Below are 72,089 nucleotides of genomic sequence, written 5' to 3'. Positions count from 1 at the left end.
ACCATCCCCGTCTTGTATACTAGCTAACTTTAACTGAGTGGTCTTGTTCCCTTCTCCCTTAGGTGCTGCAACATGCTCCATTATTTTAAAATAAGAGCTAAGAGACGGGGTTTTTATCAAAGCTCTGGTCGCCTTAGCACCACACCTTTTTGGTTTCCCACCAGATTTATCACTTTTCTTTTAGGGGAGACTGGTATCACCTCCCTAACCACCAGCTCTCTGACCGCACTAATTCTGCCTCCTCTACCTTTAGCCTCAGGTGGGACCTTAGCTGTTTTGGGAGGGAGAAAGGGGGGCAAGCCAGACTGACAACCGTATTGTGTGTGTAAAAGGCCGCTTTATTGAAACAGGTGCACATCACAAACTTTATTAAACTGGCTCCCCGCCTTACAAAACTAAAACCGCTCTAAACATCGAGTTACCTGACCTCATGGTCTTTATCCCCCCGCCCCTACGATCCCCACATGATAAAAACATCCCCCACCCTGCAAAACACAATACATGAAATGCAAATACATTACATACATACAACATAATACACAATCTTAAACAATAACCTTTGACCTTCATAAACCCCCAAAACCTAACCTCCTATCCGTCTTCTTGCAACTGTAACTAATGAAATGTAACACCTCCAACCTGTTTAACCTTTCCCCTTTCCTGAAACCAACTCCCCAACTTAACCTAACTACCAAAAACTCCAGCCAAACTTGGCCAACTTCCAAAACCAAACCGCCAGCACCTGTTCCAAGTGACAGCATACAATTCAGAAAAAAAACCTGCGCACCTGTTCCAACCCAGCCCTGTAAAACCTACCACCAACTTAGCAAAAACCTCCCAAAAACCCTAAACCCAGGGAGGGAGGTTGGGGACAAAAAAACCTATCCTGCAGCGCTCCCAGCCACCAGGTTACCAACCCTAAAATGGTGGCTGGGCAGGTGCTGTTAACCCCTAAATCCCTTAGGCTATATTTCAAATTTGGTTGCTTTTGGGCTATTTCCAAGCAGCCCAAAAATGGCAAAATGACTGCCGCCAGCTTGCCCCCCTCCCAATCTGCCGGGGGGGGCAGACCTCGAGGCTCGGCTGCCCCCCAAAACCGCCTTGGGAGGGAGAAAGGGGGGCAAGCCAGACTGACAACCGTATTGTGTGTGTAAAAGGCAGCTTTATTGAAGCAGGTGCACATCACAAACTTTATTAAACTGGCTCCAAGCATTACAAAACTAAAACCTCTCTAAACATCGAGTTACCTGACCCCTTGATCTTTATCCCCCCACCCCTACGATCCCCACATGATAAAAACTTCCCCCACCCTGCAAAACACAATACATGATATGCAAATACATTACATAAATACACCATATTACACAATCTTAACCCATACCCTTTGACCTTCATAAACCCCCAAAACCTAACCTCCTATCTGTCTTCTTGCAACTGTAACTAATGAGCACCAATGTAACACCTCCAACCTGTTTAACCTTTCCCCTTTCCTGAAACCAACTCCCCAACTTAACCTAACTACCAAAAACTCCAGCCAAACTTGGCCAACTCCCAAAACCAAACCGCCACCCAGGAAAAGTCGGGAGGGCAGGTGGCTACACCGCCACCCTACTTTCCCTGACCCCCCTCAGACCACCCTGCACCCTCCAACCAATAAAAACCACTCCGACCTCTAACCCACCCCCAACAACCGGGACAACACCTCGAGAAGCTCCAACAGGTAAAGATCCATCCCCATATGGGACAAATGGACCCCATCACCCCTAAACAATTCCGGGGCATCATACCTGACATCCTTGTGCCAAATCCTTGAGAAACCCAGGTGCCTACAGAACCTCACCATCTCCACATTCACCTTCCATATTGCCTTGTCAATAGCCCGAGGATGCACCGCGCCCCTCTATGCCCGACGGGGCACAAACTCCGTCCACACCACCACACACCCTGCCCACCTTCTCTTTATCTCCCTCAGATCCCTGCTCATGGTCCTCATAAGCACCAAACCAGTCTCTCTCACCATATCATTTTCACCCAAGTGTAGCACTAAGACGTCAGGACACCTGCCGGCTACCACCATGGAGTTTAGCGTGGGTACCAAGTCCCTCCACAACATGCCACCTTGTCCCTTCCAATGAATCGTAAAAACAGTAGGGTTGAAACCCAGGTTTTCTCCAAAGTAACTGGATCGCACCTGCACCTGGGCCCTCCTAACAAACGAATGCCCCACGATCCAGACCACCATGTGTCTGGCGAGGGGACCCGCCACAGAACATAGAAAAGAAACAACAGTAAGTACTCCAGCCACCATATCCACCTCTCACCTCAAATGCTGGGCGCACCCCGAATGTACCGCTGATAACAGTCCGACGACCACCTACCCAGCCGCATAATGGCCCCTCGCCCCCGCCCTTGCCGATGCACCTCCAGCGCCGCGCCGATTCTAAAAGAGTGGGTCCCAAATTGCTGCCCGTCCAGCCCCAGCCCCCTTACTGCCTTGCGCAGGACCGCCAGCAGGTGCGTCCCCGACACCCGCCGGCCATCCACATGTCCAAACACAGCCCCTTCTAAATGCCCCTCTGCCATCAGACACAATCCCCATCTCACAGGGCACCTACCCCCCCGACGCCACTGCCGGCAACGACACCCAACGACCTACCCCCCTCTGATCCATTTTCGCTCTCCGCAACCACAAACTCACTTCCCCCTCCCCGAATGACACCTCCGACCACTGCAGCCCGCATCCGACCGGACACCCAGCAACTTGGAAACCCTAAAGGCCCCTGCAAACATCCATACCATCAGTGTGGCGAACAGACAGGCCTCCTTCGCGTCAAAACACACACCCGGCAACGTTCAATTACCCGCTCCAACACATCCGACGATAATGGCTGGCGGACCCTGCACCCCCTTCCGCATTCTCGGGCCCACCCCTCCAAAATGCGAGAACCCAGCTCCCCCGCCGAAGGCGCATACCCCCACAATAATTTTCCCATAAAAGCAATCCCCGCCAGTTTGCCCACAATCGTGACACGCGTAAGGCCCCTGTCAAATAAGTTTAGAATGAACTGAACCATATCCTCCTGCCTTTTCCCTCCCCGAGGACCGCCATCTCGCACCGGACTCCAAGAAATCGTCCCACGCAGCCAAGTACATCACCTTTGTAGACACCGCCAAGGACCCTAGAACCAGCTGCAACATCCGGTGTTGCCTACGTACCACATCTGAGGGGGGATGCTGGTCGGATCCCGATCTGCGTCCTTGGCTAAGCCACGGAATCTCCCCCACTGCGAACGAGACAAAGCATCCGCTATTTCATTGTCGACCCCGGGCACATGCAATGTCAAAACGCAAGCAGCCCAGCACAAACACACACAACAGCTTCGACACCTGACCATTCCTCGCCGACTGCCGATTGACCACCTCTACCACCGCCATGTTGTCCACGTGAAAAGTTACCCTCCTGTGTGCTAGCAGCTCCCCCCACAATGCCACCGCCACCACCAAAGGAAAAAACTCGAGGATAGAGATACTCCTGCCCCCGCCCACTCCTGAGGCCACTTTTCCGCGCACCACCTGCCAGGCCAGTACAAACCCAACCCGTCGCTTCCCGCCGCGTCCGAGAAAATCGGCACGTCCCAGACCAGAGCCTCCCCCCGCTGCATGGGATTTCCATTGAAAAGCTGTAAGAAAAAACACCACATCCATAAATCCTCTTTGACTCCAGCGAGGATCCGGACGTGGTGATGCGGCGGGTGCCTTCCCACCAGAGCCCTGGCCAGCCTTCTACAAAAAGTCCTCCCTACACGCACCACTCTGCATGCGAAATTAAGGTGGCTCAGCAACACCTGAATCTCAAACAATGTAACCTTGGGTCGTGCCAACATTCCTTCCAACAGCTCCAGCATGTGCTGCTTTTTCTCCAATGGTAAACAGGCCTCCATAGCATCCGAGTCCAGCTCAATACGCAAAAAGGACAGCACCGTACCTGGCCCCACTGTCTTCTCCGGCGCCAGTTGCACCCCCAACTTCCCCATGAGCTCTTGGAACCTGTCCAGTGCTTCCTGGCAGTCCGCAGAACTGGGGGAGCCGACAAAAAAGAATTCATCTAGGTAGTGCGTGACTCCTTGGTGACCCGTCCGTTCCGTAAACAGGCACTACAGGAACGTGCTGAAACACTCAACAAGTGCGCATGACATCGAGCAGTCCATAAGCAATGCTTTGTCCACGTACCAGCGGCCGTCAAACTGAATTCCCGGTAGGCCCCAATCGTCTGGATGGACTGGGAGCAGCCGGAAAGCCGACTTGATGGCGCACTTTGCCATCCTTGCCGTTACGCCCGCCGACACTACCAAGGCCATGGCCACATCAATGGAGGAATATGAGACCGTAGTCTCCCGCTCGTCGATAAAATTGTTCACCGAGCCCCCTTCGGGCTAAGACAGGTGTTGTATCAACCAAAACTGCCCCTTCTCTTTCTTTGGCACGACCCCGACCGGGGAGACAATCAACTCCTCCAACGGCCAATCCTCAAAAGGACCCCCCATGCGGCCCTCGCAAAACCTCCTTTTCCAGTTTGCTCCGCACCACCTCCGGGTGCTCCTTGGCGGACTTCAAATTGTCGGCCCACCTCCTCCGCCTGGGCCCCTCGTACCCTAATCTGAACCCCTCCCGGAAACCCCCCCCGCAGACGTTCGGCGGCCCTGTGTCCGGGTAATCGCGCCTAATTCCCTTGGGCTATATTTCAAATTTGGGCTGCTTTTGGGCAATTCCCAAGCAGCCCAAAAACGTCAAGATGACTGCCGCCAGCTTGCCCCCCTCTCCCTCCCAATCTGCCTGGGGGGCAGACCTCGAGGCTCGGCTGCCCCCCAAAACCCCCATCTGTTCTTAAGTTGGGTGGACTGCACCTCCTTGCTCATAGAGGTACTGGCAGTCATGCTGCCCTCCCCTTTCAATATTTCCGGGCCCCTCTGTGGGTTAACAGTGCCTTCTTTAGCTGTGGAATCGCCCCCTGCTCCTCCTCACCAGGTAACACACTGCATCCCTTCTCTGACTTTTCTGATTTCCCCGGTAGCGAGCGTCTTGTTCTGACGCTGCCACTCCCTGCCTGGAATCCGACCAACACCGATGCCGTTCGCGTACTCATCCAGAGGTCCGCTACACGCCTAAAGATCCTCGACTGTCTCTTGATGTCTTGACCCGTAAATTCGGCCTAGGTATGAATTCCTTTTATTTATTGGGGCCTGTTCTGCCCGTTCGTTTTATCCTTTTTTTTGGCTGAATCTCCCTTAAATTCAGGCCTCTCGTTGTTCAGGGAGCTCCAGGGACGGGCTTCAGCCTGCCGCCATGCTTGCTGAAAAAAGGTCCGTTTTTCGGATTGGTATTGGGATTTGATGTATCCTGATTGTTAACATGATTATCTGTTTTTGTATTGCTTTGCGGAATATGAAAATAACAATAATGAACAACTGTTAAAAAAAATGTATGTTTCAATGCCCTCAAGAGTTATAGGAAATGAAGTTTTGCAATTATACATTTAAATAATCATATTGGAGCTTACCAGTTCTTCTATCATATCACACATTTACCCAAGTCTATGAAGAGGACACAGTTCAAGGACCATGTTAAATCAGGCTTCATTGCAATAGAACCTCAGACATTCAAGCCTCTTCCAAGAATTGAAGCTGAACATTTTTTGTATAGAATATGCAGGAACGTAGTGTCAGAAATGACTAATAGTTCCTTTGAAAATGCTTGTAAATTTAATTTCATCTTTACTTAAATGTTCAATGATGCTTTTTTGGTCAAGCCTGTCAGATAATCATATCATTTGTTATGTTATGTTATGTTATTGTTTTTTGTTGTGCGCACAGCTACTCCAGCTAAGGAGCGTCCTGGCGCATTTGACAAGGAGGAACATAAAATGGAACATAACACAACAGAAAGAAGCGGAATGCTAGAAAGGACCACTCTAATTTAAAAGGCACATCAAACAAGCCGAAGACTAAGAGGGGCAACTAGAACAAAAAAGTTTTCAAGGCTTTCCGGAAAGGCATAAGATCCTCCAGCAGACGAACTTCCACTGGAAGAGAGTTCCAAGCTGATGTTGTCTATCGTAGCCCTCCTAACAGTGATTAAACTTTTACTACAGAAGCTTCTCAAAAACTTGCAAAAATTTAAGAGCACAGTAATAAATGAATGATTGTACCTATGGCACACATTCACTAAAGCCTTTAAAACCATCACATGGGAAAAGTCAACATGAACAAGACATTTTATGCCTCTCTGAACAACCAGATTTTCAGATGACCCATATAAGAGGATAGTGAATGACATCATGACTATATGATAGATAACTGTTTAACTTAAAGTCCCAGCTCTCCCGTGCTGCTGCATCACAATTGCTCCTGTCTTCCTTTTGCTTCTTCCCCATTTTCTGAGCTCTTTCTCCCAGCTTTTCCATAATTAGGTTTCGCCTACCAGTGCAGCGTTTTTATTGCTATCAGCTTCCTTTTCCCATTTTTTGAGTGCTTTCTCCTTGCTTTTCCCTCACTGCTTTCTCATTTCCTTTGCCCCATTTTCTGAGTGCTTTCTCCTTGCTTTCCCCCCTTTTTGAGTGTCTTTTTCTTTGCTGTCCCTTGTTTTCACAGCTGACTCCTTGCTTTTCCATAATTTTTCACTGCTTTCAACTGGTTTTTCCCTTTTTTGTGTGCTTTCTCCTTGCTTTTCCCACATTTTTCCCAGCTTTTTCTTTCCCTTTCCCCCATTTTCTATGTGCTTTCTCCTCGCTTTTCCCGTTTTTTAGTGCCTTCTTGCTTTTCTCCCATTTTTAGGTCTCACCTAGTCTCGTTGAGACATGCAGTATACACTATAGTGTGAAAGCTTCATGGAAGCTCCCCCCACTCTCCGCCCATCACTTTCATTGTCTTGTGTCTTAAATGCTACCTCCTGATTGGTTGTAGGCTTGTTAGTCCCCCCTTATGATGGAAATGTCTTCATTTGTGTCCTTCCACGGCTACTGGCTCCTTTACTGCATAGACTACTTTCTTCCCATGTCTCCACCCCCTTCCTCCCACAGTCTGATACCTTCTAACACCCCCTACTGCATTACCAATGCTTGCTTTATTTGTCCCTCCCTACCCCCATCTGAGATCTATGTTTATTTATTTATGAATAATACAGCCCACGCTGATGCTCAACCCTGTTCTCCTGCTCCAAAATCGGCAGCAGTTATATGTTGAGCCAACTCCTCATTTCCATTCTCTGCACACTCTGTTTCAGATGCTACATTTAACCGTGTTTTTTTTTATTTTAACGTTCTCATTTCTCCACGTGTGTTGTGTTTTTTAATTTGTCTCTCCCCACGCCCCTCCGCAATCGCTGTTTATTTATTTATGATTAGGTGATGCAACCCACAAGCTGAGGCTCAAACCCTGCTCTCCAGCTCCAAAGTCGGCAGCTTTATATGGTTAGCAACCTCCTCGCTTCAAGACAAGCCCCTTAACCCCTCCCCTGCGGGGCTAATTCCCCTGCTGTGCTGGGGGGAAAGGGGGCTTGTCATGACCACGCCCGTTCCAATGGATCGCCCAGCACAGCAGGGGAATTTTCCCCGCGTGCGTGCGGCGCAATGGTCATTACGAGCTCAGCTCGTCATAAGCACAGCGCAACCGTGCCTCATGACGAGCTGAGCTCGTCATGAGCACGGAACGAGTTAAAGGGGTTTATCTTTGTTTCCCTCACCGAGTCACCCTCCCACCATGCACCCACCTTTAACCCCTTCCTCCCTCTCGCTTTCCCTGATTTCCCCCCTAAGTGTATAGGAAACAGTGCATAAAGTTGATAATGCTTAGTTGTTCTTCCGATCAGAGTCCCTAAGATGGTTTCCACATTGGTCCTGAACAGCCACATTTTGATGGGACGGGCCAGCCTTGTTGACGTTTCGTGTCCAGGTCTGTGCGGTGACGTTCAAGTGAAGCGAGTTTATCTGCACTACAAATCAGCCACATTCCGCACCAAGCAACAGCGCACGCCGCCTCAGAGGACAACACTCAACAAGCCTCTGAACAATAGAAGCAACAACCACTGTGAGCAGGAAGAGGTTTCCAGGGCAGACCGGCTGCACCCAAGCACTGCCAACGCCGAATGGGTTAGGGCGCTGGCTCAAACGCTGCCATGTCCCAGAATTGAGGTCAAAGAGAAACAGATGAAAAATGTAATACCAGCACCCAGCAGTTGCACCCAAGATGACAAAAAACACATGTGCAGCCCCTCCCCCTTTTCCATCTACCCCCTTCCCGCCGAAACACACATGCACGCCCCAGTCATCAAGCCAAGATACTTTAATAATTCAGAGTCAAGCCACTGGTTTGGTTCCGTATCAGAAACATCACTGATTCACTCACAAATGTTTTACTTTTTCAGTGAAGCTCTTTAAGTGGCCTCCTGCTAAGGACCCCTCAATCAACCCAGGGGAGTTTTTCCCATCACACCCGAAAGCGGTTAACACTTCACAACCGAACACTAAGGGCCCCATTAGGATGGCGGGTGGATTGCCCCCGCCAGGTTGGCGGTAGCCACCGCCGGCCTGGCGGGGGCAATCCGCCCACCATCATTGCTGCATAGACCCCCCCATATTAACATGGCTGGGGGGTCCCCGGCGGTCGGAAAGACCGTCCGCCGCTTTTCCGCCCTGGTTGCCTTGCGACCGAGGCGGAAAAGAGTTTATATGGTGTCGGTGTCTATCAGACGGGTATAGAGTCAAAATATCGAGTTCATAATATCGACTAGACACAATATCGAGTAAAAAATATAGTATGGACATAATATCGACTAGACATAATATAGACAACAAAAATATCGACTAGAAAAAATTAATATCGAATAGAATGGACATAATATCGAATCAAAAATATAGAATGGACATAATATCGACTAAACATAATATAGACAACAAAAATATCGAATTTAAGGTAAGTTAATATTATTTTAAATTTTTTGTGTAATATAATTCTGTAGTGGGTTGTAGGTTTATAGGGGAATAGGGTGGGAAGTAATTTAATTATAATTAATTAAATATGTTAATTTATTTATTGATATTTATTTAGAATTAATTATTAATTGGTAATTAATAAAATATAATTGGTAATTAATTATAATTGATTAATTGATAAATATTTTAATTTTAGTGATTTATTTTCTGTAGCGGGTTGTGGGCTTATAGGGGAATAGGGTGGGAAGTAATTTAATTATAAATAATTAAATATGTTAATTTATTTATTGATATTTATTTAGAATTAATTGTTAATTAATTATTAATTGGTAATTAATTCAAATATAATTGGTAATTAATTATAATTGATTAATTGATAAATATTTTAATTTTAGTAATTTATTTTCTGTAGCGGGTTGTTGGTTTATAGGGGAATAGGGTGGGAAATAATTTAATTATAATTAATTAAATTTGTTAATTTATTTATTGATATTTATTTAGAATTAATTGTTAATTAATTATTAATTGGTAATTATTAAAATATAATTGGTAATTAATTATAATTGATTAATTGATAAATATTTTAATTTTAGTGATTTATTTTCTGTAGCGGGTTGTGGGCTTATAGGGGAATAGGGTGGGAAGTAATTTAATTATAAATAATTAAATATGTTAATGATATTTATTTAGAATTAATTGTTAATTAATTATTAATTGGTAATTAATTCAAATATAATTGGTAATTAATTATAATTGATTAATTGATAAATATTTTAATTTTAGTAATTTATTTTCTGTAGCGGGTTGTTGGTTTATAGGGGAATAGGGTGGGAAGTAATTTAATTATAATTAATTAAATTTGTTAATTTATTTATTGATATTTATTTAGAATTAATTTTTAATTAATTAATAATTGGTAATTAATTAAAATATAATTGTTAATTAAAATTAATAGATTTATTTTTAAATTGTAAATTAATGTATTGTTAATAGGTAATTAATTAGTATTAGTAGGTAATTTTTATAATTAAATAAGTTTAATTTGTATTTATAAATAATTATTTAATACATTTTATACAATTGTTAAATATTTTAATTAATTTGTAATTGGTATTACTATTTATGTTATTTATATTTATATATGAAGTATTTACTTTCCCTACTATTGCATTCTCTGAAGTTGGAATAGTAATTTTAACCCTACGCTATCCAACTCTTTCCCTACTGTTGAACTCTCTGGAGTGGGAATAGTAATTTTTACCCCTACGCTATCCAACTCTTTCCCTACTGTTGCACTCTCTGGAGTGGGAATAGTAATTTTAACCTCTACGCTATCCAACGTTTTCCCTACTGTTGCACTCTCTGGAGTGGAAATAGTCAATTTTTACCCCTACGCTATCCAACGTTTTCCCTACTGTTGCACTCTCTGGAGTGTGAATAGTAATTTTTACCCCCTACGCTATCCAACTCTTTCCCTACTGTTGCACTCTCTGGAGTGGGAATAGTAACTTTAACCCCTACGCTATCCAACGCTTTCCCTACTGTTGCACTCTCTGGAGTGGGAATAGTAATTTTTACACCTACGCTATCCAACTCTTTCCCTACTGTTGCACTCTCTGGAGTTTGAATAGTAATTTTAACCCCTACGCTATCCAACGCTTTTCCTACTGTTGCACTCATTGGAGTGTGAAAAGTAATTTTTACCCCTACGCTATCCAACGTTTTCCATACTGTTGCTCTCTCTGGAGTGAGAATAGTTAATTTTACCCCTACGCTATCCAAAGCTTTCCCTACTGTTGCACTTGCTGGAGTGGGAATAGTAATTATTACCCCTACGCTATCCAACTCTTTCCCTACTGTTGCACTCTCTGGAGTGGGAATTGTAATTTTAACCCCTACACTATCCAACGTTTTCCCTACTGTTGCACTCTCTGGAGTGGGAATAGTCATTTTTACCCCTACGCTATCCAACGTTTTCCCTACTGTTGCACTCTCTGGAGTGGGAATAGTAATTTTTACCCCTACGCTATCCAACTCTATCCCTACTGTTGCACTCTCTGGAGTGGGAATAGTAACTTTAACCCCTACGCTATCCAACGCTTTCCCTACTGTTGCACTCTCTGGATTGGGAATAGTAATTTTTACCCCTACGCTATCCAACTCTTTCCCTACTGTTGCACTCTCTGGAGTTTGAATAGTAATTTTAACCCCTACGCTATCCAACGCTTTTCCTACTGTTGCACTCATTGGAGTGGGAATAGTCATTTTTACCCCTACGCTATCCAACGTTTTTCATACTGTTGCACTCTCTGGAGTGGGAATAGTAAATTTTACCCCTACGCTATCCAACGCTTTCCCTACTGTTGCACTTGCTGGAGTGGGAATAGTAATAATTACCCCTACGCTATCCAACTCTTTCCCTACTGTTGCACTCTCTGGAGTGGGAATAGTAATTTTAACCCCTACACTATCCAACGTTTTCCCTACTGTTGCACTCTCCGGAGTGGGAATAGTCATTTTTACCCCTACGCTATCCAACGTTTTGCCTACTGTTGCACTCTCTGAAGTGGGAATCGTAATTTTTACCCCTACGCTATCCAACGCTTTCCCTACTGTTGCGCTCTCTGGAGTGGGAATAGTAATTTTTACCCCCAAGCTATCCAACGCTTTCCCTTCTGTTGCACTCACTGGAGTCGTTACAGTACATTTAAACCTCTTGCTATCCTACGGTAAAAATATTGTATATGTTTTGTTAATAATATGTATATATATATATATATATATATATATATATATATATATATATGTATTTTTTTTAAAGTTATATTAATTATTTTTTAATGTTATGTTTATTTAAGTATTTTAAATATGTTAAAATTAATTTAATTTATTATTATATTACTTTTAAATTACTTTTAAGACATTTAAAAAAACGATATTTTGACAGTCTATATTTTTTACACTCGATATTTTGGAGTCGATATTTTTGTGCTTACCTGTTTGAAGAAAGGAAGTCGATATTTTGTCAGTCGATATTTTTACCTCGATATTTTGACATCTCGATATTGTGACTGTCGATAGAGAGAGAGGACGGCAGTCGCTGTGAACTAGACTACTGGCTGTTTTGGATGTAATTCTTCATTGAAGGGAGAAGGGAGAAAGGAGAGAAAATAGTGCTCATGGCGCCCAAGCTTACCAAGACCAGAGTAGTCAGAGGTACCCCCCTGAAGGGAGGAGTGGACGAGGCGAATTCACCAACGCTTAAACCAATTTCACCAGCAGTAGTCGCAAGGATTCCTCGCCTGACGGAGAAACAAACGGGTAAGCAATTAGCCATTCAACCTCCTTCACTTACCCTAAATACTCCTTTAAAGGGTAGCACCATAACAGCAATTACTAAAAAGAAAGACAAACAGAAAGATAAAGACGAAGGCGTAGTGGCGCCTGTCGAAATGTCTGCATACAGAACTATTGATATCAACAATTTGAATATTTCTGGAATTAATAATTTAGCTTTAAGTAATCAGACTAATATAGGCAATCTAACTAAAAATAACAAAGATATCCCAGATTCAGGGGAAAAGAATGCCGTCTATAAAGTGAATAAGATGGTGCTTAATGAAAATATTGGTGAGGGGTTACATGCTGTAGATACTACTACTAAAACTGTCTTACAACCTCCTCAAGCTTCACCCGCCTCAACGGCCTCACTAGTCTCAGGTCCGACCCTAGTTGATGAGAGAGTTGATGAGAGAGCTGACAATCAGTGTGATGGCATGGATAGAAATGAAGACACCGAGACTGAGATACATCTAGAGGCTAACTTTGATGATGAGGAATATGAGGAATTAATGGAAGGAGGGGACACTGAAGGTGCAGAAGACGCAGACAAGGATATAGAATACAACTCTGCGCAATTAAAGACTAGCAGATCCTCTGCCCTAAAAAAAAAACAGAGGGAAAGCAAAAAATAAAGTTAAAAAAGGAGGGAGAAATATGAACCCTGCCACTTTATTAACTACACTAATACCAACTATTGGCGGAGGGAAACTGATTATGGATCAGAGCCCGCTGAGTAAGTGGGTCCAAATCAAAAAAAAGAGGGCCTAAAAATCTGTCACTAGATGTTCCCGAAAATAATCCTATTGCAGAGGAGAGCCTTAAAATCCCAACGTAAAAAATCCGCAAGTTGTTCTACCCGAGAGTTCAGACTTATTAGGACTAGACTTGGAAAGTTTGCCTATCACAGCTACTCCTCCTGCTTCTCCTGTTCCTGGGAATACACTATCTACTGGGAATCTAAGGAACGGTACTATCACTTAGAGTCAAAACAATAAATCCCTTGTATCTACATCTACATCTCCCCACAATGAGGTAACGGTACCATCTAATATTTCCATTTCACCTCCACCGACCTCTGCTAGTGCACAGACCTCTGCTAACGCCTCATCTTTGGACCTAATATTGAAAACATTAATGGCCCACCGTCAAGAGGTACAAGAACAGTTTTCAAAACTAAGGGAAGATAACAGTAAAATACACAGCTGCCTTCAGGAAGTTACTAGCAAACTGAGGGGAGTAACAAAAGAAATTGAGGAACTACAGCAAAGAGTAGTCGATGTGGAGGAAACCTTAGCCACTACCACGGTCGCATCAGATCGACATAATGAAGAAATAGAGAGTCTGCAGAACAAAGTGGAAGACTTGGAAAACAGGCAAAGACGCCAAAATCTGAGACTCTTTGGAATACCTGAAGGATCAGAGGGAGCGGATGCAAGGGCATTCATGGTAAAAACACTACAGAGGGCATTCCCGGATCTGTCCGACTGGGACTGGGACTCTCAGCTTCAGCGTGTACACAGACTCCCTATCATTCCTAGATCTCAAGAGAGCAAATACCCACAGCCTTTTTTAATCTACTTCGGCAACTATTTGCTGCGACAAGCTGTCTCTATCAAAGCCAGACCAAGTACCCCAGTGACAATTGACAATTTAACTTTTTTTGTAAAATCAGACCTTAGTAAGGCTACTATGGATAAAATATGGGGGCTACGTAAATTGATCGATCCCTTTAAGTCTCGTGGAGCAACGGTTTATCTTCAAGAACCCGCCCGCCTCAAAGTTATAAAGTTCGGACACACTCATTTTTTCCATGATGTTAAAGAGGCGGAGCACTATCTTTCAAAAATGGATTCTAAAACTTAACTAAGAAAATAATGGGAAAGAAGGGGAGGGGGAAAAATCATGGATACTACAGTTGTTAAGAATTGACTAAGATACTTTTTCAGCTCTCATTTATGCCTTTACTCTTAAATGGGCTACGGGGGCTTTTTCTTTTTGTATGAGAATAATACAGAGGGATGGGGTTCCTGCAGAATCCTCTCTGACTGGCCGCCCTTCAAGCGGCAGCAGAAGATAGAGGGAGGCTTCCAGGTAGGTACGGGGGGAGGGATCTATGGGGCCTCGAGGTGGGCTCAGGGGTAGAGTTGAGGGGTGGGGTTGAGAAGGGTCCTGTAGGTAGTTATAGGATGGGGGGGGGTGGGGCAGCGCGCTGTTCGGCAGGGGTGGGAAAAGGGGGGAAAATCTCTATTGCAAGAAAAGAATATGGCTAGAAGCAGATATTAAGGATCTCTTATCTTTTTTTTTTTTAGCAAAATACTATGCAGAGGAGTCTGAAAAATATAACCATAGGATATGTCTTTTCTTAGATGTTTGGTGTGGAATGTTGCTGGACTCAACAGTAAATGTAAGAGGAGATTGGTGCAAGAAGAAATGAATATGTATAAACCACATATGGCATTTATTTCTGAAACTCATATTGGGTTTCAAGATCGCAAGCTTCTATCACAAATGGGCTACGATCTTGTTGTTTGCTCAACATTGGGGGCATCAATCAGAGGGGTAGCTATTCTGAAACAGAAATATTTAAGAATGAATATTATTAAAACTAATGCTGATGCAAAGGGGAGATGGGCAATAGCACAAGTGCAATTTGATCATAAAAGCTATGTATTTTGTGTTGTTTATGTCCCTAATATAGATGAACCTAAGATGTATGAACAATTGAATATGGAGCTAGTTGAGTGGGAAGGAGAATTGGTGATAATGGGGGACTTCAACTGTGTTATACTATACTATAAGATTGACTTTACAAGTAAAGGTAACAGAATTAGGATGGGTAAAGTCAGGACAGCCATAATAGAACTGGGCAGGATTCATAATTTGAAAGACGTATGGCGTACTAAACACCCTACTATAGCTGGTTTCACATACTATTCTGCACCACATAAAGCCTGTTCTAGAATTTATATGGTATGGGCAACAGACAATATTTTGGAGAACTGTAATATAGAAATTTGCCCTAAGGTCACATCTGATCACAATCCGATACTGTTTGAATTTAAAACTTTGGATAGAAAACAAGTGCCCCGACAGTTCACATTTCCTAGATATTTATTCACGGACTCAGAATTTATTCTTGGTATTATAGCTCATATAAAAGAATTCATAACATTGAATATTAACTCAACAACTGTTAATTTTGTATGGGACTCCTGTAAATGCAGTATTAGAGGCTATGTACAACAATATATCTAAAGGGACAATGCTGAAATACGTGGTGCAGAAAAGTCTATTACATCTAATATCTTATTAGCTGAACAACAATTGTCTGATGCTATAATACAGGGTAAAACTAATATTGAAGAGCTAGGATTAGGATTAGTATCTTTGCGGGCGGCACTAAAAAAAAACCCTCAGGGAAAAATACAGTTCAAAAATACATAAATACAAGTTGGCACAATATGAAGGGGGTGACAGAATTGGCAAAGTTTTGGCCTACAAGGTAGCCGATAAAAAAGCAAAAACTATTATAAAAGTAATAAAAGGGTTAGACTCTAAAGAATATAGAAAATCGGAGCAGATTCTAGATCAATTTGCTAAATATTATTGCCACCTATATACTCCAGAAAATTCATCTAATCCTGATGAAATTAGACAATATCTAGAGAAACATTTATCCGTAAGATTAGATGTGGAAGCAATCAAACAACTTGGCTCTAAAATTACAACTAATGAAATTGAGATAGCTATACACACACTGCCTTCTAGTAAGGCTGCGGGAGAAGATTGTTTACCTATAGAGATCTACAAGATCTGTGATAAAGAGCTAGTCCCGCTTTTTCAGTTTGTGATAGACTCTATGGGGCAAGCAGGAAGTGCTCCAATATCATGGCGTACTGCAAAAATAGTTTTCTTTTTGAAAAAGAACAAACCGCCAGAGGAACGGGGGTCATATAGGCCCATCTCATTAATTAACACGGACGCAAAAGTATTTGCGAAAGTTTTGGCAAACCGCCTTGCTCCTACTATGCCAGATTTGGTTAATTGCCAGCAACATGGGTTTGTGGTGGGGAGAGACACCACTACCCATATTAATACTGCTGTGACTGCCTTTGATGTTGCCGCAGCTACCCTCACCCCACTCGGAATGGTAATAGTAGATGCGGAGAAAGCATTCGACCGAGTGGGGTGGGAATATCTGTGGGCAACATTGAGTGCATTTGGCATACAGGGGCAATATCTTGGATGGGTCCGATCTCTGTACGAATCACCGACGGCAATAGTTAGCTATGCAGGAGCCAACTCGGCTAACTTTTCTATCAAAAGGGGGACAAGGCAGGGCTGTCCTCTATCACCCCTGCTCTTTGCTTTAGCTCTGGAGCCCATTCTGAACGCATTAATGGCTCAAGATAATATAATTCCAGTAGAGCATGGAGGCAAGAGTTTGAAAATCACAGCTTTTGCTGATGATATAGCTGTTTTTACCACGGATTTAGTACTGGCTATCCCTGAGATAATCGAGGAAGCAAGTAAATTTGGGGACCTATCGGGGTATAAGTTAAACGTGAGTAAAACTCAAGTAATTGCTAACTATAAACCTACGCAACTAATATTGGGGCTTTGCCCAAATGCTATTTATTTAGGAGTCAAGCTTACTGCAGATATAGAGAAAATTATAGCACTAAATTATGACCCTCTATTTAATGAAATAATAACTACTCTAAAAATCTGGCATAAAATACCACTTAGTCTGGTAGGATGAATACATTTAATAAAAATGAAGATTGTACCCAAGCTACTGTACATATTTAGGTCTATTCCTTTGCAAATGCCAAGCATATTTTCTGATGGCGCTGGCATGCAATGGAAAAGGGCATGGCATAAACACTTTAGGTGATTTATATGGGTCGGACGGTCTCTTGAGTTTCAGTATGTTAAAAATACTTTATAAAATTAGCGATGTTATGTACTTTAAATATATACAGATTCAAGACTTTTTGGTTAATAAAATGAAAATCGAGAGAATAGAATATTCGGATACTTTAAAATGTATTTATGCTACCTACACTATATCACTTATTAGCAAAAGTTATGCTTGTTTAAATAGTGGCCGGGCAGGTGACTGTGTGAAAATGGCGGATAAATGGACCAACAGACTAGGAATAAATATCAACTCCAACCAGATTGCAGGGTCGCTCAGACAAATAAATCGAATGGTCCAATCTTCAAATTTAAGGCTACAATTTTATAGGACGGTCACTCAAATTTATTATACACCTCAAAGAATTGCCAGTTGGACCTCTGGAAATGCTTCTAGTGAGCGTACTAAATGCCCAAAATGCAACATGGAAGCTGCCGGTATAGAACACATGCTCTATCAGTGTCCTGAACTTACATCATTTTGGAAAGGGATATTAACGGTTCTCAATAATAGGCAAATAACACTTCCAAATCTTTCTGCACATTTGATATTGTTAGATGTACAAGACACTAATAGTAACTATAAAGATTTGATAACTATTGTTTTTGCCTGCGCCAGGTTGGTCATAGCGCGGACTTGGATCTCAAAGGAACCTCCTAGTGTCATGGAAGGGTGGAATCTTATCCACGAAATATATACAATGGAGCTCTCATTGGCTAAGTGTAGGGGTCCTAAGGCATTGAAAGGGAGGCTAAAAATATGGGGAACGTTTATTTGATTTATATGTATTCGTTAAGAGAGTCCTGTACATCGGCATCATTGTCATGATTTAGATATTGATGAGTATCTGTATTGTAACCCTCTGCTTGTATTTAATGGTTAATTTATGCTCAGATACTTATGAAATGATATATGTATAACAAGAAATGTTTTTTCTTTGTTTTTTTTTCTTTTTCTTGCAATACATAAATATTTAAAAAAAACAAAAAAAAACATAGTAAAACATGAGCGGAAGGAATTGAAATTGTAGAACAATGTAAAATCTCAGTGCCTAAACATTCATGCAGGCTGCGCATTGCACTTAATGGAGTGATGCCGCATCTTTGAACGTAACCTGGTGGACATAGTAAAGAAACATCACACAGTAAGTTCTGAGTCATTACACATGGTACAAAGCAGCAGAGCAATCCATCATGATTGATGGTGGGTGTGGACTTGGAACCCCCTCTACTCCTCTCCTCTTTCCTGCTACTAACCTTTACCCTCACCTGTCCTTGCCCTAGGCCCCACCCTGTTTACCTGTGAATTTCCCGCGTCATTTGAGAGCTAGCTTTTTTGTCTGATGCCAAATGGAGCTACCGGGTATAGCTATAGGGGAGACAGGTCGGGGATTCCCTCCTTGGACGTCACCTACCCAGTCGGACTTTAGCCAGACTTCCTTCCGTCTCTCTTGTCATCACTTCCCGCTTCCTCCCTCTACTTATATCTCTACTTCTCTCCTCTCTCAATGTATTGAGACTGAACTATTCTGTCTGATGCCCGATGGAGCTACCTGGTTTAGCTATAGGGGAGATGGGCCTTGGATTGCCTCCTTGGTCTTCACCTACCCAGTCGGCCTTTAGACAGATTTCTTTTCGTCTCTCCTTGTTGTCTCATCCCCTATCCTCCCTTTCTCACCTGCCCTGTTCCCTCCCCTCTATTGCTCCATTTATTTTGCCCCCATGTTATTTAAATGTGTCCCATTGAGACCTAGCTATTTGGCCAAAGCCCGGTGGAGCTACCTGATAGCTATAGAGGAGATGGGTTTTGGGACTTCCCCCTCGACCGTCAACTACCCAGCCGGTCTTTGGGCAGACTTTCCTTCGTCCTTCTGCCGTATCTCCCTCCCATCCTGTTTTTCTGCGAACCTCTTCCCCAGACACCTGAGACCGAACTTCTTTGTCTGATGCCCGATGGAGCTACCTGGTTTAGTTATAGGGGAGATGGATCGTGGATTCCCTCCTTGGTCATCACCTACCCAGTCGGTCTTTAGACAGACTTCCTCTCGTCTCTACGGTTGTCTCTTCCCTTACCCTCACATTCTCACCTCACTTACCCCCCACTTCTTTTCTCTCTCCTTTCTCTCCTCTCCTACTGTATTGCTGATTGTTTGATGTATTGTGTAATTGTTGATCTTTTTCTGTTATACTGTTAAACCACATTGTTTCACTTCCGTCCCTCGTGCTGTCTCCTCCCGCATCCTCCCTCTATTTATGTCTCTCCTTCTCCCCTCTCTCAATGTACTGAGACTGAACTTTTTTTGTCTGATGCCCGATGGAGCTACCTGGTTTAGCTATAGGTGAGATGGGCCGTGGATTCCCTCATTGGTCTTCACCTACCCAGTCGGTCTTTAGACAGACTTCTATCCGTCTCTCTGTATTGTCTCTTCCCTTTTCCTCCCTTTCTCACCTCCCCTACTTTTCTCTCTCCTTTCTCTCCTCTCCTAATTGTATTGCCTATTTTTTGGGATTTATTGTGTAATTGTTAAACATTTTATTTACATTGTTGATTCTCATGTAAAGCGCTCTGATACCTCCGGGTCTAGCCAGCGCTATATAAAAACTCTTTAAATAAGTTAAGATAGACACATTTATTTATTTATTTAGTTATGCGTTTTTATATAGCGCAGACTTTACCCGAAGGTGTCGGAGCGCTTCAGAATAGGAACAGAACTTATACATGAGAACATTACAAGTGAACACATTACAAAAGCATTAGGCAAAAGTGACAAACGTGAGCAAACAAATAGAAGAGGTAGCAAACGGTGCATTACAGGAGGAAAAAGTGACGTGTGCAAGTTACAAAAGCGTATAAAGTACAAGTAGAGGTAAAATACTGCAATACATGGCAGACACTCAAACACAAGAACAAATGTTACGTAGGCAATGGTGGCACTTGTACAAGTATCGAAAGCAAACAAAATGTAAGAGGTAGCAAACAGTGTGTTACAAGAGAAAAGTGACGTGTGCATGTTACAAAAGAGTACCAAACACAAGTAAAAGGGTAATGCTGTAATAAATGGCAGACTCTCAAACCACAAGAACACACTGGGAAGACACTTCCACAGTCAAGGAGAATAGAATTTTCTAGAATAAAAGGTCTTCCTTCAGATACTACAGAGGGCATGAATTAAATGTGGAAGTGTCTTTAAAGGAGGAGAACTTTGAGGTCAGTTATGAAGGCCTGGGAGGAGGAGGTGGTTCGGAGCTGGGGATTCTTGAGACTCTTGAACAGCTGCCTCAAGAGTCACAGACTTTCAGATATTGACTGCAGGACAAGAGGCAAGGTAAAGTCCCTGGATCACATTATTTCTGATATTTATTCTTAACTGAACTAGAATCCGTATTCCTTTCAACTAACTGAAATGGGGATTTACTTGTCAGCCATTTGATAAAAAAAATACCTACTGAGACTGGGCAGTGTCAGAACTGTAAACCACTTATTCGATTCTCCTCCACAGAGACGTTGAACAGCTTTCTTTTGTTTGGGGTCTTCGGTTCCAAAAGGCTGCATTACTATTTCTATAAAATAGGTTCTCAAAGAAACTGCATGGACGCTAGAAATACTGGTCATGATTAAAAAAGACTTTGCCATGAGTCAGTGAGTCTTACTCTAGTAGGACTCAAGTTACACCAAAATCGTGAATCAGGCGCTCTATCTTTAAAGACTGCAAATTATCTTGAACTTTCAAAACGTATTTTACCATGAATAATGTACTTACAATTCAATAAAGACATGTTCTAAATATGTCTAACTAAGACTTTTTTTTTCAAATATATGTATTAAAGAACACCCATTTAAATAAAAAGAATCAATTAAATGTACTTAAAAATGTAATATTCTAAAGAATATTGCTATTCTCAGTCTTGCAAGACAACTGTAGTTTTGATTGTGAGGAAGGTTGAAGAGAAAAGACTCCACTGTATCCCTACACCTATGTTGGGTTTCATGACTGGCAGCTTAAAGGAAACTTGGCGAAGCCTGACTTCTACAGTAAAACATTCTACCACACCATTGGTTCATCCAGTCAGAGTACAGCAGCATATTGGAAAGCCCACCAGCCCACAGAGGTGTCTTGAAGGCAGGAGTAGGAAACATCTATTCTCATCACACTCTCTAGCTGTGATGTTTATGACTCAGTCATGCTTGAAAAAAAAGCGAGGTCGACCAACCACATTTAAGTAATCACGTTTCAACCACAGGTGGCACAACGGAAACTTCTGAATCTGGTCAAAAATACCCTTTACCCAAGCAGCATCAGGCCCATTGTTCAATGAGATCAAAGAGTCAGTAAGCCCAGATTTATCTGCAGAGGATCATAAATATTAGGCTCATAATATTTGTGGCGATGCACACACATGGGCACTGTGTCGTATGAACTCAAGCTCCGCACCATGCTGGAGGCCTCACAAGGCCGAAACGGATCAGGGTTGCTTTTGTTGCCGTTCAGAAGGGACTAAGTCTAGCTGATCAGGCTGGACTAGTCCTTTTAAGGCCAGTGCAAGACTGCTTTGCATGTGTCTGGTTTATGGCCACAGTGGAATAGAGGTATAGATACGCTAAACTAAAGTGTTTAATGGAGTGGGGCCATTTTAGCCCCACTCCATTAAATACTTTAATCTGACAGTAGTTCAGATTAATTTAAGAAACTCCATCCATCGTTTTTTGCGATTCAATCTCTATTTCACTGGCCAAAAGCACCACTTTTCAGTCACCCCCTCACCTTCCACTTGATGGTATCCCATTTTAAATTCCAATGTAATACATTCACCACCCATTAAGGCCAATGGCCAATATTTACAAAACTTAGTATTTAGCAACGTTACACGTACATTCTCATCTGTTTAGTGGTCAAAGTAAACCTGCATGGCTAGGCGAGGCCTGCCTGCCTCGTTCAGCCAGCTCTAACTTTTATATCAATTACTCTGCGAGGGTATCCTGGGATAGGTACCCCCATATCTGTAAGGACATAAGAATACTACAACTTCACAAATGCAGAATTAAGTTGGCTAAATGGCATGAGCTGTCTGAAGGGTGCCATGGGTGTGACCTACAGACAGTCCTGGCTTTTTAGGACACATGGATATAACCTGCGTCTGCTTGGTTCTGCAGCGAAGTGTCTCGGCAGGCGAAACTAACCCCGAGCTAAAATGGAGACAGGATATGCTGTCAGGCAGACACAGGGGTCGCAGCGGCGGGTCAGTGCCAAGGTCAAGCCCAGCTGTCTTTGGATCCGCGGGTCAAGGGGAAGGTCTCTCTTCTCATCTCTGCATGCCAGTTGTTGCTCCCAGATTGGGTGAGCGTGACAGAAAAAAAAGTGCTCTCTCCAAAGTTAATGGCTTTTTAATTTGGCAATAAAGCCAGGCAAATATTTTGAAAGAAAAGGTCAAATGAGAAAGGGAAAAAACGCCCGCCTTCTTTTTCATTCTTAAACAAGCAGGGGGCTGCGGTACAGCAACAAGCTAGGAGTGATGTTCTTTATTGACCCCCATGGCTGAAAAACTCATGTTGAAAGCAGAGTTTTTATTTCTGTTTTTTTTTTTTTTTTTATGGAACCTCTAGCGGACAGAAGGTGAAAGGGCATACACAGAACACAACCTATGCTCTGTGCGTCGGGAGAAACGTAGGAGGAAGGAGCGGGGGAGAGACTGGGGGGAGATAAATAATTGCCAGAGGGAAAGTGGCATGTCTTCCTGTGTCTGCATTTGCTAATCTGTCAGACTGACAGTGCTCTAGGACTTGGGGTGGAGCGAGCAGACCATCAGTCCTCGCCCTTCGCCCTACCTCCTCCCCTTCCAAACATATCAATATATTTGAACTTCAGGTGACCGAGCTGCACACAGGCCTCTGTTGAACTGGAAGGGGCAGAGGGGGCAAAAAAAAAAAACACAGACGAGAGTGTAGCATCGTGCTACAAATAAACACAGACACTGCTTGTTATCTTACTGGAGCTTTATTATACACATCCAGTATCTTCCCTGTCCCTACTCTAACTGCCCACCAGCCAGTCCCGGCTCCTCCTGTTCCCCTTCCTGGCTCCGCCCTCCCAAACACTAGACTGCACAGAACAATGCTACATCTCCCCCTTTCTTAACAAAATGAAATTAACTTCTACCAAGTGTGCAATTGTCCACTCAGCCCCATGAGTCGGCAGACTGTCTGTTTGGGCCACAGGAAGGTGGCTCCATGCATGAGCTCAGACTCAGTTCTGTCCTCAAGCATCAGCAGGGTCGAATCAGTAATGGGTCCGTCTTTGGTCGATCTTTCGGTCGTCTCACCACAAACATCTTTGACCACAGGAGCGCGTTCTTGAAAGTGTGCGACATTGTGCGTGAACGGCTTGTTCTCAGATTCCACAGTTGTTATGGTTTCGTTCTGCTGTGTGACTACTGACGTCTCAGTGTGGCAGTGACAGTCCGTTCTCCATCGTGACACATGTTTTCCTGAGCATCCGCTTGTGCGTTCACTTCCTATACCCCTTCGGTTAAGGGCATCAATGTTCTGGTGCTCACGATCCTGCATATTGGAGGATAGAGTGCTGGGTGTCTTGGTTCGGTTTTGGGACTCATATGCAGGTTTTGTTGATCCTCTCAGCTCCCACCCGCATTCGTAAATGTTGAGCTCATTGAGCACGGAGTTATCAGGCTCTTTTGATCCTCTCTGCTCCCACTCGCGTTTGAAGATGTTGAACCCTTCGAGTATGGGAGTATGGACATGTTCCGTTCTCGCCCCCTCTTGTCTCCGCGATGTGGACCCATCTTCGCCAACACACCTTGTCTCCTTGACGGAGTGATGAGATAGTCCTTTCCCACGCCAATGTGTAGTGCCCCATATGGCCGCCTCTTTTCTGACAACTCTTGGAGTCAGCCTCGCAAACCCCATCAGGGGTGATGGTATCCTCCTCAAGTCCGGATATGATCGCGACAGACCGGACAAGTTGCTTGGCGGGGTAATCAAATGTTCCGAGACACCTACGTGCACTATGCTGTTTTGGATGAGTGAAGTAGTCTCTGAGTTGAAGGTCCGTTCAGGTGATCGGTGCCATGGATGTTGTCGTGAACTTGATTCTGTTGACCTCAGTGATTGTACCGACCTGTCCTCTGAATCAGAGAGATCTCTTGCTGCTTTTCTATGAGACCCTTCTTTCAAATGTGTTTGGACTGATGCACTTCTTGCACTGGTAGGCTGTGACAAACGGCTCTCAGGTTCAGAGTTGTCTGTGGGACACTTCTTGGGGTATGTGTCTCGCCATGTCTTCCATGCTGTTTCAGTGAAATGATTGTCTGAAAGCCAAGCGTGTATTTCTTTTGTTCGATCCCGAGGTTTTTCGTTGCTGCCCTTCTCGTATGATGTCACTGGTCTCCTCCCAGTTCTCTCACTTTCATGGGTGTCCTGAGTGTACTTGCCTCTCACTTTCTGGTGTCGGAGTGAATCACCCAGTTTTGTGATGTCTCTTTCGTATTCTGGCTCGCTGGGAGCCCTGGTGTCTGTGTCCAGGGAGTGGTGTTTTCTACGACTGCATGTTTCTTCGGACTTGTCTGTGAAAGTCGGTGACCCACAGATTGCTCGGGTGTGCTCGTGTACCGGCTCCCAGAGTTGACATGACTGGTCCGATATCCTATAGCTTGTCTTTTCTTCATGCTCGTTGAGTAGGCTGACATCGGTTCCATCCCCGTGAGCTATCTCACTTGACTCTTCTTCAGAATAGCTTGTGTCATTTGCTGATTGACTCCTTGAAGTAGAGTAACTCCCCGAGGTCATGTCTGTGCGGCTGTTATGATTCTGGATCATCCCAGTCTTTTGTCTTCGCGTTGTTGACTCAGAGTATTTTGTGTCACTTTGCCTCTCCCACTGTCTTGTCTCTAGTCTACCTTCGCCCTTCCGTTTTCTGGTTTCAGTTGCCTCTTGAATCTTATGCTCAGACCTGAGGGAGGTCTCCTTTCGCTTATCTTCTCTTCTTGTGTTGATTTGCAACTCTCTTGACAATTCTCTTGTTTCGGCTCGCTCTCCAGCTTTGGCCCTCCTGACAATTTCCTTCAACGAGAATTGCCTTTGAAGTATCTTGCGCTGTGCGTCCGGTTCTGAGCAGCTCTCACTCACCCTCAGGCGGATAGCTTCCTCATTTGTGAATGTGTTGAATTGACAGTATCGTACCAACTTGTGTAACCGCGTCGCAAAGTTTGATAAGGATTCTCCTGGTTCCCGCCGTGCTGCATTGAAAGCAATGCGTTCATGATCAACATCTTCCTTCGTGATGAAATGAGCACATAACGCCTTTTTGAGTTTCGTATATGTTCCGGTATCCTTCGCTGAGAAGGTTCTGATCAGGCGTCGGCCTTCGTGGCCCACCAATTGGAGTAGTAGTAGTAGACGTTTACTATCTCTTCGTTCTCCGATAACGTCCAGAAATGCATCCAGTGACTCCAGCCATCGGTCCCATTCCAGACCCAGACTCTGGTCGCTGGTTTGTGTCACTGGGGGTGGCACTCCAATGCAGGGGCTCGATGTATGTGTTTCTTCTCTCACCGACATGATGGTGGAATGTGCTGGCATGCCGAGGTCACGGGACTGTTTCCTCACTTTCTTCTTGTCTTCATTTGAATTGTGGTAAGGTTCGCCGCTCCTGGGTGACTACTGTATGTAGTCAGTCCTTGGCGCGACTGTCTCGGTATGCTTCCGTGAGTTGGATTGGGATTTCCTGAGGGCAACTGGCCACCATTCAGCTGTACCATACGTGGCTCGTGGCTCTGCGAATTCCCGCTTTCCTTGATGTTGCGTGCCGACTGCAGGTGGTCGGTGGTGCCTCCGTAATGGTACGTGGCAACGTTGTCAGTGTTCTTGCGTTTCGTTCCAAGCTAATGCAGATTATCCAGTCACTCAGTTGATGAGAGACGACTTTTTTTATATTTGTCTGCTCCTGCTTCTGGATCATTTGTTTTCTTGACTTCTTCCACTTTTGCAGCTATTTGTCTTCACGTGGTGCTGAAGTTTACTTTGGTACTTGTCTTTGCTCGTGCTTGCTCGTGTTGTTAGCTCTTGTGTTTGCTCGGGCTTGTTTGTTTGTCATCCCTTTGTATTGATCAATGTTTGTTTACTTCTTCTTGCCAATGCGTGTTTATTTGCTCTTGTCAATGCTTGTTAGCTTCTTCTCTCCAGTGCATGTTTTCTTAATGCACCACATGCAGGTGTTCGTGCTTGTTCGGTGTCAGTCTCTTGCGTTCACTCGTGCTTGTTGACTTCCGATAATTGTATTTACTGGTACTTGTTATTTTGAGCAATTTCGTTTGCTAAGGCTCATTACTTTGGCTTTGCATTTGCTCGTGCTTGCTGGCCAATTCCACATTCGCCTGACTCTAAGATGGCCGCCCCACATTGACTAATGGGTCTGTCTTCGAGTCTGCCTGACTTCAAGATGGCCACCGTAGCTGTCTGCAGGCACTACTTTCTCTCTCTTTACTCGACCCAGTTCCTTCACACAGGACTCACCGGCAGTCGTTCTCAAGGGCAGCACCCTCCAGATTCGACTCCCTTCGGTCACTGCTGCAGTCAGGTGAGGTTGGGGTCGGCTCCCACGGCGTCTCACCAGGTCCCGCGCTCACTCGGCGATCGCGTGCCAATGCTCACGCATCGGGAGTGAGGTTTCCGATGCCGGGACTCCTCGAGCTCCGTTTCGAGCTCCGCTTTCGTCGCGCTTGTTAGCGCCTGCCAGCCGGTCCTCTGGGGGTACTTTCCTTCACCCTGGGCACTCTTCACTACTTTGGGGTGGGCTCCTACCTTACTTTCCAAGTTCCCGCTCTTCTGCGCCGATAGCGTGCCAAAGCTCACGCATCGGGCGTGAGGTTTTCCGACCTCCGACGGCACCCGGGCTCCCGCTCCAGCGCGTTCAGCGGCGCTTGCCAGCAGTCTCTCGGGGACAGCGTCCTCCACGCCGAGGTACCTTCGTCTCGCTCTGGGGGCGTTAGGCAGGGTCGGAGTGGGCTCCCGACTCCTGTTTCTTCAAGGGTGCCAAGTTGCACGCATCCGGCGGGACTCGCGCTTTCAGCGCGAACAGCTTCTTCCCTCGAGCGTTTCAGCGCTCGTCACAGTGGCTCCCTCTGGGCTCCTCACGGTCACTGGAGGGGCAGGGTCACCTGCTGCTGTCCTCTGTCTTCAGGCAGCAGCACCACATGGCAGCAAGCTCCTTTTCTCGACGCTGCAGGGGACAGGGCACTCTCCTGAGATTCTATGGGTTGCAGTCATGCACATCCCACCCTCGTCGCCAGTTGTAGCATCGTGCTACAAATAAACACAGACACTGCTTGTTATCTCACTGGAGCTTTATTATACACATCCAGTATCTTCCCTGTCCCTACTCTAACTGCCCACCAGCCAGTCCCGGCTCCTCCTGTTCCCCTTCCTGGCTCCGCCCTCCCAAACACTAGACTGCACAGAACAATGCTACAGAGAGCAACACCATACCATTGGGGGTGACAGCAGACAGTTAGTCTTAGGACGGGAGAGGGGGGGTCACAAAACCTGTGCACACCTGCCCGTCTTCCTCTCAGTTGCCCCAGCATCTCATTTGCTTTTGCATGGAAGGAAAAGGGGGTGGAAGATTAAAACGAAGGGAGGGGGAGAACAGGAAGAAAAAACAGGAAGTGACATGTTTTACTGCGAATGTCTGGGATATGTCGTGTCTTACTGCGCATGCTCGGAGAGTAAGGTCACTTTTTGGAAAATAGATGATTAAAGTGGCAGAATTACTTGGGCTGAGAGATGCAAAACGGATTCAGTCATGAGATTTCCCTTTATGCTGAGTGATTACTCTGTCACGTGTGGTAGCGCCTAGTACCCGGTATTAAAGCGCCTCCGATCTGAGCCACAATCCTGCAACAGGTGTTTACAGTGCTGCCGTGGGAAGCTCAACAAGCATTGGCCGCGGAGACACTCGTCCCAAGACAAGCTAAAACTAGCGCGACCCGGCAAGTTAAAGAGACGCGTGCACTAAGGTTAAAGAGACGCATGCGCGAAAGTTAAGTCCCGAGACAAGCTAAAACTAGCGCGGCCCGGCAAGTTAAAGGTACGCGTGCACTAAGGTTAAAGAGACGCATGCGCGAAAGAGACACGTGCATGTATGGATTCACTCGCGGGAGCAATAAATGCGACCAGATGGGCCGCGCGTTCCCGCGAGTGGATCTCCTGATGTGCACGCGTTGCTATTGAAGGCAATGGCAACGTGTGCACGTGCTTGGCTGAAAAGCCTTGGCGGTTGGAAGAGATCGTTTTCCTTTGCAGCGCATGCGCTGCGAAGGCTCGACCTAAAAAATATCACCTACTCTTTTGTCGGTCCGGCAAGGTTCAGAATAAACAACAACGGAACAACGCTAATCTTCGATGACCCAACAGAACTATTGCGTTACCTGACAACAACCGAACCACAAGAAATGGAAATGGCGACCACATCATCGAAAAGAAGAGCGTCACAGGAGAACGTAGCAGAATAGACCCACAGAAAGAACAAAAGAGTGGCTCAATATAAGGAACTAACATACAACTAGGCACTGTGCACACCAATCAACATATCTACCTCAAACAAGGCAACGTATCAACCTCCAACCGAACCAGAAGCCGAACAACAAACAAAAGATCAATAGAGATCTCAAGACCAGGTCGATCATCATGCGCCAGCACAAGACATTAAGCAGTTAGTGATCTGACCAGGATCTAACCACGAATAAACATATCCTTTGCGCTATTATACAACTGCAAAATGTGGGTGGAGGGGACATGAAAGACGCTTTGTAACATGAAGGATAACCAGGCTATACAACGTCCCGGGGGGGCCAGGGGCAGAGGACCTTGCTGTTGCACGCTTCAAGCAAGATCTTACACGTATCGTTAGACAGAAAACAAGATCCAGACAGAAACACTATGACCACCAGTAAGACCAGACACACTACATACCATCCTTGCATTCAGAAACTGAATATAGAACGATCAGCACTCCGCCACAATGAGTAGTAAGGACACACTTCAAACTGACCTCAAGGTTATATCTCTGAATGTAAGGGGCCTGAACCATCCTGTAAAAAGGAAAAAGATTCTAGACTACCTGGCAAAAACGAAAAGAGATATCATCCTCCTGCAAGAAACTAAACTATCGGCAGAAGACGCGAATAAGATCAAAGCGAGATGGATAAGTCAGCTAGCCTGTTCACCAGCAGTAGGGAAAAAGAGAGGAGTAATCACTATAGTGAATTCGAAGTCCAAAATAACAATCGAAAGGGTAGAACAAGATGAGGAAGGCAGATTTCTGTAAACTCTACTCAAAAGGGGAGAAGAAACAATATCGGTAACCAATATTTATGCACCGAACAGAGATGACACAGCATTCTGGGAGGGGTAACCAGGAAGCTAGAAAAGAACCAAATGAACAGCTTGAATATCTTAGCAGGTTATTTCAACCTACTCCTAGATCACACACTAGACAGACAGTCAAACTCCCAGACAAGACCACCGGCATCCCACAATATCCTGAAAAATATCTGCAACAGATTTCAGTTACTGAACCAATGGAGACTACAGCACCCAGACACCAGAGACTATTCCTTCTACTCCAACCCGCACAACACATACAGCAGAATAGACTACACTCTCATCTCAAAATCACACACACACCTGACAGAACACACAGATATATCAGCAAGAACGATCTCAGACCCCTCTTGCATCAGCCTACACCTAACAGGCAGGCATAACAACCACACTACCCGCAAATGGCGTTTCAACAATATAACGATAACGAAGCAGGAGGACAAAGACACGATTGAGAGAGCGATCAAAAACTACATTACGGAAAACAACACAGCGGACACTGACCCGAAATGCCTGTGGGAGGCCTTGAAAGCAATCATCAGAGGAAGCCTGATAGAAATCATGTCCAGGAGGGACAGAGAAGCAAAATCACAGCTAGACAAACTAGAAAAGGACTTTAAACAACTAGAAACGCAACACATAGACGACACCTCAAATTCAAAACTCCTTCTAACCCTTACAGGAGAGAAATATGAATACAACAGAATACTCTGCGAGAGGGAGGGATTGTGGATTAGAAAGTACAAACAGATCAATCTGTGCGAAGCAAATAAGGCAGGGAAAACACTAGCGTCATATCTCAAACGCAAGCAGAGACAGCACAGCATATCCAACATCACAGACCAACAAAACAAAACACACAAGAGCCATACAGAAATCCTACAAACTTTCAGGGAGTTCTACAGGGAGCTATACACAAGAGACGACAAAATTGACAAGGCAGGCACGACAGACTACCTAAAAAGACTCGACCTACCCAAGTTACTAGAAGAGGAAGCGAAAACACTAGGCCAAGACTTCAAAGAGACCGAGATAGCAATAGCCATAAACTCACTAAAAGACAACAAAGCACCAGGACCAGACGGCTACACAGCACCCTTTTACAAAAAGTTCAAAGCACTTCTCATCCCAGTCCTGACCAATACTTTCAACTACTGCGCAAAGGAGGGGACAATAACAGAAACAAGGTCACAAGCCGACATAATTGTCATCCCAAAAGAGGGCAAAGATCCGCAATGGCCCAAAAACTACCGCCCCATATCGCTAATCAACCTTGACTGCAAAATATACGCAAAAGTACTAGCCACTAGACTAAACAAAATACTACACCAGCTAATCGGAAACACGCAAGTAGGGTACATGAAATTTCGCATGTCGCATGACAATACCAGACTTCTTTGCCAAGTGACTGTACACTCCTCTAACTCGCTCCACCCGGCCGTCCCAATTACGCTAGACGCCGAAAAGGCATTTGACAGGGTTTCCTGGCACTTCCTCGAGAAGTGCTTGCAAGCGTACAACATAGGAGATGAGTACACGAAGAAAGTCATGGCGCTATACAAAAAGCCAACAGCGAAAATAGCCATTAATGGCGGGTCATCGGCCCCTTTCAAACTAGAAAGAGGAACGAGACAGGGGTGCCCCCTATCCCCACGACTCTTTCTAATAGCACTAGAACCTCCGATCACGGACACCCTAGCAAACAGAGACATCACAGGAATAACAATAAACAACACAGTAGCCAAGATCGCTGCCTACGCAGACGATCTACTAATACTAACAAACGACCCATCCCACTCCATACCAGCACTCATGAGTACAATAGAAACATATGCCAAACACTCAGGCTACAAACTCAATAAGGACAAATCGGATTGTATGCCACTCAACATACACACAACCAAGGAAGTAATGGGCAACGTAGGAGTAGCTTGGCAACCAAAGGCTGTCAAATACCTGGGCATCCAATTTAAAAGAAGCCTAAGAGGCACACTAGAACTGAATGAGACACTCACGCTAAGAAAGGTAAATGAACTACTAGACACATGGTCACCCAAGTTCATCACATGGTGGGGTCGTATAGAAACCATCAAAATGATGGTAACACCCATTATCAACTACTTAGCAGACATGCTTGCCCTGCCCCTGACAGAGGACTTCCACAAAAAACTAGACCTAATGATCAACAAATTTATATGGAAAGGGAAAAAAGCTAGAATAGGCCTCTGCAAGCTGAGGCTAGGGAAAAAACTGGGCGGGCTCAACCTAGCTGATCTGAAGACGTTCCAACTAGCGTTCATAGCCAGACAAGGAATGCACTGGGTGCTGCCCAGACAAAAATACACGCCAACATGGCTAGCCATAGAGGAAGCCATGCTGAATAACATTGACCCACTCACACTACTTACGGCGAACAAACAAGCACTTAACAACAACCCAATCCCAAAGTTCACGAAACAGGCGATACTGAAAATTGACGGCAACCTAGAAATCAGCATCAAAGACTCGCAGTGGGAGACACTCTCCATGTAACCACAAGATTAAATACAGAAGAAAAACTTTAGACATGAGTACATGGAAAATGAGTGGGATTCAGTTCCCACCACAACTAGAACAGGAAAGAACGCCACTCACCTTCAACAGCCTGAAAAAACCCCACAACCTATCAGATATAGAACTCTATAACTTCCTAGATATAAAAACAGCCCTAACGAAATCAAAACTACATAGACAAAAGAAATCTATCTTCAAGCTCATAGAAAACATAAACAAGACAGGGCACCAAGTCTCACTTCTATACAAACTACTCCAACCAGTCAAATCCAAGCTTAACGACAAAAAGATGGCCTATTGGGAAACCCAGGCAAAATCCAAACTGGGAGAGCAGGAACTACAAACACTGTGGGCTTCCCCATCTAAAAACATGATATCCCCAGTACTTGCACAGACCAAATTCTGGCTACTGCATCGAGCCTATTGGACACCAGCTCGCCTGGCCTCTATAGGTCTAAAAGACAATGACACCTGCTGGAACTGCGGCATAGAGAAAGGGGACCCAGAACACCTCCTCTTCAGCTGTACAAAAGTCAAAAACTTCTGGAAGCAGGTGCTAGACTTCAGAAATAAGACACTGGGCTCCAGCCTCAGAGAGACATTCGCCACAATAGTCACATCATATATCTCACCAGACGTCCCCACCCAGGAAGATAGAAATCTTCTTGGCTTCCTCCTCACCCCAGCAGCAAAGATAGTACTCACGAACTGGAAGGACACCTCCAAGGTCACTTTCAGAGGGTGGCTAAACTGGGTGATCTTCCTCAGAGGTGCAGACAACACCACTCTCAGAAACACGCCAGGAAGACACCCCTACAGGGAGATGTGGTCCAAACTAGACATATTCATAGACTCCTTCAAACCACCATAGTCAAAGTACAACCCAAACCCATAGCGGAAGTACTTTTCTGTCACAAAACAACCACCATTACCTGAAGTTTCATGGTTTATGTTTTTACGTTTCAGACAGCCATTGGCGAGTATTAAAGGTTAAATGTTACGTGTAAGCCTAACGGTCTACCTAACCAAAGCAATATGAAGATGTATGTTTGTCATTATATGTAATGTAATCTGTAAATACCAATAAAAAATAAAAAAAATAAAAAATGTTGGAGCACATATTTAGCACTGTTAGTGTTTCTTGGGAATGTCTCAGGTGTTTTAGTACACATAGCAGTTGTTGTATTGCATGTGTTCAATCTGTAGTCCGAATTTTTATGTTGCAAAGTATGGGCCAGAAATGTGTTGCAGTGGTTATGCTTTGTTACGAAATATATCCATGTTGCTTTGCTCTCTACATAAAATATTGTCTTTCCTACTCAGATTACGCTGTGTAACTGAAACCAAATTCACACTCTTGTCTTCCTTCTTTGGCAATAATAATCTGGGGATTTTTGTTCATCAGAAGCAATTGTCACAGCAGTCACTGACAAGTTCCAAAGTATTGGATCTGTTGTGGTGATTACCGTCATCTGAGAATGTCACTGTTCTACAAATACATGTGTGCGAAGCTACATTGCAATAATGTGCGATAAATGTGTTGCATAGCCAAATACTTATAAGGCCCCAAATGCGAGACCGATTGCATTGCAAATGCTTACTACTGTTTCATCTTGCTTTTTCGCCAGTTTCTGAGTGCATTCTCCTTCCTTTCCCCATGTTTTCATTGCATTCTCCTTGTTTTTTCTCATTGCCGCTCCTGCCTGCTGCCCATTTTCCCACCTCCTGCCTACCCCCCATACATCCCCCCAACAGCTTCCCAGGGCCCCTTCCTCCTCCCAGGATCTACATAGTGGAGGCTGCAGTGCGATCCCATTGAGCAGGCCCAGACCCAGTTCTCCCTGTGTTATTGCTCCTTTCTTCCTCTTTCTTTTTCCGTGTTGTGTGTGCATTCTCCTTGCCTCTCCCTTATTTTTTACTGCTTTCTCCCTAATTTTCCCCTATTTTAAGTGTTTTCTCCTTACTTTTACCTCGTTCTCCCAGCTTTCTAATTACTTGTTCCTCTGTTTTTGAGGGCCTTCCCCTTGCTTTTCCTATGTTTTCATTTGTTGAACAGATCACGACAAAACATTTAGCAACTCCAGCTCCTTGAGCCTCTCATAGGTGATTTGCAGCACTTCACAAATCCTTGATTGATTGATGCATGTTAGTTGCAACGTCCTAACCTATCCTTTGCAAATTCTGTCTACATCATACATGTCAGCAAAGAGACCGCAATATTCCTCATCTTTTTACAAAGCAGCCAGGTATTAACTTTATTATAAATTACTCACAAATCAAGTCTGCAGCCATTGCAGTACAGAGAGGTGAGGGGCTAAGGTATAGTGGATTGGGGAAATGTAGGCATAGATACATGGAGGGCAAAAAAAGACACAGGTAAGGGGACACATGTACATAGGGGAAATAGATGGAAAGGTATACTTGGGGTGGGGCAGAAGCAGAGGCACCATAGGAGACAACAGAAAGAAACATGGGGTAACCTCACCACCCAAGTACACTCCACCCAGGTCTGAGCTTCCTTCAACCTCTTCTGCCACTGCTCTGAACAGCAGGATGATAACTCACAATCTGATCTGTCAGTCCTCCCTTTCTGACTCTAGCTCTGTTCCCCCAAACGACGAGCTGTTTTAGACCCCCCCATGACCCCTCTCAGGCAGTCTTTCTAGACTTTGACTATGACAAGATCATGCACCCTAGGTCCAATGACTGGACTCCGTGTCCAGAATAGCTGAATACATGCAAGCCTGCCTGCACAAAGATTTCCACCAGGACATACAGACGAAGACCCAGCAGAGAATTCCCCTGTCCCACCTTGGATGATACGGTGGCCAATACCACTTAGGTGGATCCAAATAAAATTCTTAAAGGGCATTGACGGCCTGACAGTCAAGACAAGATAGTTTACTAGATATTACTGGGCCCTTGGCTAAAATACTTGAACTGGCGGTGGATGCTAACGATTCCGGCATTCTGTCTGACCATGAGGTCCTTGTGGGTTGGGCTCAATGTGCCATTTGCCTGTCAGCTAATTGCACCATTTTCACTAAAGGCAAGAAATCCCTCCTGATGGGTATTGAACAAAAGTTCTCAGAGTTGGCCTCAGCAGAGACTGGTCCCTTAACAGAGTGCTGTTTGATGACCCATTTTTAAAAGACTATGAATACGTTTGTTAATACCTTTGCCGCTATTGGCAAGGCCCAGTCATTGATGAAACAGGTGTATCTGGTGGACCTTTTTTTTCTAGTGCCTGGTGTTACCAAGGTTATTCCCCTGGCTGGGCATCCCTCCAAGGTCTCCATAGAGGCTTCGATGACTGATGCTAATCCTCCTGTCAGACTCAATAAAAGGCTCCACTTTCTTCCTCATGCGCCCTCACTTTTGCAGAGTCAGACATAGCAAGGGCAGCAACTGCACAATTGCCTACAGTGGATCCCAGCATTTCATCACCAGTGAGACTGATTTCTCCTTCAGAGGTATCCTTGGTTGCCGAATGCACCTATTTCTTCACAATTGGGGTTAGCTTACACAAGACTCCTGGATCCTCCAGACAATGCAGGGATACTAGATAGAGTTCAATGGGACCCCTCTCAAAATGAGTTCCTCTCCACCCTCTATTTCCATACAAGATCAAGCAGTGTTAGCTGGAAAAATTCAGGACCTCCTAAGAAAAGGTTTCATAAAGTCTTTGGTGGCATCCAAAGAGGTTTTGAAGTATCATCTTTTTGGTCCTCAATCAGGTTAGAGGTCACACATTAGTTCTGAACTTAAAGAAATTCAACAGCTGAGTTTGTTACAGTCACTTGAAGATGGAGGGTATCCAGCTCCAAAGGGACTTGATAAGAGATGGTCCGTTTGGTCTTGAAGGACACTTACCTAAAGATACCAATTTATCCCCCACACTGATGCTTCCTTCAATTTCAATGGCAGAACGAATGGTTTGAATATTTTGTTTTTTCCTTTGGGCTGTCATCCGCCCCTTGGTGCTTCACTAAGTTTATGAAATCCATTGTGGGATTTCTGAGAGACGTCTTTGTTTATCTAGACAATCTTCTTCTCCTGGCACAATGGAGGGAACTTCTCTTCCCTCATCCAGCCTGGATCATATCTCTGCTGCAGTTGAGCTTCCTCCTGAATGTGAAGAAGTCTATGCTGACTCTGTCACATTCTGTGGAGTTTCGGGTTTTAAAACTGAGTTGACAATGGAGCCATAATTATTGGTGGCCCAGAAGATATGAGATGTGAAACGAGAGTTGAAGAACCTCCTCTCCAAGAATCATATCGCTCTGAGACAGATCACACAAATTATGGGTCTCCTGGAATCCTCAATTCAAGCCATCTTTCAGGGTCCTCTTCACTACCGCACCTTCTAAAACCCTGAAAATTCATCACCTCCAGATGTTTTTTCCTACTTTAATCTGATTCCTCTTAGACCAGGCACATGATGGAATGGTGGTTACATCATATGGAGGCATAGAACAGCAGAATGATCTTTGATTCGCAATGGCGCATCATCATCTAATTGGATGCAAGCAGATGGGCCTAGGGCGCGCTTTTTAGCTCTGTCTCCATGAAGGGCCTTTTGTTGGAGGAGTAAATTAAACTCCATAGCGGGAGCTGTTGACAGGGTCTTTTGCCATCAGAGATCTGTTCCCCCAGAAATCTTCCGGCTACATCCCCCTAAAGATGGACGGTGCATTATTCGTCCAGAGTGGCACTAGGTCCCACATGTTGGTGGAGATCACCAAGGACTTCTGGCATTTTTTACCTGCAGCAGAAGATCTCAGTAATCGCGGAACATCTTAATGGTCGCTCCAACATGGAAGGTACGGCGTATCACTGACTATATTCATTCATAGTTGCATACATAAAAGATGGTGGACATGACACATTTTTGCGATTATGAATGTTTGTTGTACATTCAGTAGAGTGTTGTAGCTGTAGTAATACAGGGCTGTGAAAGGTTTTAGTTCCAGTTTTTGGCACATGAAGGGCAGCTGATCTATATACCCATGTGGTCATTCAGGTAGAGTGAAGAACTTGATGCTGGAAATCAGTGTTCAAATCTCGGAGTTGCATCCACATCCTGTTATTATAGAGTAATGACGTAATGTACGCATGCCTGAAAATGTATTGTAGATACAGTGCTCATGTAAATTGCTGATATAGTTTTGGGTTGATTATGCACTATATAAATATGCTTCTTTTTTTTAAAAAAAAAGGAGGAATAGCTCACTCTGACTATCTCAGGTAAGATGGTTTCATATGCTATTTATAGTACAATATTATGTGTTAGGACCCTGGGGCAGCATTTTACAAACATAATAAATACACAGACACAGATAGATAGTTGAAGTGGGTACAGGCAGGTGTGATCGACTCCATTTTATTACGTTGTTGTTGGTAACAAATAGAATAGTAATCATGATATCATATACAGATATTTAATCATAACGGTTTATGACTTCTGTTGAACAAAGGTAGGAGCATTGTATGTGAAATAATACACGGAAGATCGTAAAGAGTTCATGAGTTGTGGCGCACTGAAGTAGGTGGGGTGTGTGTGGAGCCTGCGATGATGCATGGATCAGGCTGACCGCACTAGTAAAAATGTGTTTTGACTATAGAATTTTGCCTTAACAAGGGCACGTGGCGATTATTTACGTTGTACTGAGTTAGTGGTATGTGTGGTATTTATTGTGTGCTCACCTTGCGATGATGCATGGTCTGAGCGGGCTGCACTTAAACCATTCACTGTTGCATACTGGACTATATGAACTTTGAGGGAGCGGGGAAAAACTAGCATCAATGGTTATCAATTGCTCTGTAAACTAGGTCTACTGATTGCCCCCATAACAAATTAAATGATTGCATTTCGCGTAGTGCATTCTAACTTTCTCAAAATGAGGACGTATGTCTGGTGGCGATGTTGAAGGTGATGTCCCAAAGGTATTTGGTATTGCCAGTGGTGGAGGTACATTTTTCCGCAATTTTCTACATTGTTTGTTATCATAGTTCATAGAATGCAACAATTGAAGGAACTTGCGCATACTAGCAGTGCATCAGTGATGTCATTTGATATGGCATCAGTGATGTCATCAGTGATGTCACTGACCATGTCATGAATGATGTAATATGTGACATCATCACCAATGGATTGCGGGCGCGAGAGTAACAGTTAGTACAACTAACTATAACGGAGGGATTTCAATGGTTTTGTATGAGTGAAATGTCCAGCTAACTATAACACCCCTGAAACCTATGTTTTTTTCAGTGAGTATATATACATATATATATATGTATATATATATATATATATATATATATCAAGATTCCGCACCTTTCCGAAGATAAAGTGAAGAGGCAACAGCAGGGGAACCAATGGAAACAGATTTATTCCAACGCATAGGCAAGTATCAGTCCCACATCACCCGCAGTAGGCGAATGCATTTCGGCGTATTATCTGCCTTCCTCAGCGCCAGGGGTGTCAGTGGTTCAGGAAGGGTTGTGTTTCTCAGATAAAGGATCTAGCCCTTCCCGATAGGTTGAACAGTGTGCCGCTCCTTAAAGGTATATACCAAACGCATACAGCCCTGGTAGGTCGTGGTGGATCGACGCCTACCAGTCCCAGCATGCAATGTCCATGTTCGTATCTGGAAGGTGTTGCGTGGAGCGGATACACAATTTTGCTGTGGGAAGCCTTCCTTGTCCCATGTTTATGGAACACGCCATCTCCTTCTGTCCTCAACCGCTTCACCCTGCCATCACCGGGATCGCTATAGACGGGGGCAAGGCTGAGAATCAAACCTCGCCCAATGTGAGGCTGAATGGCCTCAACACCGCCGCACCTCGTCCCGAACACACAGGGGGGCTCTGGTAGTTCCGGTAACCCAGATAGAATCCTCGACATACATATATATATATACATACATACATACATATATATATTCACTGAAAAAACCATAGGTTATAGACCATATATAGTTAGGAATTAGCATTTACAAAACCTTGAAAATTCACTGAAAAAACCATAGGTTATAGACCATATATAGTTAGGAATTAGCATTTAAAAAACCTTATTTTACTCACACAAAACCATTGAAATTCCATATATAGTTAGTTGCACTAACTATATATTGCGCACCCGCAATCCACTGCTGATGATGTCACATATTACATCATTCATGACATGGTCAGTGACATCACTGATGACATCACTGATGACATCTCAAATGACATCACTGATGACATCACTGATGACAACATCCAGTGACTATGTTTCTGTAAAGTTAAAATATGTCTTACATATTGAAGAATGAGTGGATGTATAAGTGTCTGGACGAAGGATTTAGTAGGTGCATGACTGAATGTATGAGTGAGTGATTAAATGTGTCTCACTGAGTGCATGGGTTAGTGACTAAACTGTCCTAATTTGTGCATCATTATGTCTGTTGTTCTGTAAACTGCTGCATGTGTTGATCAGTAGCTATATGAGTAACTATATGGGTTATTGATTGATTGCCCAAGTATTTGCATGGGAGACTGAGTGTGTGTGTGGCTGGCTGGGAGGTGTGTGACTCTGTACAGATCAATGTGTACTTGTATCAATGATTGTATAAGAGAGTAAGTATGTGTTAGTATATGGTTGAAAACGTAAGGTGCTCTATGTTTAACTGTATAGAGTAGAAAATGGAAGTGTGATTGATTCTTTACAGGACTGACTAGGTGTGTGAGTAACTCCATGGATGAGTGGCAGAGTGTGAGTGTCTGTATAGGTGTATGAGTGCATATGATAGTGTTCTAAACATGAGTGATTCTATGTATGAATGATTGTATGGGTGAATGAGTGAATGTGTGTGTAGACGTAGGAATCAGTGAGTACGTATGTAGTAACTAGTATTGGTGTGTCAATGGTTTCAAAAATTATACTCTGTTTTTAACACTGGGTGAAACAGAGGTTATATTAAAATGTGAGGAGATGCATTGTATTGTCACATGAATGATATCATCAGTGATGTGGTCATTGATGTCAAATGAGATGTCATCAGTGATGTCATCAGTGATGTCATTTGAGATGTCATCAGTGATGTCATCAGTGATGTCACTGACCATGTCATGAATGATGTAATATGTGACATCATCAGCAGTGGATTGCGGGTGCGCAATATATAGTTAGTGCAACTAACTATATATGGAATTTCAATGGTTTTGTGTGAGTAAAATAAGGTTTTTTAAATGCTAATTCCTAACTATATATGGTCTATAACCTATGGTTTTTTCAGTGAATTTTCAAGGTTTTGTAAATGCTAATTCCTAACTATATATGGTCTATAACCTATGGTTTTTTCAGTGAATTTCAATGGTTTTTTAATAGCAAATATCATAAGCTGTCGAATGTCAAGTACGTGGTAAGTGAAAACATTTTCGTGTTTATGCACACTGATCTGCTTTGAATGGTGCCCCCCCCCTCATTTCTATTACGAGTACTCTCTCTTTGCAGATAGTGAAAGGTAGTTAACGCAGGCCTTTGCCCCCGTTGTAATCCGTCGTGCCTGCTTCTCTCTCCATTTGATTGATTGTTATCCAAGTATTTACTGTTTTAGAATTAGTTCTCTTTGGTTCATTCTCTATTTACAAACAAACACAGAGTCGCAATACTCTGTTTAGTCTTTGCAGATAACGAAAAATCGTGTAAAAAAAAAGAAAAGGAATCGAGTAAAATCAGTAGGCCACTAATGGGATCTCTTTTTGACCTCGCTAAAATAGAAACAAATACCAACCTTGGGACACGTTTCAACGGCATGGCAAGAATAAGAGCTCTTTTGTCTCAGAGAGAGGTGGCCTTGAGTTCGGCCCGTGAAACTTTCGTACTTCACATAGCGAACACCCGTACAGAGGTGCACACCCTTTTCAATTAAGATTTGCCTTTCAATTTCAGCAACATGTTTCCGACTATCTTTAACGCATCCTCCACAAAGTCCCTGGCGCACTTTTTTAAAGTTGTTACCAGTGGTCTCGTGACTTCATTTGAGAAAATCTTTGGAGTCATCCCTGCTTCCTTTCATTCCATTTTCTCCACTCTGGTTCGTGGATTGGCATTTTTACTTGCATTACCAGCGGACGCTCTTGTGCTTTTTTACATTTTTAAATATGGATGTCCCTCCTATGCAACCTCACACCCTGCAGCTGCTGACACTGTTCCGCAATCGCATGCTAGAATATTATGGCACAATGCCGTTGGCGATATTAAGCACGGCATATGGATTATCTTTTCGATTCTCCTACTTCACCTGTGTCCAGCCTGTATTTCACTGCCTGACCTGTGATTTCGATTGGGCCATTGATTTGTGTCTCTGCGGACCGGTTTCTCCTGACGTCGACTTTAATCAGCTGATGACTCCTATCATTACTCACGAGTTGGTTTGTCCTGGCGAAAGGATTATGGCTGTGGCATTGATGCATGGACTACTTGGTCCCTGGAATTTACTGGCGGCAGCACAGTCTTTCTTGGAACAGAGCTTTCTTGAAAACCCACCGAGCTGTCCTCTGATGGTGATAGAGGATCCGGTGCTGGGAGAGCACGTATGTTCTTTTCCGCTTTTAAATTGGATGGCTGAACTGTTTTCGGATGAAGACGGTGACTTCCTATTGGAGGCTGTTGCAGCTTATTTTGCATACACAGTTATGTCATAGACCTTTTTCATGTTTGATATGCTGAGTACTAGCATTTCATTGACAATTCATTGACTTATTTGTCAAGTTTTTATTATTTACCTTGCCTATTGGCTTAAGACTCGATAAAGTACTTGGCTGTTTTATTTTTCTTTAGCATTAAATTTTCCTAGTTTTTAATGCTTTACCTTGCGGACCGTCCACATATAAACTTGCAATCTGCTCTCATGAGATGGCACTTCTATTATCTTATTCAGTTCGTTTCCGGATCATGGGGAGGTGTCATCTAGGTCCTGGATATCTTTACACCGTGTTAAGTTAGCATGGGCTCATTACCGGTTTAAACGCCATTTTTCCTTTTTTGCAACTTCTGCACAAGACACTTAGTTGTTGCTTTAGCTTTCCACCTAGTAGTTCATCGTGGTTTACATGAGAATAATATGTTATTGGTCTACTATCTGCTTTACTTGTTAAACTATATCTGTACAGCGAGTGCTAAAGTTTCAAGAACAACACGATACAGAATTGTTATGAGGTCTGATCTCCACGACTTCATACTCATAACATAAGTGCAACTTCTGCCAATTCTGGGCATGAGGCGGGTTTTATATTGCTTTGCCGAACACACATACACAACAGTTGATGCGGTTCACATGAAGAGAGAGCTGGTGTATGCTGATGTGATTCCTTCAAATCTAAGACACTAAAGTATGGGCACGCCCTAAACCAACACAAAGAGACCTTCTTAGCAAATAATATAATATGTGTATTAGGGAGGGTGAGATATAAGCAGCCGCGGGCCGTGGAGGGAGTTACGATGGGGCAGGGAGGCGGGGAGGGGGAGAAGCAGGGTGGAGCCCTCTCTACCTTGCCCCTCCCCCTCCCCGCCTCCCTGCCCCACCGTAACTCCATCCACGGCCCGCGGCTGCTTATAAGTGTTGCTAACTCTTATTCATTTACAGCATGTTAACATACTGTCACCATTCGCTTTTTATGTACTAGTAACTATGCTGGTAATTTTGCTACTGATAATATGTGTACTTTTATTATCTAAGGTACTACGCCTGAGAAGACGGCATTAGTAAATAAACATTTCAAATACACATCTGTTCTTCTTAACTCCATGTTCTGGTTTCTAAGAAATCTATAACGACCGACTGTTCATGAGTTCCACGTATCCTGAGGTACTATAAGTTCATATTCTGGATTGTCTAAACATTGAGAGTTTGTTATATCCAATGTGACACTGTACCTAGCTTGCTAAGGAGTTTTTGATTACTAACGTGAGTTTTGGGACACCCTAATTCGCCGAGGTTCCAATCCTCTGTCCACAGTTCTGTGTGAGAACAGAAACCCTGCGACAGGGGCACCCCCGACCCTTGCTGGAGCTTCATCACACTTGCGATACAACTCCAGCAATGCATTCGCCGAGGTTCCAATCCTCTGCCCACAGTTCTGTGTGAGAACAGAAACCCTGCGACAGGGGCACCCCCGACCCTTGCTGGAGCTTCATCACACTTGCGATACAACTCCAGCAATGCGCCACCTTTACGGCACAGATACATCACGCATCTGTGCTGTTTTTGCCCCATGATGCGCCGCATTGTAAATGCAGCACACCATAGGTGACGGAACAGCGGCACAGAATGACTAACACATCCCTGGTGATGCGCCAGTCATCACAAATGTATCCCTATGCTTCTTATCTTGTTAGAGATGAACCGCCATATGTATCATCAAAGTTTTTTGCATTTCCTAAATAGCGAACTTTAAGGAATAAATAGCGATTCTTTACCATTCCTAGTTTGCGATGAGCTATTTGCTAATTAGCCGAATGTAGCCCAATGAAGCCCAATGTAGCCCAATGTAGCCCAAAGATGGCCGCCAGACACACAAAAAAACAAATGTAGCCCAAATATCAGCCAGATGTAGCCCAACTATAGCCCAGTGACGGAATGACCAATCAGCTTCGCAAACCTCCGTTACGCGAAGCGGAGCGCTGTTACAGATATATATCTTTTTTTGAACGTTAATTTCTCAAAATCCACTGGAGCACATATATTGAGACCTAGCAAAGGCACATCGGGCTACCAGTCCCTAATATTTTGCCAAGTTTCGTGCAAATCCATTCAGCCGTTCGATTATTATTATTATTATTTTTTTTTGCCCCGCGGGGCCCTTTTAAAACCTCCACATCAAACCTAGGGGGTCAGCGAGGATCTACTATGCCCCCTTATAGTTATTTCCCCCTTTGTTTTGACTTCCTCTTGTCTCTCGATCCTACCGAGAGACAAGATGGCGGCCGCTACGGACTGTTTGGAATGTTGACAGACGCCGGAGAACCAATCAGCTTCGCTTCACAAAGCTCCGTTGCGCGAAAAGTCCGCGTCCTGGGCCGCTGCCCAGTCCGCTGTTACAGATATATATCTTTTTTTAAACGTTAATTTCTCAAAATCCACTGCAGCACATATATTGAGACCTACAAAAGGCACATCGGGCTACCAGTCCCTACAATTTTGCCAAGTTTCGTGCAAATCCATTCAGCCGTTCGGGCTAAAAGTGAGGCCAACCGCCCTATGGAAATTAACATGGGAAAAACGCGTTTTGGGACCCCCCTTTTTTCTCGGCCCCCCCTTGACGAACCCCCCCAAAATTTTCAGGGGCTGCTCAGAAACAAAATGTGCCATTTTCCTGAAAATTTCAGCCAATTCCGTCCACAAACGCCAAAGTTATTAGACATAGAATTTTCAAAAAACCCATAGAGAAAAAATCCTAACTATATATACCTACTGGCGCCCGCCAGTAGGTAATATATTATATATATATATATATATATATATATATATATATATATATATATATATATATATATATATATATATATATATATATATATATATATATATATATATATATATTCACTGAAAAAACCATAGGTTATAGACCATATATAGTTAGGAATTAGCATTTACAAAACCTTGAAAATTCACTGAAAAAACCATAGGTTATAGACCATATATAGTTAGGAATTAGCATTTACAAAACCTTATTTTACTCACACAAAACCATTGAAATTCCATATATAGTTAGTTGCACTAACTATATATCGCGCACCCGCAATCCACTGCTGATGATGTCACATATTACATCATTCATGACATGGTCAGTGACATCACTGATGACATCACTGATGACATCTCAAATGACATCACTGATGACATGACTGATAACAACATCCAGTGATTTTTTGTTTCTGTAAAGTTTAAATATGTCTTACATATTGAAGATTGAGTGGATGTGTAAGTGTCTGGACGAAGGATTTAGTAGGTGCATGACTAACTGTATGAGTGAGTGATTAAATGTGTCTCACTGAGTGCATGGGTTAGTGACTAAACTGTCTTAATTTGTGCATCATTATGTCTGTTGTTCTGTAAACTGCTGCATGTGTTGATCGGTAGCTGTATGAGTAACTATATGGGTTATTGATTGATTGCCCAAGTATTTGTATGGGAGACTGAGTGTGTGTGTGGCTGGCTGGGAGGTGTGTGACTCTGTGCAGATCAATGTGTACTTGTATCAATGATTGTATAAGAAGGTAAGTATGTGTTAGTATATGTTTGAAAATGTAAGGTGCTCTATGTTTAACTGTATAGACAAGAAAATGGAAGTGTCATTGATTCTTTACATGATTGACTAGGTGAGTGAGTAACTCCATGGATGAGTGGCAGACTGTGACTGTCTGTATAGGTGTATGAGTGCATATGATAGTGTTGTAAAGATGAGTGATTGTATGTATGAATGATTGTATGGGTGAATGAGTGAAGGTGTGTGTAGACGTAGGAATCAGTGAGTGCGTATGTAGTAACTAGTATTGGTGTGTCAATGGTTTCAAAAATTATACTCTGTATTTAACACTGGGTGAAACAGAGGTTATATTAAAATGTGAGGAGATGCATTGTATTGTCACATGAATGATATCATCAGTGATGTGGTCATTGATGTCAAATGAGATGTCATCAGTGATGTCATCAGTGATGTCATTTGAGATGTCATCAGTGATGTCATCAGTGATGTCACTGACCATGTCATGAATGATGTAATATGTGACATCATCAGCAGTGGATTGCGGGTGCGCGATATATAGTTAGTGCAACTAACTATATATGGAATTTCAATGGTTTTGTGTGAGTAAAATAAGGTTTTGTAAATGCTAATTCCTAACTATATATGGTCTATAACCTATGGTTTTTTCAGTGAATTTTCAAGGTTTTGTAAATGCTAATTCCTAACTATATATGGTCTATAACCTATGGTTTTTTCAGTGAATTTCATTGGTTTTTTAACAGCTAATATCTGTAGCTGTAAAATGTATTCTTCTTTAAATATTTTTTTTTCTTCGTTCCCGCTTCGCGAATCGGGAAGCTTCCCGTTAGCTGACCTTGATGCCGCGAAATAGACCGCGAGCCGGTAAACGTTTCTTTACCGCAACTGCCGCGTTAGAAAACAACATCGTGACGCCTCCCGTCCGCATGACGTTTCGCGTTGTCGCGTGATACGTCATATGACGTGCTACGTTAGCGAACTGGTACGCGAAGCGAGTCGCAAAGCGCAGGTTTCTGGAAGCAAACCGGGAGGCCCTGCAAAGCGCTTAACGTAAACACAGCAGGTCATGTGACTTGGTAATAACACTTTTCATTGGTTCATTTCACTTTTGGTTTCCTAATGATGTAAGACTAGGTCATATAATCTAAAATGAACACTTTTCATTGGTTGAGAACTCTTGTTTTTCCCAAATGATGAAAATCCCTCCTTCTTTCCTCACTCTGACTTTCATCATTGTGAGAGAAAGACCCTTTGTGATCACTGAGCAATGGCTTCTTTAGTAGCTTCAGCTGGTGCTTCCCCACCACCTCCACCACATCCAAGGAAGAGTGGACCACCTGCTCAAGTTATAATTCAACAAGAAGAGGAAGAAGAGGAACAGGACGACGAGCACGAAGAGAGGCAGTTTTTGCCTGAGCAGCCCAGGACGTCTCACCGGAAAGAAAACTTCATTTGGCAATTTTTTAAAATTCCCAAAGGTCAGAAAAAAGTAAATGCAAGATACGTAACTTGCCTTATATGTCAAGATAGACTGTCCAGAGGAACCGAGAAAAAATACAGTTTCGGAAACTACACAATGCATCGCCATATGACTAGGTGGCATCCTAACAACTACAGTGCTGCACAGTTTCGGAACGACCTAGATAATCTCCCTATTATGGCCAGAAGATCTGTTGTACCGAAAGTAACGGGACCAGAGGGCAGGGAGATGGTGCCAAATATACAAATGAAATTTGGTGAAGTAAAACACATCTGCGTATTTTGCGATGGATTCATTTCCTACGGAGAAAGAAGCATCACTCTGATCAACAGAGCTATTGACTATCATATGCAAGTTTGTACGAAACGCCCAAAATAATAAATACTTCTTTTTTTGTTTTGTTGCTCCTGTTGAGCCCTTTACAATGAATCGTTTTCATTGCCCCCTCCAAGAAAACCCCCCAAAAATATAAAACTGTTCAGAAAAATTCAAAAAAAGTAAAAAAATGTTCCGAAAAATAATAAAAAAAATATAAAACAACAAAAACAATAAAAAAAAAAGTTCTTTTCAGAACTACCTCCCCGTTATTAAAAAATTGGTACAATATTTGGAACTGTGCCAACCTCTATTTCTCTTAGTTCGCTTCCCAGTTCGCTCGCCGGTACGCGAACCGGAAGCGAACCAAAAACAGTAAGTATAAGGGAAGGAAACAGACACTTATGTTAAAAGAAAGACAGCTATAGGGGAGTAAACTAGAGATACTATTACCCGTAATCCACTGCTGATGATGTCACATATTACATCATTCATGACATGCTCAGTGACATCATCAGCAGAGGATTGCGGGTTTTTTGGCAACGTGCCTTATCCACGGTTTAATAACGCTGCCTTTTGCTTTATATAAGTTTTCAAATTGTATGAAATATATACCAATAGGTCGTTATGAACCTTTAGGTAGTGCTTTTCTTCATGAGGTCTGGTCGCTTCCATACACATACAGATGTTTCAAAGATGATCAAGAAGTTTATCTGAATGGAGAGGAATGCATTGAGACGCCAGATCATTCACTAATGTGTAGGCACATACAGTTACACGGTTCATGCAACAAACACCGACCAAATATGGCTTGCGTGTTGCAAGGCACGCCAGTTCCTGCTATCATCCCCACGTTCAAGTTGTTGGAAAATGGTAGTTATTTGATGCTCAATAATGAAGATTGTTCTGGGTTAATTAAAAGTATTCCTTTTATCGTAACAGTAAGTGAACGGGTTATTTGCTGCAGAAATGTTCTATTTCCTCCCACACATGAACATAGGGAGTTTTCAATCTCGCCACAAATACCAACCTTGGGAGCAGATTTCAACGGCATGGCAAGAATAAGAGCTCTTTTGTCTCAGAGAGAGGTGGCCTTGAGTTCGGCCCGTGAAACTTTCGTGCTTCACATAGCGAACACCCGTACAGAGGTGCAGACCCTTTTCAATTCAGATTTGCCTTTCCATTTCAGCAAGATGGTTCGGACTATCTCTAACGCATCCTCCACAAAGGCCCTGGCGCACTTTTTTAAAGTTGTTACCAGTGGTCTCGTGACTTCATTTGAGAAAATCTTTGGAGTCATCCCTGCTTTCTTTCATTGTATTTTTTCCACTCTGCTTCGTGGATTGCCATTTTTACTTGCATTACCAGCGGACGCTCTTGTGCTTTTTTACATTTTTAAATATGGATGTCCCTCCTATGCAACCTCCCGCCCTGCAGCTGCTGACACTGTTCCGCAATCGCATGCTAGAATATTATGGCACAATGCCGTTGGCGATATTAAGCACGGCATATGGATTATCTTTTCGATTCTCCTACTTCACCTGTGTCCAGCCTGTATTTCACTGCCTGACCTGTGATTTCGATTGGGCCATTGACTTGTGTCTCTGCGGACCGGTTTCTCCTGACGTCGACTTTAATCAGCTGATGACTCCTATCATTACTCACGAGTTGGTTTGTCCTGGCGAAAGGATTATGGCTGTGGCATTGATGCATGGACTAATTGGTCCCTGGAATTTACTGGCGGCAACACAGTCTTTCTTGGAACAGAGCTTTCTTGAAAACCCACCGAGCTGTCCTCTGATGGTGATAGAGGATCCGGTGCTGGGAGAGCACGTATGTTCTTTTCCGCTTTTAAATTGGATGGCTGAACTGTTTTCGGATGAAGACGGTGACTTCCTATTGGAGGCTGTTGCAGCTTATTTTGCATACACAGTTATGTCATAGACCTTTTTCAGGTTTGATATGCTGAGTACTAGCATTTCATTGACAATTCATTGACTTATTTGTCAAGTTTTTATTATTTACCTTGCCTATTGGCTTAAGACTCGATAAAGTACTTGGCTGTTTTATTTTTCTTTAGCATTAAATTTTCCTAGTTTTTAATGCTTTACCTTGCGGACCGTCCACATATAAACTTGCAATCTGCTCTCATGAGATGGCACTTCTATTATCTTATTCAGTTTGTTTCCGGATCATGGGGAGGTGTCATCTACGTCCTGGATATCTTTACACCGTGTTAAGTTAGCATGGGCTCATTACCGGTTTAAACGCCATTTTTCCTTTTTTGCAACTTCTGCACACGACACTTAGTTGTTGCTTTAGCTTTCAACCTAGTAGTTCATCGTGGTTTACATGAGAATAATATGTTATTGCTCTACTATCTGCTTTGCTTGTTAAACTATATCTGTACAGCGAGTGCTAAAGTTTCAAGAACAACACGATACAGAATTGTTATGAGGTCTGATCTCCACGACTTCATACTCATAACATAAGTGCAACTTCTGCCAATTCTGGGCATGAGGCGGGTTTTATATTGCTTTGCCGAACACACATACACAACACTTGATGCGGTTCACATGAAGAGAGAGCTGGTGTATGCTGATGTGATTCCTTCAAATCTAAGACACTAAAGTATGGGCACGCCCTAAACCAACACAAAGAGACCTTCTTAGCAAATAATATAATATGTGTATTAGGGAGGGTGAGATATAAGCAGCCGCGGGCCGTGGAGGGAGTTACGGTGAGGCAGGGAGGCGGGGAGGGGGAGAAGCAGGGTGGAGCCGTCTCCACCCTGCCCCTCCCCCTCCCCGCCTCCCTGCCCCACCGTAACTCCCTCCACGGCCCGCGGCTGCTTATAAGTGTTGCTAACTCTTATTCATTTACAGAATGTTAACATACTGTCACCATTCGCTTTTTATGTACTAGTAACTATGCTGGTAATTTTGCTACTGATAATATGTGTACTTGTATTATCTAAGATACTACGCCTGAGAAGAAGGCATTAGTAAATAAACATTTCAAATACACATGTGTTCTTCTTAACTCCATGTTCTGTTTTCTAAGAAATATATAACGACCGACTGTTCATGAGTTCCACGTATCCTGAGGTACTATAAGTTCATATTCTGGATTGTCTAAACATTGAGAGTTTGTTATATCCAATGTGACACTGTACCTAGCTTGCTAAGGGGTTTTTGATTACTAAGGTGAGTTTTGGGACACCCTAATTCGCCGAGGTTCCAATCCTCTGTCCACAGTTCTGTGTGAGAACAGAAACCCTGCGACAGGGGCACCCCCGACCCTTGCTGGAGCTTCATCACACTTGCGATACAACTCCAGCAATGCGCCACCTTTACGGCACAGATACATCACGCATCTGTGCTGTTTTTGCCCCATGATGCGCCGTATTGTAAATGCAGCACACCATAGGTGACGGAACAGCGGCACAGAATGACTAACACATCCCTGGTGATGCGCCAGTCATCATAAATCTATCCCTATGCTTCTTATCTTGTTAGAGATGAACCGCCATATGTATCATCAAAGTTTTTTGCATTTCCTAAATAGCGAACTTTAAGGAATAAATAGCGATTCTTTACCATTCCTAGTTTGCGATGAGCTATTTGCTAATTACAAATTACCCATTCATTTCCTTCATTTCCATAGGGCGGTTGGACTCACTTTTAGCTCGAACGGCTGAATGGATTTGCACGAAACTTGGCAAAATTGTAGGGACTGGTAGCCCGATGTGCCTTTGCTATGTCTCAAGATATATGCTCCAGTGGTTTTTACGAAAATTAACTTTGAAAAATATATATTGGGCTACATTGGCCTATATATATGTTGGAACCCAAATGTAGCCCAATGTAGCCCAATGAAGCCCAATGAAGCCCAATGTAGCCCAATGTAGCCCAAAGATGGCCGCCAGAGACGAAAAAAAACGAATGTAGCCCAAATATCAGCCAGATGTAGCCCAACTATAGCCCAGTGACAGAATGACCAATCAGCGTCGCAAACCTCCGTTACGCGAAGCGGAGCGCTGTTACAGATATATATCTTTTTTTGAACGTTAATTTCTCAAAATCCACTGGAGCACATATATTGAGACCTAGCAAAGGCACATCGGGCTACCAGTCCCTAATATTTTACCAAGTTTCGTGCAAATCCATTCAGTCGTTCGATTATTATTATTTTTTTTTTTTTTTGCCCCGCCTTGCCCCGCGGGGCCATTTTAAAACCTCCACATCAAACCTAGGGGGTCAGCGAGGATCTACTATTCCCCCTTATGGTCATTTGCCCCTTCGCTTTCGCCTCCTCTTGTCTCTCGATCCTACCGAGAGACAAGATGGCGGCCGCTACGGACTGTTTGGAATGTTGACAGACGCCGGAGAACCAATCAGCTTTGCTTCACAAAGCTCCGTTGCGCGAAAAGTACGCGTCCTGGAGCGCTGCCCGGTCCGCTGTTACAGATATATATCTTTTTTTAAACGTTAATTTCTCAAAATCCACTGTAGCACATATATTGAGACCTACAAAAGGCACATCGGGCTACCAGTCCCTACAATTTTGCCAAGTTTCATGCAAATCCATTCAGCCGTTCGGGCTAAAAGTGAGGCCAACCGCCCTATGGAAAACTCAATGTTAAAAACACGTTTTGGGACCCCCCTTTTTTCTCGGCCCCCCCTTGACGAACCCCCCCCAAATTTTCAAGGGCTGCTCAGAAACAAAATGTGCCATTTTCCTGAAAATTTCAGCCAATTCCGTCCACAAACGCCAAAGTTATTAGACATAGAATTTTCAAAAATCCCATAGAGAAAAAATCCTAACTATATATACCTACTGGCGACCGCCAGTAGGTAATATATATATATATATATATATATATAGTTGCGAAAATATGAGGCTGGCAAGATGTTTAAACCTATAGCTAGGGACTCGTGGTGCAGGGAGCCCAAGTATCCCTGCCTATTGAAGCAAAGAGTCAATGAAAAAGGAAGCAATGCAATGAAGGCAAGCAATAAGGGATATAGAACTATGGAAACCTGAAGATTTTGTTATTCCTACATCTTCTTACAACAAGGGATCCGAAACAAATTGAAAGATTTATTTCTTGTGCCAATTTCTTTGCTGCTGTGAGGATTGGTTTGGACTGCTGTTTCTCCTCCAAACATAGACAGACACATGTTCATGATTTTCCTTAGTGCATCCCTCATTTCTTTGTTTCTGAGGCTGTAAATCAAAGGATTTAACAATGGAGTTACAACACAGTAGAATATTGACACCACTTTATCTAATGAAAACCTGATGCTGGAATTTGGTCTTATGTACATGAATATTACAGTCCCATAGAAAATTATAAGGACTGTGAGATGGGAGGCACATGTGTTGAATGCCTTCTTCTGCCCGGCAGTAGATGGAATGCATAATATGGAACGAATAATACATGTGTAGGATATCATCGTCAGTAGGCAGCAACCCAATATCACTATCCAGGCTATGGCTAAAAATGTAAATTGGCCTACTGATGTGTCTCCGCAAGAGAGTTTCAACAGAGGGGCAAAGTCACAGAAGAAGTGGTCAATTTCATTTGGAGTACAAAAAGTCAATGAGGAAATCCACAAAGCTGGCAGAACAGGAGCAAACATTGCACTCATCCAGGCACCAATGGCCAGATAGCAACTGGCTGTGTCTGACATAATTTGGGCATAACGCAATGGGTTACAGATTGCCACATACCTATCATAAGCCATAACAGCAAGAAGGAAGTTTTCACATGCTCCAAACGCAAAAAGGAAATAAAATTGTGCAATGCAAATTGGGACAGAAATAGTTTTCTCATCTGTCAGCAAAGTCACTAACATTTTTGGCACAGTTGCAGTAGTATAGAGAATCTCCAAGAAGGAAAAACTGGATAAAAAGTGATACATTGGTTTGTGAAGCTTTCTCTCAAACGTTACTAGTGTGATTATCATCATGTTGGAGCTAATTGTTAAGATGTACATTGTCGCAAATAAAGCAAAGAGAAAGATCTGAAGCCCCTGCACCACTTCAAACCCCACAAAGATGAATATGTTGGTTGTGGTTCGATTTCCATGTTCAATGCTTTTCTTGACCCTGGAATTAAACATACATCATTAATTATGGATTGAAATGCCACCTTGCATAAACTTTTCATGTTTGGAATAAATACACCTATATGATTGAAAAGTAAATATGTGATGTAAGGAAGTGGACATGATAACTATTTGTTGCTAGATGTTAACTTCTGCATCTGGCCTCGTAGCACATGGGTAAGACCCAAACTAAATCACTAATGCATCAAACTGTTCATCCTCTGGATTTCCTGCGACATGCACAATTTGTTTTAATGCCCTATTTTTCATCTTCCATGTGTTCATTCCCTTCAGCAGATATGGTAATATGCATTAAGGACCTCACCTCTGTGTTTTGACGCAGGGCGCCGCCGCAAGGAATCTTGCTGCACTGCCATGAATCATAAAAAGAGGTGGAGTGCGCCATATCTATGAGATACAGCGCGGTCCTGTCATTTTCCGCTGTGCTGGTGCACAATGGGCTGCCATGCACCAGCAAAGACACCAAGGCGCAATGAAGCAAGGGTTCCTGCATTGCTTGAATGATTGTTTTAGTGCAGGAATTGACACATTCCTGCACATAAACAATCACAAGAGCTGTTTACCTCTTTCCATTAGTGCTGCAGAATGCAGCACTCATAGAAAAAGAAAAAACAAGGAGAAATAAAGGAATTTCTCCTCGTTCTGCCTCCCGAACACCTCCGCTGCTGAGGTTTAGGAATCCCCAGGTTATAGAACATTGTAAATCTGTGAATGTGTCAGATTCCATGAGTGTTGCATGGGTACACCCACAGCATCACCCATGGAATGCCCCTTTCATGCAGAGTACTGCGTGAAAGGGTACCATATTTACAAGGCCATGAAAAGCGACGCAGAGTGGCTTTGCGTGGCCATGCAAACATGGGCCAACACACTGCGCCACTGGAGCATCAAAAAAAGTGACACTTCTGTGGCTAAAGGTGCCTCGTAAATGAGGCCTGAAATGCTTTATTGTCATATTTGATTCTAATACCATATTATGGCTAACTCCAATTATTATAGTATTAAAATAGTTATTTAGAGATTGTATGATTATTGAGAGGAAGATGCTCATAAGACAAATGTTATACAGAAAAAAATTATTATTACTAAATGTCATATGCAGAAATATCTATTAGTAACTGGAATATAATCTAACAAAATATTCTGTGAACAGCCACATAGCATACAAAAATGCTGGCTGAAACGTTTTGTTTTTACGAAAATGCAATGAAAACATCCAAAGTATTAGAAGCAACCATAATGCCTGCTAAAATAGGTGTGTGACACAGGCCTAGCAGACAAGGCACAGCAACGTTAGAGGCAAAGACTAGAAGATCACACAACCACGTGAACCAGGAGACACTCGGCTACCCAAGACACCAAAGGAGAGTTTGGAACATTAAGGTTCACAGTGAGGTTTGATAGAAGGAGTGAGAGGGCAAAAAGATGCCGATAATTTCAAGCCTGCACCCTAGGGTATAATGGAGAGAGTGTTTCTGTATTATAAAATCACCTTGTAAGCTGGAAGACTGGCTGGTGCAGGTGTCAAATGTGTTCACTCTTACACGGAGTGTTTTAAACACACACAATTAGTGAAAAATGGGGCAGATGGATTAAAAGAAAACCAGCGAAGGTGGGAGACAGCCCCAGATATTTACTGCCAGGGATGCAATCATACATTCTGACAAAGTTCAGAGACCGGTTGCTGTAGGTGCCAAATGTGCTCACTGTTATAGGGGTGATTTTAACTGCACGAAGACGGGAGAGTGGGAAAGATGGATTAAGAGGAATCCAGCAGAGGGGGGAGACAGAAGAATGCATGCCTTCACCGGGCCTGACAGGTTATGGAGGGAGGGGAACCACAATGTCAGACAGCATCCTATGTGTCAGGCATACTCACTCACTGATTTCTAGACTCATGGTCCAACATTCCTTGGGGGTAACTTGAATGGCAATTAGACCTTTGGAATTTACTGATTGGCACAACATTCATTAAATATTTTGGGTACAGGAACAGAGCAGTATTTGATGGAAAATACTACAGCAGTTCAATCAAGATTCCAGGAAGTCTGTGAAATAGTGGTCAGAGAACTCTTGATATTCCACGTTGCTGGGAAAAGGAGGGAGGTAATTAGAATAGTAACAGAGTTAGAGGATACACTGTGTTGGTGGGAAGCGGTGAATAGTTTACATTCAAACCCTGACCTGACACTCCAAATTGCGCTTACAAGGGATGAATAGAGGAGAATTGTAGAAGTAAACTATTAAAATTTTACAAGGTGAGCAAATTACTGGCCTGGCTATTGCGCAGGGTAGAAAGTCAAAGCTGGATATCTAGCATTGAAAATAAGGAAGGGTGTATGATTGACTCAGTGAAGGGAATAGCAGAGGCCTTTTGAACCTAATTTGGGAACTTTCACCATGGGCAACTTTATCAAAATGTCAGAAGTTCATAAATTGCATCCAAACTCCTGTTCTAGACAGAGAAGACAAACAAATGCTAGATGGTGAACTCAAAGTGGAGGAGATAGGTCAGCAATTTCACAATTACAAAGGAGGAAGATCCCTGAGGTCAATGGGTTCCCACATAAATTCTTTAAATGCCTGAAGGGGAAAGGTGGTGGAGCCACTTAAGGGTATGATATAGGAGGCAAAAAGGGGGCAGTGTCTAACAATGGTGAGCATTGTGCCCATCTGTAAGGAGAGAAAACTAATTGAGCAGTGTGCCACATAGACGCCCATTACTTTACTCAATATAGAAGTAAAGATCTTGGCAAAGGTGCTGATGCATTGCCAGTCCCAGGTCACTGACAAATGAATAGTTCCAGATCAATCAGGCTTCATGTCTCGGAGTTCCTTGAGTCACAAACTTAGAAGACAATTTGCGTTCCTGGTGAGACGTGACACTATTCAGGAGTCAGCGATCTTAGTAGCCTTAGATGCTGAAAAGACAATTGATTCAGTAAAGCTTGTAAACCTACAAAAAATAGGGCCCGGACCTGAGTTTTCATCATCAAACTGATGGCAGGAATTGGAGTTAATGGGCAATCCCACAAGAGTTTCAGCATTGGAGGAGGACGAGGTAAGGATGTCCATTCTCTCTCATTTTCTGCTTGCTCTGAAACCTTTGACCAATTGGGTGAGAGTAGGCTTCCAGATCCATGGGCTAAAGTTGGCATCATATTGAGAGGATGTGATTTCTGTTAATGCTGATGATCTCCTCTATTCGATGGACCCATCATATTCAATACCAAGATTATTGGAAAGTATAGACATATGTGGAACATAATAGGGAGTATGCATCAATTGGCACAAATGGAAAGCATCCTCAATCTCCTAATGGTAGCTCAGGTGGGTCAGAAATGCCTACTAGGATTAGTAGGCACACACTCACAGAGTTTGTTGAGTTTTGTCCACTTTGCTCTACAGTTGGAGCACTTAGTTTGGCAAAAACTCTGTTATCCGCCATGTGGCAGAGTTTACCCCTTCAGTTGTTGTAGGCAGCTGAAGGTGGAAGCTCATGAGTCATGATCTGTTAAGGCTATATTGTATTTCTTGGCAGAGCAGGAAAGCACTAGCCAATGACAGCGTCGCTTGTGACAAGTGGTCTCCATCTTGCAAAGGTGCGCTGCTGAATTGCTAACATGGCATTCCACTGTGCATTGAGATCAAGCTGAGGCAGTCGCGTAGGAAGGAGGTGCAGTGGGTGCGAGCCGCCCCAGGTGTCATTACTGTCTATCCTAATCTAGTGTAGTAATTTTTCCAGTGTTTCATTACAAAACCCGCTCTGATCGCACAGTCCTCTTACCCTGTTCTATGAACAACCTAAAGGCAAAGGGTTACGTTTTCTTAGTAGCTTTAGAAGTACACCCACAGCCACCCTGTTTTAGCAGCTCTCGTTTTCTACTTTTCTTGCTCATCTGAAGACTTCCTAATGATGGCAAGTAGGAAAAGTTAGCTGTGAGTAATTCAGTTTTTTCGGAACAGTGTGTGCATGTAACAGTGTGTTGAGTGGTTGCGACGTGTGAACTGCAAGTTGCTTATCAGTGTGACGGACCGGTGGACTCCCAAAGAGTTTTCAGGTAACTCTGTGGAATTCCGCAGAGTAAAACTCCACAAGATACGCCCATCCCTAATAATGATGGACACTGGAGAGATTTTCCCACCTGGGAATATATGTGACTCTAGACCCGGTTTAGTGGTGTAATTTAGGGAGAATTGACTTCAAAACTGATATGTGACATTGTCAGAAGCTCTCTTTATCACTGCTAAGTAGAGCAGCTTTATACAAAATGATATTTTTTTAATTTCAACATGTTTGATTACATTTTTATACAAGATTATATTGGCAGTTCTGTTACAGGGTTAGCATAGGTTGTATCAAGAGCTGTTTATACATCAGTATATTGAGACGTTACGTCCTGTTTGTTTAGCTAACCCCACCTGACGATAGTTAGAGAAAAAGAGAAAGAGCCAGGTTGAGAAAAGTCATAGAAACAAGGGGGGAAAGAAGAGGTGGGAGACAGGCAAGGAGAGTTACATTTCTTAACAGTTACTTATAACATTCTGTGGGGATTTTTGTACCCATGTAGGTGGTGATGGTGGGGCTCCCCCCTTGAGGCCGGCCCGGGAAGGTGACATTGGTTGAAACCAGTTAAGTACGATTTGTCTGGGTGGTGCGTTCATAGGGGGTACTAGGTTGCGTACCGCTGGTACCTTATTTTCACAGAGGTTCATAAGAGTCTAGGTACATGTCAAGAGATTTCCACATCTTCCTGGATGCCTGTTTCCATGGTGAGTTCTGCAGTGCAATGCTGTCCGCACCTCTGAGATGGGTGATCCAGTTGAACAAGCCTTTGTAAGAAGTTTTACTTGTGTCTTTCCAATTGGCGAGGACCATTTTCACTGCTGCTGTCAATAGCAGGTCTAGTTGGTCTTTATCGGGTTCAGATCTCAAGTCTGTGCAGATAAATGCCATGGCAAGGGTGGAAAATATTTTTGTTAGCTTACATTCAAACAAACCATTTATAACACAAAGATTTTCTCCCAGAATGATTTGAGTGTTGGGCAGTGAAAGATAAGGTTTCTAAATCCCCGGTTTCCTTGTTGCAGTTCCAACATAGCGCGACCTCCCTTAGGCCTAATGAGAATAAACTGGCCGGGAAGATCTTATTACGTGAGGCCGAGCTCCATAGTGTGGCCCCTTCTTGTTCGTTATGTGTGGCGTTTGTTTGTTTATCCCAATAGGCAACCGTCTTAACATTAAGCTTAGAGGATTTTGAGTGGCGAAGTTTGTAGAGCTGTGAGACCTGGTGTCCCAAATTATTAATGTTCGACACAAACCTGGAGATTGATGGCTATGATGCGGAAAATTTGTTTTTTGACAGGGCCGTTCTTATTTAAAAAAAAATATAGAATTCAATGTCAGCTAGGTTGTATCTTGACTTGAGGTCTGTGTATATGATAGGGTATGTTTCGTTTTGTAGTTGGTAAAGATAGTGGATATCTTTTTCGATCCATACATCGAAGGCTAGGCTTTTCCCTTGATACAAAATCTTGCTATTGGCCCATAGTGAGTCCATTTTCGAACCATTGATGCTATTCTCCAGCTTCTTATCTACCTTTTGTAGTGCGATTTCTGTATTTTTAAAAATGGTCTTGGAGGTGTGGGAGTTTCTATTGGTTGCTAATAGAGCCAGGGGGCTTAGGTTATTCAGGATCGCCCTCTCTACCTGTAGCCATACTGGCGTATAGTCGGCGGGTGGTTATATCCAGTATGAGCCTGGTTTTGCCAGAAAGGCTAGCTGGAATATTCTGAAGTCTGCTAGATATACCCCTCCTTGACTTTTATCCAGTCTTTGTGACTTTGTTTTCTGATACTTATACGTGCTTTCTTCCCTTGCCAAGGAATTTGGAGATCAGGATGTCAATTTTGAGGTGGAAATCATCTGTAAGGAGGAGCCGGAGCATACTGATCATTGGGGTGATCATCATTTTAATAGTTCCTATTCTGCCCCACCATGTTATGAATTTTGGGGACCAGGAGTCCAGGAGTTTCTTAATCTTTTCTAGTAGTAGTTTCTCATTCTGATGCAGCGTGTTGATTAAGTCGCTACCCAAATTTATACCTAGGTATTTGATATATCCTATTTGTCAGGCTAAGCCCACATCCCTAGGGTGCCTCTTGTGCAAAGAATATTTAGTGGTTTGCATTCTGACTTGCCTCTGTTTAGTTTACACTCTGAGAACTCGGAATACTTTGCTATCGTCTCCATCAGGGTCTCAATTGATGTCTTTGGTAGTTCAGTTACTATTAGTATGTCATCTGCATAGGCTGCTAATTTTACTTCAACTTCATAGATATTGATCCCTTTTTTTTAAATATTTTATTTTGATCCGACATTTTCAAATCAATCATAACACAATACACATAATTTTGACAGCAAAAAAAAAAAGAAAAAGCCATACCGTATGATCAAACACAAAATATATACAACCAGTTTTATCCCCTTTTTCGCCCCTCCACCATCTCCCCCCAGCACACCCACTTGCCAGAACCGAAGGAGATCGTATTCCAAAAAAGGAAAGAAAGAAGAATTTTTTTTTTATATTAGATTAATTTAGATTGATTCAGTTTAATTTTAGTTTATGCCCAGAACTATCCATTAGCTAATACCTATTAGTCTAACCGGTTTCTGGTTCTTACCAATTCATCCTAACCTAGCGGACCGCTTAGCCTAGTTGTCTGCTTAACAGTTTACAAGCTTAAAACATAGATTCATTAATCCATGAACTAATTGGAGCCCAAATTTCAGCCCCCTTTTTCCTGGCTCTTAATCCTCTGCGTTTGTATATTTCTTTCTCCCAGCGGTATGTAGCAAGCAATTTTCCCAGCCAGCTATGAACTGAAGGGGGCTCTTTATCAAGCCACACTGTCGCTATGGTAAGCCTAAACACCGCCATCATAATATAAAGCAGCGTCTTCTTGGGTGTTGGAAAACCCTGGTTGCTTACACCCAGTAGTATAACCTGTGGTGATAACACAATATCACTATCCATTATTTGTTTAACGTAATAGTCCATTTTCCCAATTAGAACAATAGACAGGGGCAGGTAGCAAAAATATGCACACTATCGGAGGCCAGTTCTCCACAACGGGAGCAACTGATTCCTGAAGTACCTCCCCACCTGAATATCCGTGCTGGAGTAATATACAAGTTAAACCACGTTTTATACCATTGAACCTGAATATTAGCTGAGATGGCTGCAGTAGAGCTTAATAATAAAGAATCCTCGCAGACCCCGGGTCAGCTTGGACCTGCTCTTGCCATCGGTCCATATGCTTGGCGAGATCATCCTCCATTATATCATTAAGTAATGTGTAAAGCTTAGAGATTGATGCCTCTTGCGTTCCTAAGACTGCCTCCATTAGTGGAATTTTATGGCCCTGAATCATCTTTTTAAAAAGGAAGTCCCTAATTTGTAAATATTTAAAAAAGTGATTATTCCCCACACCAAATTTTTCTTTAATTAAAGCAAACAACAGAATTGTGTTGTCCCTTATTAAATCCCCAATGTGCCTTATCTTTTTCTCCTTCCAAGATTCCATATAGCCATCGTGAAAGATTTCTGGTAAAAGTTGGTTGTTTTGTAGATGCGTATACCTATGTATCCTATTTAATTTCATTTTTTTTCCTAATGGAGGTCCAAATTTTAAAAGCACCCAGCATAACCTTGAATTTTACTCTTTTGAAGTAGGCAAGATCAATATGCCGTGTGAAACAGCCGTGGGCCTCTTCCCCAAGCAATAATTTGTATATGGAGGGGTAGGATCCCTCTTGGTCATTAGCATATCCTTTACCCAACAGTTCGGACAGCTGTTGGAGATTAGCAGCCCAATAAAAATCTGAATATCTGGGACCGACCACCCCCCCCTGGTCCTTGTGTAAAGGCATATACTTCAAAGCTCTCCGTGGGTGTCTCCCTGCCCATAAAAACTTGGAAATGACTTGGTTAAAGGCAGAAAGCCAATTTTTGTTTACTTCCAGTCATATTGATCTAAAAAAATATAAAATTCTGGGCAAAAACATCATTTTGATAACGTTGCACCTTCCTAGTAGTGTCAGATGGAGGTTGTTCATTCTATTGAAGTCTGCCTTGCTCTTACGTACTACATCTTCCACTTTTGCTGTAATTTCCACCCCTATATCTCGCCTTCTCTGTGACCCTGCTATCAACCAGGTCTACCATTGAGTTTTTAATTATCATGGTTTTCTCCCTGTTCAGATAGTAGCCTGAAACATCCCCGAATTTTTCAGCCTCTTTTTCTACCACCCTAACTGCCTCCGCAGGGTTAGATGTTGTTATAGCAAGATCCTCTGCGTATGCTAAGATCTTTACTTCTCCTCCCCTGTTTTGAGCTGCCCAGATGTCGTTGTTCTCCACTATTGTCCTAATATAGGGGTCTATATATAAAGCAAATAATAGTGGAGAACAAGGACACCCTTGACGAGATCTGCGTGTGATTTTAATTGGATCTGATGAGGCGCCCATCACATTGATCCTTGCCTCAGGGTTTTGATACATGCAACTTATTGCGTTAATATAGCTTCTGCCCAATCCCTGCTTTGCCATGGTGGCCCACAGAAAGGGCCAGGAGACCCTATCAAAGACCTTTTCGGCGTCCAAGAGTATGGCCGCGATAGGGTCCCCTGACACTCTAGCAAGATCAAATAGCGTGATTATCCTCCTTATGTGGTCTGTAGTCCCTCTGCCTGGTACGAATCCATGCTGGAACGGATATACTAGTTTACGTATAACAGCTGTGAGCCTATTTGCAAACATTTTTGAGTAGATCTTTAAATCACTATTCAGCAGGGTTATTGGCCTGTAAGATCCTAATTCCTCAGTTGGTTTACCTTTTTTCAGGAATACTATGATAGACTCCCCTTTCCATGAATCTGGCGTGATCTGGTCCCGTTGAGCCCTTTGGAAGACTTCCAACATCAGTCCCATAATGTGTGTTTTAAATTTTTTATAAAATTCCCCAGGCATTGAGTCAGGTCCAGTGGCTTTGCCTATTGGGGTCTGGTCTATTGCTGTTGACAGTTCTTCCCAGGTGATTGGGCCCTCTAGTTGTTCTCCTTCTTCTGCAGATAATTGGCCCAAAGCCACCCCTGTTAAGTAATCCTGTATTTTCTGGCTCCCACCCCTGATGTCTTCAGTATACAGTTTCTGGTAAAATTTCTGAAATGCCGTCATAATGGCCTTTGTCTCAGTCTCCAGCCCCAGATCCGGATCCCTGATCTCTCTTATCCTGGCGTGCACTATTCTCTCCCTGGTGCGTGTCTCAAGAAGGTGCCCTATTTTTTCACTGCTCTCATAAACCTGGGTTTTCCATGCCAGATATTTACCGGCTGCCTTTTTCACTGAGATTTGTGTGATGGCAGATTTTGCAACGGTGACTTTTATCTGCATAGCCCCTGAGTCTATTCCAGCAGACAGCGCCTCTATCAGCTGAACCTCCGTTGTGCCCAACTCTTTATATAATACTTGTAGCAGGCTTTTCTCTTTCCTCTGAGAATCCCACCCAAATCTGTTTGTTTCTCCCCTTACCCCTGCTTTCAGCGTATCCCACACATTGCTTAGGCTAGTTATCTTCAATAAACCTGGGGATCCACTCGCCAAGCTGCCGGATATATTCTGCCTCACTTAAATAAGCCCTGTTGAAAGACCACTGTGTCTGCCTAAGAGGAAGCTCGATATCTAGCTCAATCACCAGGGTGTTATGGTCTGACATGACCTTTGGGAATAGATCAATTGTGCTTTTGGAGGCTAATTCCTGAGAAGCTAGAAAGTAATCCAACCTTGCAAAGACCTTGTGAGATCGGCCCCCCTGTTTAGAGCCCACACATCTTCTAACCCGTGTAGTGCCTGCAGCTGGGATAGTGAGTTAAACACTTTGGGCTTCCTGCCCTGATAGGGAATCTTCCTTGAGGCAACTTGGCAGTTCAGATTAATATTTAGGTCTCCACAGAGAATCAAAGGTAAAGTCCAACCTACTAGTTCCGTTCTAAGCCAATCCAGCGGAGCTGGGTCATCCAATACTGACCCGTATACAGAACAAAGGGTGAATATTTTATTTTCAATACACACTTGAACAATCACCCATCTTCCCAAGCTGTCAGCCTGACATCGAGAGAAGCTAAGGATGCAACTTGTCCCGTTCCTTGCCAGGACAGCCACCCCTTTTGTGCGAGATTCTTGTGATTTATTTGCTACAATATAATACCTAGACAATTCCAGGAGTCTTTTGCTACTTCCCTCAATATGCGTTTCCTGGAGGCATAGGATATCAGCTCTTAAAACTTGCACATCAATACTGATCTGCCTCCTTTTCTGGGGATCATTTAAGCCACAAATATTCACTGAGGCAATTCAAATTTTTCTCCCCATTTATGGCATAAAAAGATAACAAATAGATGCGATCCGGCAACCGAACAAAAAAAGAAACACAACATTTTATGCACACCCGTCTACCGTGAAATACTGCTTCTCCTGTGGTCCCCGAAGTCTCTATATCCGCTCTACCGTGGTGTGGCAGAAGTCAGAGCGGACGAAGAAGGAGTGTCCTGCTGCAGTTCTTTTTGCGTCGGGCCGGGCTTTTTCAAAAATGACTTGGCGTAACAGAAAATTGCCAAAGAATATTAGTATGGCTCTGGGTTTGTCTTCCTGTCCAGGCCTTTTCTTAAGCATTAAGGGGAACCTGTGCACCCTTTGCACTTCTGCATCCCAGTCCCAATGTGACAGCTCTGGGAAGGCCTCCTGAAAGATTCTCAGAACAAAGCCTCGAATATCGTTGCCTTCCTCCTTTTCCGCAATTCCTAGTAGCCGTAGGTTGTTTCGCCGCTGTATATTTTCAAAGTCCTCCAGCTTCCAAAGGACGTCCGTTAGTCTGCTTTCCTGAGATGTGGATTGCTTGTCAGAGTTCTCCACACTTGCTTCCAGATGGACTATGTGCTCCTCCAGTACAGTAGTCCGGTCGTAGATCTCGGAGCAATCCTTGTTAACCTTCTTGACCGCACCCTGAAGTTTTCTGGTAGCTGCGTGGGCCCTCTTATGCTCCTGCCGAGCTTCTGTCTGAATTTGTTTTAGAGTGGCATAGATTAATTCCATCGAGGGTGGGTATCCTTGTGCCCTTACCCCCGTGTCTGCACCTTTTTTGATATGCTGCCCGGGTGTGGTTTCTGGCTCTAATGCTCCTTCCAGGTGTGAGGCGGAATAGTTCCATACCAGCTGGTTCGACTGACTACCATCAGACGTGAAGCCGTGATCCTTCCCAGAATCTTTAAGGGTTTTCTTCCTACTGCCGGCTGACAATCGCTTCTCAGTATCAGGCTTGAGAGCGGGGTCACTGCTGTCTGAAGAAAACTCATCAAACTCACTATTCATGGAATACAAATTATCCACTTCAGGGGTCCCTGCACCAGCTCCTTCCGTAAGTGCCTGACCGGACAAGTCCAATCAGCCTTTAGTCGAGGTTTGTGGGGGTCTGATGTCTGTGCCCCCAAGCTTTCCTTCATTTAGCACCATGTCCCCCATGGGTTCTGCTGAGGTCTGAATTATAGGCCCACTGTTTGTGCTAGAGGGAACAGTAGTAAAAATATTTGCCAGATCATCAGCAAGGACATTAATCTCCTCTGCCCTTGACACCAAGCCCTAAGTAGTGGTGATCAGCCCATTGTCTTGTGGCTCTTTGTCGACCCCCTTATCAGCTACCTTATCAGCTACCTTATCAGCTTCTTGATTTTTTCTCCCCGTATCTTTCAGTCCCGTATCTTTAAGCAATCTGCCATTAGAATTAGTATTGTAGAGTGTTTACCTTTTATTTGTCCTGAGGTTGCTTGCGAGGTTGAAGCATTGTTAGCGCCTTTGCCTGCAAACATTCCTGGCACAGTTGGCGCCTTGCCACGGGCTCCTTTTTCTCCTTTCAGCTTCACCGGGTTGTTCTCACCCCCTGCGCGCCATCTCCAAGCAGACCAGAATGACTAGCATCAGTATTGGAGACCAGGGCTCTGCTCTCGCCGGCAGGCCGAGTAGTGGATGCGGTCAGGGATGCCTTTTTGACACCCGCCCCGTTCACGTCCTTCACCATCATCTTTCCTTTCGGGGGCATTCCTGCGTCGATACAGGTTATCTTCCCAGAGTGATCTGGACTCTCTGGCTCCGCAACAGTATATCTTCAAAGCCCTCTCCGCTCCGCGCTTCTGACCACGGCTGTCGCAGCTCCTCTCCTGGCTCGGAGCACTTTGGTAGCAAGTGTCAGCGCCGCTGGTGAAAGTCGAAGCCACATCCGTCTGAAGCCAGGTAAGAAAGTGTTACTTTTAAGAGTTCTCCAATGTCCAATATCTCATATCACCAGTTGTAGGTAATTTTCCAATGCTTTAGGCAGTCATCATGTACTCAAGAGTCATTTAGCGGGCCGTGTTCGGGAGACAGCTAACCGCAAGACTCACACAGCCGCCATCTTTCCGCCAATGCCCCATTGATATCGATCCCTCTTATGTTCGTATTTGAGTTGAAGCAGCCAAAGCCACCTTTGCACCCAGAAATATTTTAGGCATGAGAGGTCTGTTTGGCAGAGATCTTTTAGTAGAGTGCCGTGATGGTGAGTGCAGGTGTGTGAAACAAGTGAGGTAGTAGGTTAAAAATACCACAGATTATTTATTATTCCTGGGTCCCCATGGTAAGGTTAAAAATAGTATCTGAATTGCAAATTCCCTTGCGAAAATCTAATTTAGTGATTAGTTAATGTGATGTAAGTCGACATGTTTCACACCCTAATGGTCCACGAGGGATCCCTGGCATTTCATTAGGACAGGAGGTGGTTTAGAAAAGAAGAGGATCTATTCCTACCCTTACTATGGGTTAGGAACGGGGGTGCAGGTATCAATTGATTACAGCCCTGTTCATACACAGCCTAAACCCTTTGTAGTTATTTTATAATCCAACCTTAAAGAGAGGGGAGGAAATATAGAGTAGGTAGGAGGTCACTGGTTTTCCCACACAGAGTCAAACTTTCCATATTTGTTTTATGTATTAGTGAAAAAACATGCTTGTTGGGCAATGCTGCACTCCCAAATTGCATAGTGTCACTCATTCATCAGTATGAAATGGGTGAAATGCATTTTTGTGAAGTTAAAAACATATGTACAAACATCACCGACACACACACACATAAAGTCACAGGGATATAGTGATATACGTTCACTGTAAATCATCCTTATACTGCAAGGGATTTTATTCACACCTTACTATTGTAAAAACTGTTCCCCATAGGTTGGAACAGGCGCCTGCATCAAAACTGTGGCATAAAATCTGTGAAAGTGGATAAACAGGATACTCCTCATCAAGAATAGTAAATGAGTGGTTGAGGAAAATAAGAACATCACCAGGAATCCACAAAGGTCAGGGCCAAGCTGTGTAAAATACCTTTCCCAGGATCAAAGTCATTTATTTCGATGTTATTAAAGAATAACAATTCAGGATATTGCACAGTTTCCCGGGATGCCAGTTCCTACTTCAAGCATATAATAATCAGGACTTGGAAGAGCATTAAGAATTGTAATTTATTTTGTTCCCTTTTTTTATCACCCTCAGTGCTAATTTGATATTTGTCTTTGTCCCTGATTGTTTCCTAGCAGATCATTCATGTCTGTGCATCATTACTCAGTTCAGCTTGTTCTTCTTGCTGAATGTTCAGGAGTTGTTTGGTGCTTTGCTATTAGCACCGAACTATCTTAATCTTGCAATGCAATGAAGTTAATTATAGCTCAGTTTTTGTGATTTTATTTGGGTTTGGGAGGATGGTGTGTTCATTTTTTTTAATGATATTTTAAATTTTGTTTCTGTAATTTTCAATTGTTTTATGTTATAATAAACAGTATTACATGTTATTTATTCTTTGGGTTTTAGGGGGGTTTGGTTGGGATTTTTAAAATGTATTTAAAAGCACATTATTTTAAAATATCTCAGATTTTTTTATTCAGGAGATTTTTTTAAATTTATTTTAGCTGTTTGATATTTGTGGGGTTTTGTGTGGGTAGTTTATAAAATTATGCTAATTTAATTTAAATACTATTTTGGGGATTTGATTTTTTATAATATATGTTGGTTGCTGGGTTTGCAAGGGTTGTTTGGGTAGGGTACTAAAGTTAATAATTTAAAAACCTATATATTTTATTCTTAAATTTTTGTTCTGTTTCTGGAGGTTTAATAGGGGATTGAGGCATGGATGTGCACTGCTTTAATGATTATTTTTAGGGTGCAGAGTTTCTAATGAGTTTTTAGGACAACAGGGCTCGGTATTGTACTGGGTTACTTTTTCATTTTTAGGTAGGGGGCATCGGTGTTGCATAAGGTTACTAATTCGTTTTTAGGGCACATGTATTGTACCTAGTTAATGATTTATTTTTAGAACGCAGGAATGAGTATTGTACCAAGTTATTATTTAGTTTTAGGGCACAGTGATGGATATTGCACCAGGTTATTGATTAGGTTGGGTGTTGCAATAGGTTGCTAATTCAATTTTAGCGTGCAAAGATGGGTGTTGAATTGGTTTCTTATTGACTTTTTAGGGTACAGAGGTGAATGTTGCAATGCTTTAATGATTAATTTTCAGGGTGCAGGGATGGTGTATCAAAATGCCCCTTTTTCTCACTCACTGCATGACCATTCCCACTTTTTCAAGATTTTATTGCTGGATTTTGGATGTCCAATGCTCAGTGCGAGAATGTGTATTATTGATTGGGAAAACATGAGTCCTCACCAAAGAATAATGTCTCAGTTATATCTCAGGTTCAATCAGGTGTCAATAAATTAAATCAGGGCTCAACCCTTGCTAGCTGTAGCATAGAGAAACAGGTGGAGGCAAGATGGCAGCTGCTCTATTGGATGGCTAAGCACTCGTAGCCGATCATCCCACCAGCTTCTCCTCTCAACATGTCAGAGAATTTCTTGTGAATTAAAATCATCCAGCAGATGCCCTCATATAATGGCTGATCCACATTATGTGCAGAAGGAACGCTGTGGACTAATCTTACCTCTCGGTGGTCCGTGGTTCCGCTTGCTCCTCTGGTCTGGTTCCATCCTCGAGGTCCCGGTTTCGGTCTCTATCGCCTCCCGGATGTGAGTCAGTCCACTACTGCTGCTGTAACCACTATGTCGCCGAAATCTGCCTGGGGGGCATGACCCATCCTGCAGGAGACTCTTTCGTCCTTCCGAAGGTCCCGGAAACAGCCCAAGACAAACAACGACGTGGAGCGGCTTCTAACTCCGACGTTGTTCTGGGCACGAAAGCAGTCAACCTAGCGGGAAGAAGACTACTCCTGCAATCTTTTTGCCCCAGAGAAAAGGAAAGAATCCCACATCAGGGGTCGGTATGCTGGAGAAAGGAACTCCTGCTGCCAAAGTAGACAAGGTGAGCCCTGATAATATGGGGGATACGGGACTGGGAGTTGATACTGAGACAATACTGGGCGAGCAAGGGATCTGAATGGTAAAAGTGGCAGGGCACGACAATGCTGGGGGACAAGCACAGCAAATAATGGTAGGATCCTCTAATTGTACTCAGGAACCCATACTCACTGGGTCAGCGGTGGAGGTTGCCAAATTGAATGGGGGAACAATATGCTATGGATAGGCACAACGATTTGGATCTACCTGAGGTTGACACTATTTTTCTCTTTGTCGGACCACTCCAACTCATCAGGTGATGAATTGCTGCAGACATTGGAAATGCCTTCAGGAGGAGGGTCTCCAAATGGACACTGGAGTGAGACCAGTGGCATACACCAGGATGAGGAGGGACCGGGAGCTCGAATTATGGCACTAGAACCAGGTACTGTCTGGAAATAGTCTTGTCATCCGTCCCTGGAGAATATGGGGACTCTGCTGCCCCGTCAGCCTGAGAGTACTCCCCCTCACTTAATCTGGGCCTAGAGCTGGAGGGATCGACGGGACAAGGGCAACATAATACATCAATGCACTTGGAAAAAATCTCTCTTGCTGTCATCTATGAGTCTATTATAATGCATAGAGATGAGACTTGCGTTGAGAGCCAAGGAACACAAAGCGCTTGTCGTAAGCTACAAAACTCACTTTGTCGTGTAGCTAAGTCCTGTTCAGAGTTCGCCGAGAGGATAACTGAAGCAGAAAATAAGATTTCCACACTCCAGGATGAGATGACTACCCAGAAAGATGCCACAGAGACTCTGGTGTCTCAGAAGAATGATATAGCTTGGAAACTTGAGAATATGGAAAATCGTCTTCGGCGTAACAATTTAAGAGTTCTTGGTGTGCCGGATGGCGTCGAAGGCTCGGATCCTGAGACATTTGTTGCTGAACTTTTCACCAAAGCATTCCCAGAATTGACACAGTGGACTTAAGGACATGGTTGTGCAACGGGCACATTGGTTTCCTTTCCGACAGACCAGGCACTGTGGCTCTGGCCAATCCACTCATCGACCTAGAGCAATTCTGATTCGTCTGTCTGACTTTTTGTCTAGGCAAGCTCTGTACAATCTGGTGAGGCCCAATAGGAAGAGAAAAGGTAAGGGATTTTAGTTTTTTGTGCGACCAGATTACTGTCATACAACTGTGAAAAAAAGGTGGCAACTTCAACAGTTAATCAATCCTTTTCAGAGTAAAAATGCTCAAGTGGTTCTCCTAATTCCCACCAAACTTAAAGTTATATATAAAGACAAAATCCAGTTTTTTACTTCTGAGGTCAAGGTTAGGGAATTCTTACAGGGCATTAAACTGTAGGAAACTGGCTGATGCATGGTAGGAACAGGCGGGTCCTCTATTGTATGCTGAGCATAGCTATATAATATGGTCTGCTTTATTTTTGGGTATTAATCACTTTGGGTTGGGCTGGACGAATTTGGGAGGGGGTGAGAGGGGCGATCGAAGACGTTACGAGGCTTTCCATCACTCTAGATGCACGGGTCTTTTAGCCTCCTTATTTGGGGTGCTAGGGGGTGCTTCGCTAGCAGAGGAAGCGTAGGGGTGGTATTTTTGTGAATGGGGGCTGCTCCAGGGTCACGGGGGGTAAAAACTGAAAATGAGCCAATAAATGATTTACAGCCTATATGTGCAAATAGTGTGACATAACTGACATTGAGGGGGGAAGAGTATTTTCAAAAGTGCTTTAAGATGAAAAAAATATGAATAGATTGTCGATTTGTTCCTTCAACGTACGTGTGCTTAATGATAGAGATAAGCGTCAAAGAGTGGCCCAGGAAATCAGAGAGACTTGCCCTGACATGGTCTGTTTCAAGAGACACACATACCTTTGGGTAAGCATAAGGTTATCACTGAATTAGAGTACAAGCTTTTGGTATGCACGTTGCAAGGAACGACTATAAGAGGTGTGGCTATTCTTGCCAGGCCTAATATTCTATCCTGCGGCAGGTCTTTGGCGGACACAAATGTGGGCGGTGGGCGATAGTTGAATGCTCATTTGGTAACAATAAATTTACACTGTGTTCTGTGTATGGATCGAACTTTGATGAGTCTCAGATATTGGCATATCTAAATATAGAACTGGCCTTTTGGACATATCCTTTGATACTGTGTGGGGACTTTAATGTTCAATTGGAGGAAGTTACAAAATGTCCTGCTGGTAACAAATATGATGGTCGGAAACCCAAGGTTTACAAAGCCTTACAGCAGCTTTTGTATGAACAATGTCTAGTAGACGTATGGCCAAGGCTCAAATACCCTGATCTGGGGTTTACACATTATTCTTGTCCGCATCAAAAACTAGCCAGACTAGAATATTTTTTCATGACAGTGATGTGCCCTTCCATGGCGGCAATGCCACCATGGAAAGGCACATCACTGCCTGCATCTTAATATGGACGGCAGTGTCTTGCAGACACCGCCACAATATCAGCCCTTTTTTCACCTGGTCGACTCATCAACGGGCGGAAAATCGGTGGAGGGTCTTTTCGTCCGCCGGGGTCCCCCCGCCATCATAATATGGCAGGGGGAAATGGGATGCGGGCGGAGGTAAATGGCGGCGGATCTCCTCCGCCATGCGGGCGTTGGCGATCCGCCCAACATACTAATAGACCCCTTAGATGGGAGATTAGTTTAGTCACCCACAGAAATACTTGAAGTTTTTAGGACTTTTTACGAGGAATTGTATAAGGAGGAGGATCCAAGCAGCCAGGAGAAAACTCAATCCTTCTTCAAAGACCCTTTTAGAAAGATGCTTTGTTTAGACGATCAGAAATATCTGGAAGAGCCTATTGCACTAGAAGAGCTTGTGGAGGCTGTGTTGGGTCTCTAGCATTAGGCAAGCCTGCTGGGCCAGAAAAACTTCCATTAGAACTATACAAAGTCTTCTTGCCGGAATGAAAATCCGATATGCTGAGTGTGTTTATGGAAGCACAGAAAGGTGATGCCCTAGCATCATGGAATGTAGCTAACATCATAATTTTTAAGAGAAAGACAAATTGTCCATCCTACCTGGGTCGTATAGGCCCATCTCACTTTTAAATTGTGATGGGAAAATATACGCAAATATCCTTGCCACGGGACTCTACTGAGTGATTACTCCCTTAGTTTTGGTGCATCAACATGGCTTTATCACAGGAAGAGACACGATCAACCACATTAGTAGGATGGTTGCTTTGTTGGATTATGCCA

The 72,089-nt window shown here is 43.4% G+C and overlaps 1 protein-coding gene across 1 annotated transcript; it reads right to left on the bottom strand.

Moving 5' to 3' along the window:
- Nucleotides 1–52,322: 52,322 nt before the first annotated feature.
- LOC144769511 (olfactory receptor 6F1-like) lies at nucleotides 52,323–62,852 on the bottom strand. The gene is made up of 3 exons (XM_078653645.1): nucleotides 62,294–62,852; nucleotides 57,219–57,306; nucleotides 52,323–53,376 (listed from the first exon to the last, which is right to left on the bottom strand). The coding sequence occupies exons 1-3, from the start codon at nucleotides 62,850–62,852 to the stop codon at nucleotides 52,323–52,325; spliced, it is 1,701 nt and encodes a 566-aa protein (XP_078509771.1).
- Between the last annotated feature and the right edge of the window lie 9,237 nt (nucleotides 62,853–72,089).

The sequence above is a fragment of the Lissotriton helveticus genome, chromosome 7 (genome assembly GCF_964261635.1).
Source record: "Lissotriton helveticus chromosome 7, aLisHel1.1, whole genome shotgun sequence".
NCBI lineage: Eukaryota > Metazoa > Chordata > Amphibia > Caudata > Salamandridae > Lissotriton > Lissotriton helveticus.
Note: the sequence above shows the minus strand (reverse complement) of the source record. Positions and strands in the feature narration are given on the sequence as shown.

Bases quoted from the DNA above. Each gene is read 5' to 3' on its own strand.
- LOC144769511 (XM_078653645.1), bottom strand. From the start codon at position 62,852: ATGCAGATAAAAGTCACCGTTGCAAAATCTGCCATCACACAAATCTCA. The intron at 57,307-62,293 runs GTAAACCAACTG...TGCCATCATTAG, and splicing joins CATAGTATTCCTGAAAAAAG to GAAGTCTTCAGATGAGCAAG. The intron at 53,377-57,218 runs GTAACCCTTTGC...GTTTAATTCCAG, and splicing joins TCTAAAGCTACTAAGAAAAC to GGTCAAGAAAAGCATTGAAC.